We start from the raw sequence: 63,795 nt of genomic DNA, 5'->3' as shown, positions 1-63,795 counted from the left end.
ATTCTGTACATCCTAAAAGTTGCGATTCTAGCCAAATCACTTTCTTTTGTTTTTTTCTCTGGACACATGTAGGGTCCTTTCTTCATAGTTATACCGGATTGTAGCTCTTGATTCTGCTGGCTGCACCTATACCAAAGTAGGATGAGCAGCCAATGCCATTGACCGCTCGAAAAAAGAAGAAGATGCCAAATCACTTGTTTACCATTGGGAATCAGGAGTAGTTAGCATAAGGAAAATCAAGTGGTAACTCAGAAGGTTGAGTTGATGAACAAATTTAGCTCCCACAGTAATTGATGCAATCCCTCACCGATAGATGCAACCAGGGCCGCATTAATCTGAACCTCGACCCAACATTTAATTTTCCTTGGGTTGGGCCTCCATGATGTGGGCCACGTGGCCTTCAGTTGGTTACTACCAGTCCATCTCTAAAGCTGGTTGGATTGGTACATATCAAGCCAGCTTTGCAAAAATAATGTGGAAAAAAAAACTTTTTTCATGACTTTGGTGGATCTTAACACATACAATGTATACGATTTTTTAAAATATATATTTTATTAGATTTGGACATATACAAGGAATGTAATACTTTTAACAATAAAAATTGGTCCTGCTTTCATCTATTCTTCTCTTCCATTTTTGGAACAAGAAAGAAATCTCTCTTTCTCTGTTGAATACGGCATGGCAACTTTTTTCAGCATCGGGTGTACCTAAGCGCCTGGAAAACATTAGAGGAATTAAATTATGGAAGTTCGAGAAAGGGGAGCAGTTGAGCCATGCTCGATCAAGCCTAGATCCAACCAAACTTGGCTTGAAATTGACTTCGAGCTTGACAGTTCAGAGCAAACTCGATTTGTTTATATTATTCCAAAATCGATTGAGCTTAATTTCGTATCAAGTTGAACATGGGCAATTGATAAGCTTGATAACCGTAAGTCGAGCTAGAAATCAATGCAAGCAAGCTTGAACCAAGATTGATTTAAGATTGGTTCAAATATAAATCAATATTTAACATATTCTAAAATTAAATAAACAATCAAGCTTATTGAAACCACTGTAACATTGTAGACAAGTAGATCTAATTATACATATACATACATATATACATACATACATACATACATACATACATATATATATATATATATATATATATATATATATATATATATATATATATATATATATATATATATATATATATATATATATATATAAAAGAGAGAGAGAGCAGCTCTCTACTATGAAGAAGGAAGTCACCCTGCAGCGCCTGCGCTTGGCCTGCCAACCAGTTTGCAGCTTGATTTCCCTGCCTGTGGATGTGGGTTGCAAGGAAGGTCTTCAAGGTCTTCTTACAAGAGATGATGATGTCTTATAGCAAAGGAAAGTTCATACACCTAGAGCAAAAGGTAGTAATGGCATAGTCCCCTTGAAGCCAAACCTCTTGCACCTGGCAATAATACAAAGCAAAGTATGCTTCAACAAGCTCAGCAGAAGGGACCGAACATAGGCAACCAGCAGCATCATGAATAACAAATAATTGCAATGGGGATAGAGCCTCAGCACCATCAAAATTAATCTTGAGTCCTCCAATGGGAGAACTAATATTGATAAATGCAGCTACAAAGTAGTGCTTCTTGACAGAAAGGAATACTGAGAATATTTTCGCAGTTAGAAAGGAATAATGAGAGTACATGATAGAGGAGATCACCTCAAAATTTGGAATAATCCCATAGCATTTTCTTATTCGATTGAAATATAAAATAAATTAACCAAACTAAGGAACATATTTATTAGTTCGTCTAAATGAAATAATTTTTTTTTAAAATAAGCCTCGTAAATCCCAGTGGAAAATCTTCCAAGCGTTGCTTCGAAGAGGAATCTTATTAATTTATTATTTCCTTTTCTAAGTTTGTGCGGTCGTAAACTGCCTGAAAATTCCGTGCAACCGGTTGAGCCGGTAACCCGGTCGCCCACGAGTATCGATCCCCAACGGCTAGTTTTCCAACGGCTCTCTCCCCAACGGTCGTGTGCTTCCAAATTCTCCTCTCACGATTCGTATTAACACCATGATCCCCTGAAGCAAATCCATAGCTCTCTCTCTCTCTCTCTCTCTCTCTTTCTCTCTGCACTGCTCTCGACCTTCCTAAATCTTCCTTCTGAAGCAGAGAGAAGAGCAAAAGAAGCCGATCATCCCCCCTCTTCTTCTCTTCTACGCCTCTCACAAAATCATCTCTTGGAGAACTGAAGCAGGTCGCAAACAAGAGGAAGATGATGCAAGACCCGTGGAACATCAATGCTCCCACCGGAATCCGGCCATCGAAATCAGCACCCTGCTCGCCTATTAAACCAATCGTGAGGCCAAGGCCCGACTCGTTCCACATCACCCACAAAGTCCCCATAGGAGACACTCCCTATGTGAAGGCGAAACGGGTTCAGGTACACCTCCATTGTTCATCTAAACAAATTTGAGATGTTGATATTTGTTCTTCTAATTCCTTCTTTCCTGTATGCCTCATGGTATCAGCTAGTGGATAAGGACCCTGAGAAGGCAATTCCATTGTTTTGGGCTGCAATCAATGCCGGGGACCGGGTTGATAGCGCACTCAAGGATATGGCCATTGTAATGAAACAGCAGAATCGAGCGGAGGAAGCTATTGAAGCTATAAAGTCGCTGAGGAACCGGTGTTCGGATCAGGCGCAGGAGTCCCTAGAGAACATTCTTTTGGATCTTTTCAAGGTTTCTTGCTAATTCCTACTCTCTCTCTCTCTCTCTCTCTCTCTCTCTTTTTATTTTCTAACGATGATTTAATGACCAATAGACTAACTTCTAGACCTAACTGAAATGTGAACAGAGGTGTGGGAGATTGGATGATCAGATAGCTCTCTTGAATCACAAGTTGCAACTTATCCAGCAAGGGCTGGCCTTCAATGGGAGGCGCACGAAGACGGCTCGGTCTCAGGGGAGGAAATTCCAAGTCTCTCTGGAGCAAGAAGCAACCAGACTTCTAGTGAGGACTCCCTTCTGTAATTCTTTCCTTACCATACTTCAAAAATTCTTGTTCGTGGTCTTCTAATTGGGCTTCTAAGGGGGCTGATCAAAACTGCGACTTATGATATTGCATGGTTGCAGGGGAATCTAGGCTGGGCACTGATGCAGAAGGATAACTATATTGAAGCTGAGGGGGCCTACAGAAGAGCCCTTCTGATTGCTTCTGATAACAATAAGATGTGCAACCTGGGCATCTGTTTGATGAAGCAAGGGAAGATTGCCGAGGCCAAAGAGACCCTCAAACAGGTGAGGCCAGCGGTTGTTGATGGCCTAAGAGGAGCTGATTCCCATTTGAAAGCCTACGAGAGAGCTCAGGAGATGCTCCGCGATCTCGAGGCTAAATTCTCAGGTCGCACTGCCAGGGATCAATTCGATAAAGAAAATAGGCTCTTCGATGCATTCATCGGCTCTTCCTCGATATGGCAACCTCAACCTTGCATCGACTACACGATGCCACCACGAGAACGCTTCGGTGATGAAAATGTCAATGTGAACAGAATAAGCACCAATGCAAAGCCTGAATTCTTGTCGAACATTGCGCTCAACGTCGATGCACCACCGTTCTATTCGTCAAAGATGATAAGAGACCCGAATGGGATCGATCATCCGTTCCAGGATCCAATTTTCGGTAACCTCAAGAGGACAAGGTCGGGCAACGCCGTGGAGAAGTCCCTCCCACCTAGAGTGCCAATGGAGAGAACAAAGGAAGAAAGCAACACAAAGAAATCTCTCTCTGTTGAAGGGAGAGATGATAACTGGCCAGAATTGCCAGACAACATTGAGTTCAATGATGCCATTGTGGCAGCAGTTCTAGCTCCTGTTCTTGAGGATACTGGTAATACTGATACTGGTAAGACTGATGCTAATAATAACACAAGCCCAGCGTTGAACGAGGGGAAAATGGGGAAGAGGCTCAGGATTTTCCAGGATATCACTAAGGCAACTTCTCTAAATGATAGGTTTCTTTAGGAGAAGGGAATGAAAGTCTTCAATTAATTGTCTTTTGCTAGTGAGTGGTGGTAGTAGAAGTAGTAGTAGGAAGGAGATGATCTTGTTCTCCTCGATCCCCTCACAATGGGAATTGTTTATTTAGAGCAGCATGGAAATATGTTCTGCTTGCTTGTTTGAAATGATCATTGTAACAAAACAGACAGCTAATAACAATCAATTGTTTTATTATTTATATGTGTGTCTATATATATATATATATATATATATATATATATATATTTCACTGTTTTATTATTTATTATCAGTTTATTGGTCACAAACTCTTATTTGCCAGGACTTAGCAGAACTTGATTTTTTTTTTCAGTAAATTTGGAGTTTTACTGAACTGAACCTCTGTGCTGGTCCTTTCTTAGTTTGCTGAAATTTCCTATTTTTTAATGTTCTTCTGCTTGGTGCTGTTTGCTTGGAATAATGTTTTTATTTACTTGGATGGGCTTCCGAACAATATTCTATGTTTACACCCTTTTGATGACCAATATTCGATCTTTCAATTCAAATGAAACTCAATTCTGTTCTCTACCTGTTAACAACAAAGAGTAACGCTTGCGAGAACTACTCTATCGATAGAATTAAGAAGGAAAAGTGAAATGAGTATCAGAATCTAAAATTTTCATCAGGGTCCCAATTTGTATTCTCTGAGGCATTGGTCAAGAATATTGTCCTCAATTTCATAAATGATGGGTCAACTTGTGAGCAAGGTCCTTGTCAGGAAATTAAGTGCACTAAATTCCCCACCACTATTTTTCTCCTACTACGGGTTCCACATCTTCTTTCCAAAATTACAATTTCAAGTTTATCCTCATGCATGTTGGGACAGACCTAAAAACCTCTCTTATGGTGGCTGAATTAGACTAAATGCAGTACAAGTATAGAAATGAACATTATACCTAGAAAATTAGCTTTTGATGTCCAGTGAAAAGAAGACATGCCATCATCGACTGATGACTGCAGTGAAGGAGGCATTCACTAACAATCAACCTTAGGAGGAAAGAGTTCTGCATCTAAGGTTTGTTAGGAAGCAAAAGTAATCTACACAAGTGATTACATCATCATCACTGGAAAAGGCTATAAAGCACCATTTTCTTACCCAACATGAAATGATTCATGACAGACAGGTGCCAAGTTCATGGCAGAAGTGTTACAGATTGATTACCTGTCCAATTCTAAGTTACAACCAAGGAAATCAAACATTAAAATTTTTAGCTAAATTAAGACTCCATTTAGCATTGTTGTAGGAAGTAGAGCTTTTATTTATAAAATTTTGGACAATAGACATTTCGCTATTAGAGCTTTTAATACAAAACTAGTTGTTGTTTGATAACTTCATTTTTTAAAGTACTTTAGAACTTTAATGTTTATTTGGTAACCAAATGAAAAATGATTTTGACATAATGCTTTTAATTATTGAAATGTCAGAAATTATTATTATAAAATATTTCTAGTTTAAAAATTATTTATTTTGATATTTAATCTAAATAATACAATAATAATAAATTTTTATATTTCTTTAAATATAATAATATTTTTATAATATTAGTATGCTATAATACTAGTCACTTATGTAAAAATGGGCATTTTGCTCTCTTTTTTCCAATATCATAATATTATGTAACAATAATAATATTATTATAATATAATAACAATAATGATGATGATAATAATAATATAACATTATTATTTTATCATATTACATTATATTATACTATCAAAAATTATAATTATAAAATATTATTACTTTAATTTTTTTAAAAAAAAATCATTGTCGAGAGTTGAACTAGGATATCTTTGGATGAGTCTAATTTTTTTTAATAAAAAAAACACTTTCCAACCCAAAAAAACTTTTTCCCCATAAATCTTTTTTAGCTTTTTGAAAATCTAGAAAACTGTTTCAAAATTTTTATCTACAAAATCATTCAAAAGAGCTCTTTCAAGAAATAATACTAAGCGGACCTAAGATGTCCTCAAAATAAGCCCCTAACTAGAGCTCCCAAGTGTTGCTCTGAAAGGTTTCATTAATTCAGTGAATAAGTAAATCAGGCTAATACTACAATTTCTAGCATGCAAAATTAGCGTTCATTTTTTTTTCGGCAGCTCAACCAATTGCAAAGTCGGAGCAGCAGCCAAGCTCATTTCACCAGATTTTCATCAATTATCCACCAATCCAAAGTTTCCTGTATTATCAAGTGGCATAGCTGCATCCATGGCAAGATGACTCTGTTCCTAGATATCTCAGCTAATCATGCATACAACACTATATTTTGATCCCAAAAATAACCAGTCTCGCTAACTATAAAAAAGTCAGCAATGTCGAGATTGTTGAAAATTTTCTGAAAGAACAGCTCAGCTGTATCTCTGATTTGGTTGTAACCAACCAGTTTATAATTCATGAGTATTCCCATAAAATACAGCTACAACAGAGCAGACCATGGCTGGTCGCACATTATGATTTGTGTTGCAATCTCTCTCTTTTTTTTCTTTTTATCTGATTGTATTTAATTGCGCGTCCAGACTAGAAATAAGCCAGATCTAACTATTTATTTCCTCCTAGAAACTTCATAGAGGTAACTCAGGATCACCACACCTGCAGCAACTGCCACTCCAAAAGCACTTTGAGCTAATACAACACTAGTCTTTGCATCTGCTTTGGTGGCTGAACCAGTGCGACGTGGAGTGAAACCCAGCTCTGAGAGCTTCTTGTGTGATTCTGCATAGTCTTTGAAGAAGAGGTCCTCCTCCTGCCAAAATCATGGTGTCAGCATGAAACATGTTCTGGGGTTACAAGTAGCGAATGTGAAAGAAATCACCATAGTACTCTTAAGGGCTCACTGCCAAATCATAAATGCAAGGTATTAAGAATCTGATCACCAATGGCATTTCCATTGAGCAATAAAGAAGCTTTGCAGATGGAAGACCAAGCCACCAATAGTACCTACCTTAGCATACAGCTCAACGTAGCGCCTAAACTCAGGATCCTCCAACAGAGCCTTGTCAGTTGGAAGCTTCAGAAGTCCCTCTGCTTCCCCCTTCAACAGTTCTCTGACACATCATATAAACAAAGTTTGTTTCCCCCTTTTCACCTCAACGAGGAACAAAAACAAAATAGGAAATGAATCCTGAACTTGTATTATGATAGTCTTACACAAAATAGGAGTTGTCAAATTTCAGAGGTTCATTTGTCCAGGCACCTTCAAATCCTGACCTCTCGGGATGAGCCCTTCCCTTCAAGAGGAAAAGCAAATATTAATTGTGAGGTATTTTAATTCAACCATGAAGTGTGTGGCTGTTGTATGACAAAATTGTACCAGAGTATGGCCACCAGATAATGCCACAATATCCTTGTCTGACAGGCCCATCCGGTAAAAGATCTCCCTCAGATGTGGTGCACCTAAAGCCAGGCAAAATTTTTATAAATACTAATGTCAGCAGATCAAGTAACATGAAGAATAAAATATAACGCATCTTAAAGAAACAAACTACTATTGCTACCAGAATCATGACAAATTGAAGGAATCTTGCAAACTCTTCAGACAGTTATGGCTGATACCTAGCCAACTAAAAGATAAACTTACAAGGGACAACATTGCCTCAAGAATATGCAAGCATAAAACTATCTAATATTCAAAAATAAGCATAAAATTAGCAACAAGCTTAGACCAATCTTTTTGAATCAGTGCATTGATCTGATGCACATAAACTCCTGCATTTAGTTTTGCAATATGTGGATGTATCATTGTGTCTGCTGAACAAGACAAGAACACCTAGAAGGCATAAACTCGAGGCACAAAGAAGGTTGGACTGATAGCTAAAAGGGTCATGCAGGAATTGGTCCTGCATAATATAAGCAGCAGAACAACCTGCTGTAGAACGCTATAAATGTAATCAACGAGACATTCAGTTGAACATTTCTTCATGCACATTTCTTCAGTCAACTATTCTTTATGCATATTTCCTCAAAGAACCATTCTTTATGCACAATGTTAGAGGCCGGTTTGAATACTGGAAAGAAAGAAATTGACAAATATCAGTTCAAAGTGATTGCAGTGACCTTGCTTAGCATTGGGAAGACGTCCTTCTTTTGGGCAAACTGATGAATCCTGATACACAGGAACACACAATTAATCAATATGTATTTGATACGTAGCCAGCTATTTCTAAAGAAAGGTCATTTCATGTACCCGTCTGCCTGGGACAAAGTCAACCGTCGGTCCTCCAGTAACTTCAACTGCAACCACTCCAGCAAGCTGATTACAAAAATATTCACAACAAATTGACTCACATTAATAATTTATATCACAACAAAATAAAAATGCAAAGCATAAACAAGAGCCGTTGCCTCAGCCTTTTGAGAATGGTATATTGAATCATTTTTCATCATTTATTCTGATCATTGTGACAACCTTTTCCAACAGATAATCTTGATCCTCTCAGGTAATGCAAAATAAGAATTTCTATTCCTAAAACACTAAAAAGCAAATAGTAAATTAGTGGACATAAAAATGGGTATCAAAAACTGATCTAATATATTAGCACAAGTAACAACCACCTTTGCCCAATTTGACAACATAGGCTAGATTTTTTTTTTTAAAAAAAAAAACACTAACAAAACCCCCCATGTGATTTCTGAAAGTTGCCCATTGTACCACAAAGCCATTATTTTCTGATAGAGCAATACTCCAGTTCAGAAATTGAGTGGATCTTCACTAAAGCACTGTTTCATTGTCTGGTTTTTCCAAAACAGGTTAACAACAAAATCAAAACACATGTTTGGTTGGTTTCCATAAATCCTGTTATAGAAAACTCACACGTCACAAGACTTGAAAAATGAATTTTATGAAAAACAGCTTACCCCTTCTTTTTTGAATAATGACTCTTAAAAGGAGGTAAGCTATATTTCATAAAAAAGTTTACATAGGTAAATTTAGAACTATCCAAACAGCCCCTACTTCCTTACAGACAAGAAAAAAAAAAGAAATCTCATAACTCAATTTGGATAATTCTGATAGAGTTCGAAGGGAAACCCTTAGACATTTATTGAGCCGTCTCTAACCTCTTTTGTTTGTCTCATCACGAATCTATTTTTATTCCTCATTCTGATTCAATTGTTGAGACAATTTCAAATAGGTTTACTTATTTCGGAATCCTTTATCTTTGCTTTGTGAAATCATTGGGTTTAGATATTACTTCGGTGATCCTTACTCCTTTCAAAAGAGCAGCAACATACCTTTTTGTTTTTTGTTATTTTTTTCTATACTATAGAAATAGAATATGAACGGTGGATTCCCTTGTGATACACTTTTGATCGAAATAGTTTTACCAATTCTGAAAAATTTTACATTTTTTTCAAACTTCTTTGATTTTTTGATTTTTTTAACCGTTCGATTTATATATTGATTGAAGATATTCTTACAAAGTTGGTCTAACTTCTCGGCTGAACGAACAGATCTAAATGGGCGGTAAGCCCAAGAGGGACAGCTAGTCAAGCTCTGACGGATACTGCAGGGGCAAGGTGCGGATGTGATGGACCAAACCTCCATCGCGAATAAGCACATAAGAATTGTGACAAGAAACAAATCAATAAAATAACATTTTTCTTTTCGCATCCGAATATAATAATTAGCATATAATAATAACCTCTGTATGTCTGATCATTTCTTGAAATTTTGCAGAAAAGTCAGATAATTTGAAACCAAAGCAGTTGAGTTCTCCATCCTAATATCTAAAATATGTGGTTCAATGTTTTTTTTTTATGCTCAATGTATTTTTTTAATATTTTGCCTATGGATATGTCATCAAAATGAAAAATATGATACATCTCCTCTACTTTAAAATTTGATTAAGATGGTTGTTAATACTCGAGAAATAATATGATATTGAATAGAAACTCCCATATCCTTGGTGAATTTGAATATGAAGCAACAAAACTTCAAGTTCACATAAAACTAGAAATACAAGAAGCTAGATCTATAGTACAATCACCTGATAAAGGTCTGCATATGTAATCTTTGGATGTTTCGCCTTCACCGGCTCTAATAACAGTAAAAAAATAAAATAAAATTAGAGACAAAGAACCCAACGTAATAGTACTACAGTATTCAGGTTTTGTTTGCATGTGAAAACGTATATTCAACTGTTGTGATTAGATATTCTATAAAATTGAAAAGGACAGGGATATTGCTAGACCTGGTTTTGTTGTTCCCACAGCGATGAACAATATATTGATTATTATAACCTCTTGTGCAATACATCATCGAAAGTGTAGTCGAGGACATAACAATCAATTAATAGCTGATTGCTTTGGAAACAACAAAATCAGTGGCAATATCACTACCCAATTGAAAAGGAATGCCATTAAGCTACCAGAAGATACACTACTTTAGATAACATCCGATGAATATTCAGCATGTGTGCCTTAACAAATTATTATAACTGTCATATATTATAACTAATAAAAATAGGCAGAAGGATCTGATCAAAAAGAAATAAGAACTATAAACTTCTATAAGAGATGTCAATTTTGAGATAATTTGATAATAGGCTAAAGGTCTTGACATACATGTTTTGGTTTTGCACACATTTTATAAACTATAGATCACCTTCCATGGGTTCCATCTTCATTAGGAATCCTTCATTACTGAACACAACCAAACTTACCCACAAATCAGGCAAATCTCCCCCTCTCTGTGTGTGTGTGTGTGTGTGTGTGTGACACGTGCATGCATGCACATGCATACACATGCTGGTGCTAAACCTATATGAAATTAGGTGAAAACCACCTCAAAAGTTAACCACACCCCTTCTATGGGGACCTTGCATGAATTAAATAAGAAATCCACTAAAGAGAAGATGCATGTGATTCAAACTGCAGGTAACCACCTTGTGCCTACACACAAGTGCAAGCACCTTTCACCTCGCATCATTACCTGCATGCACATGGTAATCTTATTTTAGAAGTAAAAGTGGACTGGATAATATCCATTCGGATCCGTTTTCGTATCTAAATCTATCTACACATGGATGAAAATTTAAGCATCCGACTAATATCCATATCCATCAAAGAAAAATGGATATGGATATAAAAAGACAACTATCCGACCCATATCCAAATATCCGATTCTGTTTGTAAGGTAACATTCTTCATTATTTCTTCTTCATTGCTGCATCAATATTGCAGTAAATGTATGGAATACATGCAACAGCCTCCTTTCTTCATCTTTCACTATTAACTTTAGATTTCACGTATGAGGATATCATCAGGCCCTAATAGAAAAGAACACCAAAGCATGAGCCAAGAGAAACACTTCCGTGATATACTCGCAAGTAATTGTTTGATGGTGTAATGCTACCCTTGAAAATTATATATTTGATTTTTCATTACCTGAAAAATAACTGGAATGCCGATCAGCCATAAGACGCAGCCTTTTATGTGAGAAGGCAAAACAATCATTTAATGATGTAAATTTCCCCTTTAATATACTTTAAATAAACAATGACTAGAAGACTCATCGAACATAAGACACATCCTTGTCCGTGAAGATGTGAATAAACCCATAATACTAGCAGTTGAGTAGCTGTAAACAACCTGAAAATACATTCAGTTTCAAGATACCTGCCTACTCCCAGAAAAAAGAGGAAAAGCAAGAAGAGGTCAACTTCTTGATCTGATTGAAGCAATACTGGCAGCATCAGCAAGATGATACCCTATTTCTTGGAGGTACCTCCAATAGAAACTCATATTACTTATAGGCAATTAAAGAAAGATAGAACCTGCTAGCAAACAAGAATTGAGGATTTTTTCCAAAAAGGTTTGAACAAAACTTGACCTCATATTCCCTATAAAAAAAATTTCAACTCCTATCGCCGAGGCATTAACACTCCAAAAAAAGCAAAACAAGTGGCCCATCTCTCTCTCTCTCTGTGCTAAACAGCTCATGTCTTTTTAAGACCACGTCCTGCAGCAAATTGACCTGAAAATGCATGTCTTTTTATATATGTCTTTATTTTTTTCTTTCCAAATTTTTCTCTTTGGTAATCTTGATTAGTATTGAAAGTTCTTTTTATGTTAATCAAGTCAAAAAATATACATGGATGAAAGGAGGCAGAGACACAAAAAAAAAACAAGAAGGAACAGGCAAATATTCAGGTTACTATTGACAGAACTGGAAGAGGGCTAAAACAGCACATGGACTCTACATGAATGGTCTAGGTCTCTTAGTAGAAACTGCAGACATATATAAAAGTTGATGCCTGACTTTGGCCAACCCAATTTGTTTCGCAAGCAATTGAGATGATTTTTCATCATTCTTACTTAATAAAGAAGCCCAACAATAAACATTTACAACGACAATAATTGTTACATAAACAATCAAACAGTTGAATTGCAAGCAATAAGTATTGAGTATTATTGAATTGAAGATTTTTCTTTATTTAAGATGTGTTCAGGAAATGTAAAGGGACATACCACAAAGATCTATAGCTATTTTTAAGCCAGCATTAGAACCATGAGTGTACTCTTCCTCGTGCCTAATGGAACCATTTGGGCCACCAGTTTTTGTGTTTACATCATAGGTACCAGCATCATGCCATCTGGAAGGAAAAGAAAGAAAGATACTCGAAGTGTCACGGTGTGCATAATGTGTAATTATATGCAAATCTTACATAGAAGGTGTCCTCAAAGAATATTTAGCACAGGTAATCTGATCGAGAATCAGATTGTCATAAAATAGAAGACTTACGTATCCAAATCACATCATGAAACCACAAGAGAACTTGAAATGGACACTTAAACTCAGAAAACAACAGAGGAAAAGGAAGAAATTCATGATAACATCAGTAAAAATCACAAAAATTTGAAGAGGCTCTATGGAAAGTACGAGAAGAATGAGTAATAATAGGTGGAGCGAAAATACATAATCTACTATAAATTTGACAATAACACATCGGATTTTTTTCCCTTTCTTTTAAGTATTACATACTCAACTCTGCCGCAAATGTCCATGATATTTAATTCTCCACTATTTGCTCTTTATGGATTTTTTTTTCCTCAAAAAGGAGAAGACAATGAAAACGAAAATAGTGATGGATGGGCGGTCACCAAGCCTACTCTTGTGCCTGAAAGAAAGGACTGCAAGTAGATTCCGATTTTTCTATGATTCCACAAACAAAACAAGTTTATATCTCCAGCTTCATCGATGCTGGAAGTTATAGCATCGCCCAGCCCACGACATGCATCAATCCAGCCAGAAAAAGAAACGATAAAATTTCATTTGAACAGATGTTAAAAAATCAACAGCAAATTCACGTAACAGGAACCCAATCCCCACAAAATCAGGTTCCAAGCGACCAGAAACACCGAAAATTCGGCTCAAAAGTCCATAAATTCTAGATCAGGACAAGGAGAAGAACTTCAGCAGCAAAAATCAGATAAATCTAAGAAAAGAATCAGAGTATAACCGATCGAAAGGATTGAATAAGGGAAAATCGAACGCTGAATGCAACAATTCCGTAAAGAGAGAAGCTGAGCTACGAGAGATCGATCGGAGAAGGGGCGGAGGGAACTCACGCGAGACGGAGCATGATGGGAGCGCAGTTCTTGCTGGCGATGAGGGCTCGGAGGTCCCTGCGGGCCTTCTCGATCTCCTTGAGGTACTCCGCGTCCACCACCGGAGCTGCCATTTCTCCAGATGCTGAAACCTCGCTTGCTCGAAGCTGATGGAGAGAGAGGATGGGAACCGTGAGAAGATGAGATATGGTTTTATTGGCTGCTCGCCGGTCGGGATAAATGCGTTGAACTTCAGCCACGCACCGCTGGATGATATTACCACCCTTGACTTGACTAGGATAACAATTCCTCTAAATAAGTTAAGGTTTGTGATATAATTTGGGATCTATCTTTTGGTGTTACTTTAAGCTCAATTTCACCCAAGTGTACAACGATTCTTCACCTCAGTGGTATTCCTATATTCCCCCTCTTTTTGACCATTTCACAGATTCCCCTTCTTTTTGACCATTGCACAGATATAGCAGAATACCTATTATATAGGATATGGCTGGCCAAAAATAAAAAATTATTTAGAAATTGTCATAATCTAGAACCTCATTCAGAATGACTAGCCGAATAGTAATTTATGAGTTTCTTAGTCTGGTATAAGTACCTAAAATTTTCTTAGCAAATAATCGATATGGAACTAAATACACATCCGCACAGGTCCTCACATACTCTCCTCGTTCAAGTTCTGACGTTCTCATCAGGCTAAGGGTTCAAATCTATTCAAATTTAATCACAAGCACCACAATTGTTTCGTTGTCAGTCTCCATGAACTCGTGCTTCAGTATCCTCTAGTCCACATAGGCTATGAGCCAAATTTACTCTGATACCTTTTATAACAACTCAAAACCTCATCCAAAATGGCCAGCTAGATAGTAATTTTTGAATTTCTTAAACTTGTATAAATATCCAAGATCTCCTCGGCGAATAACCAATATGGGACTAAATACACACCCGTATGGATCCTCACAGAAATGCTAGGAAAACCTCTCTAATTACTACATTAATAGCTTTAAACTATGTTTCTAACTTCATTCAAACTAGAGTATCGGAGGGGATGGTAGGTGGTAGGAAAATCTAGGGAATCCATGCTTATTTCACTTGAGAATCCTCACCCCTAAACTTTTTGAAGAGCAAACTTCAATGAACTTCAATGATAGTGTGAATAACAGGAGTTAAATACCCTTCGATGATAGGGTTATAAATCATGTGACATGGGAGTATTCTCTTCTCTATAGAACGAGATGCGTCGCTATCCCACCCCATCTAGGTGACTATTCAGATTGAGCGTATAGGCAAAATACCCTCCATCTCTCTCTCTATCTCACTCTAATCTTTTATTTATTTATTTCTCTCTATTTTATTCTTCTTTCCTTATGTGAATAGGTTTTATAATCTTACCCTAGCCCAGTTCTATTTTCTGACAAGAACGGGACGAGACGGCTAAAGCAGTCCCATCATGCCGGGGTTTATAAACCTTGATCTAGGTGAATTAGTTAAAATATTACAACTTTAAATACACTATTTTTATTTCTTAATAATTATATATCTATCTATACAATATGAATACTCTTGCATTTGAAAGTCAACTCCTCTTTTTCTAAAATTTTAGAAAATCATTGCTACCGATCACCAATCTACTCACTGCTTAGTTCACCTATTTGATGGGGTGATTGAGGATTGGCATTATAAAATAGGATACTAGCTCAATTTGCTAGTCGATGATTAATGCATCACATGGGATAGGTAGTATGGTGATAAAATGTGTAATCTTTTATTTTTTAAAAAAAATATCCTTCCAACCGTTTATTACTCATGTATTTTGTGCAATAAACTCTTTTTTAGATGATAGATCACCAATAAACTCTTTTTTAGATATTTGTGGACATCCATAGTAAATTTCATAGTTTAGATAGGAATTATGATCATTATAGTAGTTTCATTTAACATATATATATATATATATATATAACAAATATTTGAATAATGACTATCATATTAGTAGTCTTGTTGCATTATATTGATGACAATATAATAAAACAATAATGTTTTATGATATTTTTGTTATTCATCATAATTATTTTAAATTTTGATGTCCGTGATAATTCAAAAAATTCACGATCAAATAGCCACTATTTCACTATTGCCGCTCCTTGCTTCGTTTACACCATGACATCCAAAATTAGCCATCATGCTATTAAAAAATCAAGGCGTGGACGGATAAATAGACTGAAAGCATTAAGCCGTTAATAGTATAAAAATATAAATATTAGAAGCAGCTCTAATATCAGTCATTGTTTTGTAGTTTTGCCCCTTTTTCTTGGTCACGAGTCGAACGCAATGGCCTCTCGTCACACCCCACCCCCCCCCCCCCCCCCCCCCCCCATCTCCCAAGTCCGCCGGATGCACTCCACGCGCCAAAGAGCCCGGTTAGATTAACCCCTTTTTTTAATTTAATACATCTTCCTCTTAAAGATCATCCCCCGTGCACACAAGGGAACAAAAGTAGAGGACTTGGAGAAGAATCTGTGTAGAGGTAAAAGGTTGGATCAGTGGATTCTGCATGGATGGCAAAAACCTACTTTATTTTCATATTCAGAAAAGATAGGTTATATTTTGTTTGTTTTTGTTTGGTTATTTAGGTCATATTGTGTTTATTTATTTATTTATTTATTGTTAAAATGATTCATTTTTGGTTTCATTACACTATTATAAAACTACTATGAAATAATTCCGTAAATTTATCTAGTCACCGCATGTATATTAGTTCCTCCAAGAACCCTGCCCAAGAAGAAGAAGAAAAAGGTGATGAATCTAATTCATGGTGGGAAGCACAAGAAGCTCAAATGTCAATTTTATGTGAAAATACCTGTAACAGCCTAGGATCTCGTCAAAAATGGCTAGCCGGAAAGTATTATTTGGGTTCCTTAATCTTCTATAAGTACTCAAAATCTACCCAGTAAATAATTGATATGAGACTAAACACACACCCACGCGGGTCCTCATATACTCTTCTGTTTAAGCCCTGACGTCCTCATCAAGCTAAGGGTTCGAATTCATTTAAATATAATCTCAAGCATCACGATCGGCCCATAATCTAACCCAATGGATCCATGCTGCAATATCTCCTAATCTATATAGGTTATGGGTTATATCCGCTCTAATACCATTTGTAACAACCTAAAATCTCGCTCAAAATGACTAGCCGGAAAGTATTATTTGATTTCTTGATCTATTCAAGATCTACCAAGCGAATAACTGATATGAAACTAAATACACACTCTCTCGGCTCCTCACAATACTACTGTTCCAAAGAGGTATTAAGGTTCCTTCTACGTGCAATTGCAAATATTGCACATTATGATATACATTTGAAAACATTTTTGTAGACGAGGACAAAGGTGCAATGATCCAATAGAATCCAAATTGGATCATTTCAAGGAACTAAATACCACTCTTTCCAACAAATTCAATAATTAACTCTTTCCAACATTCTTGTAGACGAGGACAAAGATACCGATAGTCTTTTTTCAAGAATGGTCTCTCTTAGTGCGCGCAATTTTTTTTTCTTTTATATATATATATATATATATATATATATATATATATATATATATATATATATTAAGTTAAGAGACTAATGGACCCTGCGTAGAAATTCTCTAATCCTTATTTAACTTTTGAGTTTTTGTTTTAAGATAGGCGTAAGAGGAAACATGTCAAAAAAGAAGCCCCGCTATATATTATCTTCTATGATGCTCGCCCCATATAATTTTTGTTCATCACCTTGGGCTTGGTGAGTCCGGCCTTCATTAAATTGCCTTTTCCTAGCCAATTCTAATCCATATATTTATTTTTTTAAAAAAAACAAGCGCGAGCTGACTTCAAAGAAGCAAAAGCAGAATTTGGCTGGAAAGATGGTGAAATATCAGCTAGGGCTGTTAACGAGCCGAGCCGAGCCCGAGCCTCCGCAGGCTCGGCTCGGCTCATTTCACTAATTTTTTGGCTCGGGCTCGGTACCGAGCCTTGTATTGGGCTCGGGCTCGGGCTCGGGTGGCACAGCCCGGCTCGGGCTCGGGCTCGTAAAGCTCGTTTGCCCGAGCCCGAGCCAGAGCCCGAGCGGCGAGCCCGAGCCCGCCCCATCCCCATCCGGCCATCCCCATCCCCATCCCCGCCCCCATCTCCGTCGCCCGTCGGAGAGAACGAGCAGCCGAGCTCGGTTTCGAGTCCCGACGGTTCGTCGTCGGAGAGAAGAACGAAGAAGAGAGAGAAAAGAAGAAGAAGAAGAAGAAGAAGAGAAGAAAGAAGGAAGGAAAGAAAGAAAAAAAGAAAAAAAAAAAGGAGAGAAGAAGGGACTCACCTCATCGCGTGCGGCGGCCGCCGGCTTCGGCCGCGAGCACCTGCACCGCCGGCACGGGCGTCGGCCGCCGGCACGGCCGAGGAAGCCGCGGGCTTGGCCGCGGGCGCCGCCGGCCGTGGCCCGACCCTCCCGTGCGAGGGACTCCTCGGCTCCTTCCCTGATTCGCCGGTGGAGGAGAGCTTCTCATCCCCTCCTCTATCGCAGTCTTGCCGTTAGAGGAGTCGGCAAAGAGAGGAAAAGGAAGGGGGAGAAATGGAGAAGAAAGAGGGGGAGGGGCCTCGCGTGCTTCTTTCCCAGGCGGCGGAAGGAGGCAGCGAGGCATCGGCGGCGGTCGGCGGAGGAGGAAGGCGAGAGGGGAGTCAGGGGAGGGAATGGATTTTTATGCGGGACGGCGGGAAGCTTCTGGAAAAACCCAGAAGGAAGGAGAAGAAAAAAAAATAAAAAGAGAGGAGGTGGTCAGGTCAGGTGGAGGGAAATGGAAATGGGTTATTGGTTGGGCTCGTTTGGGCTCGTAAGCTGCTCGGGCTCGGGCTCGAATTTAAACGGGCCTCATTTTGGGCTCGAGCTCGGGCTCGTTTGACTAACGAGCCGAGCCCGAGCCGGGCTTTTACCGAGCCGGGCCCGAGCCGAGCCCGAGCAGCTCGGCCCGTTGACAGCCCTAATATCAGCTACAACTGACCTAGTGGGAAATTGCTATCCCAAAATAGAGGATGCTAAGACTGCAACCAAGATATGCATCGGTAACCTGATTTCCTTCAGGAAAAATATGAGAGCATTCCAATGTATGGCCTGCTGCTTCAGGTGCAAAATATTGGAGAGCAAGGATGAAGACAAGCTTCACTACTGATGTGGCCCAAATCCGACCTCCAGCACAAAGCTGATACATGCTACTAAGGGGAAAGAAATTTTTTTTTAGTTGGACAAGTCTTCATGCGCTAAGCTAAATAAACACGGCCAAAAGGTTGTTTTTCACTTGATTTAGGACTCTGAAGTTCAGTACCGATGGGATATGAACTCTGTTTTTATAAAAGGATGTTTGACATACCAGGTGTGCAAGACTTTTTTTTTTCAGATTCATTACTGAAATCTTATTCTCCTTTGTTCAACAAAATCTCTTATTGCTAACTTAAGCATCAAAGAGTTCCCCCGTTGGGAAACTTTGATGACCTCTTATTCGTTCCTCGTGTGGGCAAATTTGTGCTCGTATAGACTTCGGCAGCAACAAGCCAATCGATAATTGTAGATGAATCACCCTCCAACTGAATATTTGTAGCAGAAAAATGTTCCATTGCCACAAATAACCTAGTTAAGGAGAGAGTTAACCATTTTTACTAGTAGGTCAAGCAACATATACATGTATTTAACAAGTAAACAGGTTTGCTGGTGGACTTGATCCGATATAACATGTCTATTAAACAGGACATTGGGTCAGGTTACCTACTTATAAATCCTAACAGGTTTAGATGTTAAATCCTAATCTGTTTAATAAACAGGCCAAACTAAGCTTTAAGATTTTCTAGTCCGGTCCATATCTGATCCGTGTATGACCAGATCTAACATGTTTGCCGCTCTTACCCACCCGTGTATGAGGCCATAGAGGCAAAAATGTCCTAAAGCATATGAAAATACATCGCTTCCATAAGAAGGCCATCTTCGAGGAATCTTTTCTTTGTAATTTTTCAAAAAACAAGCAGCCATCCAAAAGTTCGACAGAAGACAAACTTTCAAGCTCTAATCTCATGATCATATGTCGATATAATAACATAATATTCTAATACTAGGTCAAAACGCAGAACAAATTAATAAAGGAAGAGACTACACCTTAAGCCCCGAAGAAAGAAAAAAAATTACACAAACATCTCGTACCGTGAAGGATTGTAAGAGAACACTACTACTCTTGTAGTTTCAGTCGAGGCTTGTGTTTGACCGAGATACTATTTTCATTTCTCCTTCAAAACATCGCCAATGTGCGCTAAAATTTTCAGCTGCCGAGCTTCGCATCTTCAGCAGGGCTGTAGGGAGTTTGCATAGGGAATCAAAACCGGATAACCTAATCGGTAGCCTTTTTGCAACTCCTTCAACGCTCGTTTTTGGATATCGTAGCTGTAGATACAGCTATTCATTACAAAAACAAGCGTGTCCCTGTTGATCACTGTAAATGAGTGCACATCTCCCGGACTTGTAAGCCCCATCTCCATCATGCTAACTTGATATTTTTCAACCCATGCTACGGTCCCTTGATCCCGAGACATCACCCACAGCTTAAAAATTGAAGAACTCTGGCAACTTATCAAGCACACAGATTTCTCACCCCACCTTGCAATCCGAATCTCATGGCAATCAGATGCCTTCGTTGCCTCTCCCGGGATCGAAAGAATCTCGGAGCCCTCCTCTTCGATATCAAAGGCGACAATGTACGGGGCCGTATGCATGTAGGGCCCACAAGTTGAAGCCAAGTAGACTGTCCTGTCGCAAATAACTGGATACTCCAATTGCAGATCTCTAGGACCTCCATCGACCATCTTGTCGAACTTCCATGCATTGTTCGCCGAGACGTAGACCCTGCACCCGTAAAAGGAGGGCCAATCTGGCGTCTTTGTGAGGCAGACCAGCTCATAGCCTCTCGACATCGGGTCGACGGCGACGCCGATGCATGACAGGTCGTGATGTTCTTCGCCGGTCGGCGGCGGGATGGAGCGCAGCGTGGCGACCGGAGCCACCGGATTGCAGACGCACAAGCTACCTAAGACTCTAGACTTGTTTGAGCAGAACACGAGACCGTTGGCTGAGGCCAGGACGACCCTTTCGGCGTGCTGCAAGAACCGGAGGCCTTCACTGGGTATGCCGGCATGAGGGTCGAGGAGAGTGAGGACGACAGGGCCATAGTATGGCCGAGTGAAGAAGCCCGAGTTGGCTTTGGTGTGGCGAGATTGGGTAAGGAGGAAGTGATTGCATGCAGAGCGACGCAGAACGTACCGACTGAGGGTTCGGAGTTTGATGATGGCTTTCGCTGGGAGGAAGGAGAGGATCCCGGCGACTTCGTCCTCGGAGAGGCGTTTCAATGTGGAGGCCATGGCCGATGGTTCGCACGGCCGGAGCCAGGGTTATTTATAATATCCCGTGGATACTCCCAGTTCGAGTCGGAATCTAGTGACGCAGTCCATGATTTCATCACCCACCGTCCACGTAGATGGATAGATCATAAACTGACGAGGATCTGGACAGAGGGTACGTAGGAAGGAAATCGAAACTCCCACTTCGAGTAGGAAATTGATGCGAGTTTGTATTAATATCAACTACCTTCGATCATACGCCGACAAGGTTCAGGCATGGGCTAATTGGATTTTCTGAAAGCTGAAGCCCGAGGGCTAGGCCGCAGCCCAACTCCAATTGGCTTCAGGTGTCGACTTTATTCACCACTTGGTGGGTCTGGGATCCGGCCTTTATCTCGGTGGGGTCCAAGTCGACGCAATACTAATTTTGGAAATATTTTTTGTGGGTGAATCTAATTTTACCAAAGGCATGGCCTAAGTGGATGTTATTTAAAATCTAATATGATACCGGCTGACCATGTCAAGTAGAAAACTATGATGAGCTGTAATAATCATACGGAATCATAGCATTATTTGGAAGGGAGGAGCACTAGTCATACATTACTCATTACCAAAATTTATTTCCACAAACACTTAGTTTCCTCGAATATTTCTACGAAGCCAAAGACAAAAAAGCCCACCACATTGTTAGCCCAAACCTGAGCCCACTGACCCGCCCAGTCCAAATTTTGTAGGTCAGGCCTAATTAGAGTTCAAGAAGAGCCCAAATAGTCCAACCATATGGTTGCCACCATAATGAGGTTTATCCTTGGTTATCTTAAGAGCAAACTAAAAGAAAAAGGCTGAGAAATTCTTTGACTACATGGTGACATCCAAAATTCTACTTGTAGCCACCATGTTTGTTATGCACATATTGCAATAATCATGTCACGATGTAGGGCCTTCGAGCTCACAAAACTATTGGGCTTGGCCAAACTGTTCGAGCTTAAGCTCAATCTGACCCAATAATGACCTGGACTAAGTCATTAAAAATGCTGGTTGGGTTAGTTGAATGGGTTGGGGGAGTCCTAACCCCAAACTATGGCAAGAAACTAACACTCTAGTTTGGTGGTAGGAAATTCATCAACCTTACCTTTTAGCAGATGAGGATTATCAAATTCCCTGTAATTGGCTTGCTAAGATGTGAAGTAGTCTCTGTGTGGATTCTATCAGAGATCTGAGTTCAAATTTTTGTCCCATTGTGCAGCCTTAATTGAAGTAATGAAAATATCAAGCATGCAGCGGGCTCTGATAGAGGATAGAACCCTTGAATTTTTCTGAGTATCATCAAAAGAAGAACTTTTCTGAGTGGGGAGGAGTACCAACTAGTTGAGATAATGCTAGTTAATTGGCTGTAAGACTCACTCAGTGAATCGGTGGATCACACACTTGGACACATGGACAATAACACACTTGACTATTTTGAAAGTAGACATGTTGTGTATGTCTCAAATTCATACATTAATAAAGTTGATATTTATAGAGTTATTTTATACCGAGTTTCTTAAGATCTCAATCCCGCCTAGTTTTCTCCATGGCTAACGAATTCTCTTTTCACATGTGTGGATGTAGAAGGTGTTTTTGCCAAACCACAATATCTTATATACACAATGTATTGTTTACTTTGTTTCTCTACAAATATTGATGAAGTAGACACTATTATAAATATTGAGCACCAATCAAATGTTTTCTATAAACATTGCAGGTCAACCACTGATAGGTATATTAAGAGGATAATTGTTATGTTTATTTTTTATCAATATGACATTAATATGATATAAATGCAATCAAATTTGCAAGCAACGTAGGTGTCATCACATTGTGTTTGCAAGATATATCCATCTCGGTATTTAGGTTTTAGCAGGGAGCGTCTTGAGCCACCCCTAGAGATAAATAGTTACACTTTGACCTTTGCATCTGCTTACTATTGGAAATATAACAAGCACCAACTTTAGTCCTTGTCAGCCACAAACAGAGTAGGGTCCACCTAGATATGTGACAAAGGATCCTCATGTGGAATGGTCCATCACCCCAAGTATCTCTTTTGGTGTTCGAATTTTGGTCCTTGAAATTAACCATTTCCAAATTCCAATTCTCATTCTTAAATTCTTATACTTCTATGTGTACATTTCCTGGTCCCAAATGCAAATTTTAGCATTACATTATTGACCCGGGCAAGTTGCAATCATGATTTGAAACAGAAATGACAGATACGTTACTTTCAAAAAACAGAAACGGGTTTCACTGCTCATTTTAAAACTGCCAGGAGCTTTTGGTAATTTTAGTAAATACAGGGGCTTTTGCCGTCAGAGGGATGGAGATTTCACATAAATTTCCCAAATTGCTCCCTCGTAAATCTTGCAGGCAAAGTACATTCCAAGAACTACCCCCATATAAACCAACCAAGAATAACGAAAACGCCACCCATCTCATTAAAGACCGTAACCAAATATAGCATGCGCCCGTTGAATCTTCAGTTGACCTAAGTGCCCCTCCATTGGCCTCGTTGATTCGCGCAAACGGATACAAGATACGATAATCTTGGCAAGATCCGTTGGTTTGAAAGATATTTAGTAGAAGGGATGTGGGTATTATGGTAAATGTAGGGCCCCAACCACAACCATCTCATGCACACTGCCCAATACCCGATGTCTCCGTTCGCCTCCAAACTGTTCCACATGGTCTGTTCCACTGCTCAATTTCTCTACCTTTGTGTTCTTAAAGCCCACGAGAGAGAGAGAGAGAGAGAGAGAGAGAGAGGAGGAGGACAAGTGGAGAGGTTGGGGAGTTTTGGTAGGATTTGGACTCCATTGGAGAGAAGAAAAAGCTAGGAGAAAGGGTCTCAAGAGAGGATTAAAGCTGCACAGGAGCCCCCTTTCCTTCACTACAAGACGTGAGACACAACCATGACAGCCACCCGGCTAATCTTCCTCCGAGATCTGCCTTACAAGAGGTGAGGGGAAAAAAAAAAAAGAAACCCACAGATATTTGAAGTTCTACACCAAAAAGAAGCCACCTTTCTATTGATATAGTTCAGAGAAGAGGGAAAAAAAAACAGGGGGGATACAGAGGAAGAAGAAGAAGAAGAAGGAGAAAGGAGAAGAGAACGGTATCCATAGATATTTGAAGTTGTACAGCAAAAAGGAGCCACATTTCTTTTGGCGTAGTTCATAGAGAGAACAGGGGAGAAACAGAGGAAGGAGAAGGATAAAGGGAGATGGGGTGTTGCCAATCCAGGCTAGAGAGAGAAGAGGCTGTGGCTCGATGCAAGGCCCGGCGGCGATACATGAAGCATTTGGTGGCGGAGCGGCACGCCTTCGCCGCCGCCCACACGCTCTACCTCCGCTCCCTCCGCTCCACCGGCGCCGCCCTCCTCCAGTTCGCCAACGCCGAGACTCACCTTGACCTCCTACACCACCACCTCCCTCCCCTCCCCTCCCCATCCCCTCCACCGCCGCCGCCGCCTCCGCCGCCTCCGCCGCCACCGCCTCCCCCGCCTCCTCCAATGAGCCCCAGCTCCGACAACTGGATCTCTTCGGTCACCGCCTCCCCGGTGCTCCCCCCGCCCCCTCCCCCCCCACCACACTCGTCAAGCTGGGATTTTTGGGACCCGTTCGTCCCGTCCTCCTCTCGGTCGATCACCGAGGAGGAATGGGAAGAGGCCGCCACCACCGCGTCGGAAGTCACCGCCGCGCCCGCCGCGGCCCCGGCCCCGTCGGTTGTTAGCGGCTTTTCGAAGGATTCTGCAAGTGAGCTCGCCATGGTGGTGGTGCCCAGGAGCCGGAAGGATCTCTCTGAGATTGTCAAGGAGCTCGACGAGTACTTCCTCAAGTCGGCGGATGCCGGCAGCCGTGTATCTGTGCTGTTAGAAGCACCAAATTGCGAGCTTCCTTCTAATCAAGGACTGGCAGGCAAGCCCCTTCCTTTCTAAATCCTTGGTCTTAATCTATTTCTACAAAACTCTGTTCTCATTTTATTTCTTAGTTATAATGTAGGGAAGATGTGCAGCTATGGCAAGAGTTTGAATCCATTGCTTTGGACCTGGTGGTCCAATTCAAAAGCTACTGGTTTCACCAGGTTTGGAAGGTGCGGAGAGGAGATGGTGAGGGGAGTTGGTAATGGTGGTGGAGTTGGCACTGAGAGCACGAGCCATTCTTCTACAGTGGAGAAGCTCTTTGCTTGGGAGAAGAAGCTCTTCCTTGAAGTCATGGTACAGTGCCATCCTCATTCTCTCCTCCTCCTCCTCCTCCTCATTTTTATTTTGTTTTTTAGTTTTAATGTTTGTTTAACCTGTATATATTCCATCTTTTCCTTCTGTCCTTGGTTTTCTTTTGAGCTCCATGCGTGGTGCCAGCCTAAATGATTCTCGGACAAAAAGAAGCATTGCTTTATTTACTTGACCAAATCTTACCACAGTAATAAATTCTATATTAGAACACGCAAGCTTTTGTTGTTATTCCATTGGAACACATACCCTTTTGTTCTGTTCTCTTTATTTATTTCATTGGGTTGGGGCCAAGAATATTTCCCAATAACTTTTTAGTTTCGAAGAGAGCAGTAAACGAGACTAAATTGCCACAAGGAATGCTTGTTTTATCTATATTTTCGTTGTTCAAAAGAGCAGCTTCATTTCTTTTATCTGTAACCCCACCTTTTTGATATATATACTATTTTTATCCGCCACAGAATTCTCAGAGCCTCAAGGAGGAGCACAAGAGAAGGGTGGGCCTGCTAAGGAACCAAGAGGCAAAGGGAGTGGACTATGTGAAGGTTGAGAAGAACAGGAGAGAGATTGAGAGGCTGGAGTCAAAGATTTTGGTGTCCTCTCAGGCTATAGAGACCACCACCTCTGAGATCATCAGGCTGAGAGAGTCTGAGCTTTTTCCCCAGCTCCTTGAGCTTGTCACTGGGTCAGTCTCTCTCTCTCTCTCTCTCTCTCTCTCTCACTCTCTCTCATGCAAACATACACCAAAAAAAGCTCTTCACATGTTAACCCATTTCTCTACACAAAGGTTAGAAAAGAATGGGTTGGCATGTTGGTCCTGCCAGTACGACGCCATACTTGATTGTGGGGTTGACTGTCAGAGTCAAATTTGGTGTTTCACAAAAGAAGATGCACAAAGGTAAAAAGGGATATTTGCTAATTCCACACTTTCTTTCTGCTAATCCACCAAGCACAAGCCATCTCTTAGCCTGCTGTTATCCATGGGAACCATTGGTCTAAGGGGATGGGTAGAGGAAAAGAAAGGAGTGGAAATAGAAATTAGCAGTTACAGAAGAGCACTGGTTTGTACCCAGGTTGTCTGACAAGAAAAATAGAAGAGCACTTGGGCTGATACTCTGATGCATTCATCATTCTCATATACAAACAAATCTATTCTACCTGATGACATAGTATGAGCATGGGATCATGTAGTATCATCCTTGCTTTTATCATTGCTCTCGATATGCTAGACATGCAATCGTAAATCTTTATACAATTTTCCATTGTGTATACTGATACATATAGCTTGGTATGATAACTATAGGACTATGTACATGATACATAAAAGCTGTTCCCGATCTGCATCTGTTTGTGAGTGGAACAAATATTTAAGGCTCTTGAGCAACATGCAATTGGGCATGGGTGGGTTACATGCTAACTAGGTAGCATAGTTCGATGATTCTATTGCCATGCAAATGCTACCAACCGGACAAGATACTACTTTGATTGTTGATTCGCCTATTAAAATTGAGAAACAATGAGCCATCTTGGTTTAAAATGAGTGTCATATATAGCGGGTGACATGATCATGGTGCTACCTAGGTAGTACCTAAACTTCACCCCATGCTATTATGTATTTGTCTGACTTCTTTGTGCTATGGGTTATTCTAATATAAAAAAATGGGTGATCCCTTGGATGAAATTTCTAGAGTGCCATCTGTACCATCTAATAATGTCTAAAAAGAAAATTTAGTTTCACATTTAATAACTAAGGGCTTTTATTGTTATTTTTGTGTTTTTTCTTCCCTACAAATAAGTGAAATATTGCATGGAGATTTATGTTGGAGTTAGCATTTGCATGGAAATTCTGCCATTCCTTTATTTTTATTTTTTGAAAGCGATAAATCTTTGCCATCAAAAACGCTATAGATTATACAAATAGTTGAAAAATAAAAGGTTTAATCATAAATATCTGTTCATTATGGTCAATTTTCTTCTTGGATTTTTGACAACAAAAGCAGTAGCATGCAGGCCCTAAAGGTTTCTATTTTCCTATTTGATATTTTGCATGAAGTACAATAACATGTTAAATACACGGCTACCCTTTCTTTTATTCTTTATTTTAGTTACTGTCAATCTTTTGTTCTTTAATTCATATTCCTCTACTAACATTATAACAATCTAATTAGAGGGCGAGTTTTGGCGCAACAGTAAGACTGCTCTATTGTGACTTAAAAGTCACAAATTCGAAGTATAGAAACAACCTCTCTGCCCGTGAGGATAAGAGGACCGTCTTTAGACCCCACAGTGATGGGAGCCTCTTGCATTGCAACACTGTTTTTCTATTCTAACAACCTAATTGCCGTGCACTGCTTTCACATTTAATGTATAGATTGTTTTGAGGTCATGCATATATTGTGGTCCTCATAACTTCATCTAATGATATCAGTACAAATATAAGACATGATAACATAATGTCCACCTTGTTTTTTTTTTGTGGAATGCATCACGAGAAAGTAGCTTCATTCACAATTCCTGTAAGTTGTTCTTCAAGATCAGTCTATGGCTGCTCCTACTTTAAGAGTCATTGGAACAAAACTTTAGCAACTATGCTACCATCTAATTAAATGATCATGGAAGGTAGCCCTACAAGAATTCTTGATTATACTCATAAACATTAATAAACAAACCTAATATTATTCAAATTTAACCTATTCTCATGCCTAGACCTATACTTTTGAGCAACATAATAAAGCCAGGAGGAAAAACCTACAAAATATAATTTGCAATTTTTGTGCAAATGGATAAGCATCTGACATGTTGACTTCATGCTTCTAAATTCTAAACCTCTAAAGGGAAAAATAATTTGCAATACAAATACTTGTTTTGCCAACTTCTGACCTATAATCTTTGTTAGAAAATGCTGTATCAGTGACTTCAACCTATAATCTTTTGTTTTCTCAGATGATTTTTTTGTACAGAAAGATAATATAAATGAAGAAGTATTTTCTTTTCAGCATTATAATGATCAAAAAGGGAATTAGGCTTGCAAGACATAGTAGTAAGGCAATAAGATAAGAGAACAGCATCAGTATCAGCTAATCTTTAATACTTCTTTGCAAACAATATATATTAGGAGCACAGGCAAAATCTAGACACATCATATAGAAATGTAACTAGTCACTGACTGAATGATCTAGCAGCAAAACAATAGCCAATGGTCCAAACATAGTAAAAATGCAAACTTTTCCTCGTACTTTCAGCCAATTCCTTGTTTGGCATAGAACTATCGACCGTTCGCTCCTATACCTGATCACATGGCTACAAACATAAGCAGGAATTGGAAATCTGTTAACACCGGACTTGGTTAAATCAATCTCTTTAAACAAAGCAGGACTGGGGGCTTCTTTCCCATTTGCTCTCTCTCTCTCTCTCTCTCTCTCTCTCTCTCTCTCTCTCTCTCTCTCTTAAAACGATTTAGTAAAATTAGTTATATCTTAGTTATGCATGGCCATGAAAAGAACAATGGTATGTGCCTACATGACAGGATAATATGACATGAAAACTATCCACAACAATATTGAGTTCCTAACTACTTGGCTATGAGCCTAAACACGCAGTTAGACGTGTGAGAGAAACTTTAACTTAACCTTAACCAACTGATTCATCTTAAATATTAAATCACACCCCCTGAGAAGTGAATCTGAAATATGTAATGAAGCAAATGAAGAACCATATGATATGCAGGATATGATGTTTTTTTATGTGAACGAGACAATACAATACAACAAAGAGTCAGAGCATCATAATCTTTCGCACCACCCATCAATCAATTTTGGTTGCTGCTGCCCAATCTGTTTAAGATTTCAACTAGTCTTGTAATGAATCTAATATGATCTTGTTAAATTACTGGATTGAGGTGCATCTTTTCACTAGCTTATACAATGAATAATATTTGCCTATGAACTGCAGTTTGATGGGCATGTGGAGGAGCATGTACGAGTGCCATCAGGTACAGACCCACATAGTCCAACAACTCGAGTACCTCAACAATGCATCAAGTAATAATCCGACCACCAACATACACCGGCAGGCCAGTCTCCAGCTGGAGCTTGAGGTTGATCACTGGTACTCAGCCTTCTGCAATCTGGTCAAGTCCCAGAGAGAGTACATCCATTCCCTCACGGGCTGGCTGCGCCTCTCTCTCTTTCAATGTGACCACAACCTGCTCGGCGAAACCCAGCAGAGCTCGGACATCTACTCACTGTGTGAAGAATGGCAGCTTGCACTTGATCGAATTCCTGACAAAGTAGCCTCAGAGGGGATCAAAAGCTTCTTAACAGTGATCCATGCAGTTGTTCTTCAGCAGGCAGAGGAGCAGAAGCAAAAGAGGAAGTCAGACCTGGCATTTAAAGAGCTCGAGAAGAGAGCAGGAGAACTAAGGGCATTGGAGTCCAAGTATGGCCCATTCTCCATAACAGAGGGTTATGGGGAACCAGCACGGACATCCCCAGTTATGGAGAAGCGGGCAAAGGTGGAGGCTTTAAAGACGAAGGCCGAAGAGGAGAAGAGCAAATATGAGAAGAGTGTTGCAGTCACAAGAGCAATGACTCTGAACAACTTGCAGACAGGGTTTCCAAATGTTTTCCAAGCCATGACTGGTTTTGCCAGTGTATGTATGCAGGCATTTGAGTCAGTTTATAACCATCAGAGAAGCTCGGATCGGGTCCTTGATGTGAAGAGGTTGCTCACTTGAGGGATCCACCGAAGAAGGCTATTCATGTATAGTCTGTAAACAGTTTCAGTATAGTAAGGAGGTGGGTGTTCACAGGCTTCTTTTACATTTTAATGGATTTGGTTGGCAAAGATGTGGAGGCTACCGAAGTGCTCTGGTTCTTGTGATTTTTCATGGTCCAATGAGAGGCCTCCTGATCTGAAAAGTGACATTATACTTAGATCTGGGTGCTGGATCAGTTGTTGGATTCCATGCAATTTTTCCCTTGGGGCCTCTAGATCAGTGTTTGATATGTTCCAAAGATTTTTATTGAGGTTTGGGACCCGCCCTCGCGAAATAGCATGGATTCACAAAACCATAGCAAGCTTACTGGATATTTTAACATACCATCCATGCTGCAATTGCTGAGTTCAAACAGACTCTCTCACATAACTAAGGATAAAAGTAAATGAGATTGTAACTCGATCATAATTTGAGAATTACCGAAAACATGAGGAAACAGCTCTCAGATTTTGTAGCTGGAGCCTCCTCCAGATAGAAGTGTGACCATTTTCAGTGTTTCATCTCCTATCGTTACCAATCGTAGTTGATACCTTTCTTCATGATCTCAATCATAATTCATACTAGAGACTGAACAGCAGATTTTCATATGAACTGAGTCCTCAAATTCCAGATATATTAACAGAGTTTATACCTCCATTTTATTTAGAAGCACTTCTAGAAAATTGCAAGACTATAATAATCCAACAAATCTCAATCGCCTGACTTACCGCATTAGCTAATGTCAGAAAGAGGAGCCAGAAACCAGCATGGAGGTAACCTGCATCCTTTTCCTTTGTTTTCCGGTGATGATCAAAGCGAGTCCGATACAAAGTAGCTAATATTCATATGCAACACAAAATCATGATAAAAACAACAAAATAAATAATACAAAGGTAGAGAAGTATGGAATCCACAACCATAACAAACTACGCACACCATTAGGTCTGGAATTCTATATTCCTAGTTCAGGTATGGTGAAGACCCTCCTGTAGCTGCAACCTTGGCCACGATATGCCAACACTCTGAAGACACCGACGAAACCTCAACCCCCTGATTCTAAGGGCAACTCCACAATATTCATGAATCAAATAAAGGGATCAGGGATTACTTCATGATGCAATGCACATTAAGGAAATAAAACAAGTACTATACAAAAGGTACAACTGTTGCCAGTCCAGCTTCAACTGTTGTTTGTATAATAGAATGGAATCTCTCCAGTCCCGACTTGTATGATGATAGTTCCCTATCTGAACAATGGGCAACTGCCTTAAGGTTTGCGGCTATAAGAATTCCAAAGCAATACCCATAAGAGCTCTATTGTAGACATTTTCAGTTATGGAAGGAGATTTCACTAATGGAACATACGACCAGCTTGAATAACCCCCCCAAGTGTGGCCAAGTCTTCAGTTGCTTCTTTCCTTTGTTTCTTCTAACCCCAATCCGCTAGTTGGGGCAAAAGAAGCTAAAGCAACATTACAAGCAGCAGCTAACAAAGCACTCCATCTCCAAGCACCGGCTGTTTAGTTGCATTTGCCAGTTAGACTACATTGCAAGAAATAGCGAACTAAGCACAGAAGTATAGGGACCACTGTGTTTATTGTCATGACTTCCATTTAATGCTACTCTATGTCAGGTAAATGTAGTAATAGCAGCTCCACTCCATAAAATGATTTGATTCACATAGAACATTTGATTAAGCATGAATTGGTATATATTTGAATTTACCAATCAACAAAATCTATATCCACAAACAAAATAAATCTAAGAAAAAACTGGGTGAAAAAGAGATTCTTTGGTTCAATATCTACAGGATTTCATCTTCAATACATTGTACCATGTACTACGCACAAGCATAAAGATTCTCTCCTATTTTCTGGGATATAGTGCGTCAATGCTTGAAACTCTCCATCCGAAAAACTTCATGAAGTTCTCCACTGCAACTCAATTTGAATCCGACCATTTTTGGAGTCAATGAGATGATATTTTTCATTGATTCGCTTGTTACTCACAACATCTGCAAGGCTAATAACGACATAACCCAAAGTTTCCTGAATAATAAAGATTTATATCAGATGTTGAAGAGTTGGAAACGAAGCAGCATAAGAATGATCATTGTAAGAAAAAGAGAGAACTGTTAAGCAAAAAAATGCTGCAATAATTCTACTAATCAGCACCACCAACATTAATATTGTGACAATAACTACAAAAACAATAATGCTATCAGCACATTCACATATCTAATACCAATTCTATATCAGCAACAGCAGCTAATGATAATAATGAATATTTAGGTTATTTCCAACAAAATCACTTTATAAACTCTCATGGAAGAGATTCAATTTCGGTGAAAACTAAATAGAAAACGCCTCATGTAATCTCTCTTCTTATATACACCCCTTACATTTCTCTTTTGGACGTTGTGTGGAAACTAGAAGCAGAAAAGAAACATATAAATAAAAATATATATGCTCTTTTTATTTCAAGAATGCTCCGATGAACCATTGGTCTTCATGCCACTTGCTAGTACTGGCAGAATGCAATATATTAGACACACGGAATGACCATAAAACTTGTCAGGGAAAGCATGCACATGCCCTTTCTTGCAGGACCAACACCGCCTTACAATGTCCAAACCCTTAAAAGTCCAGATACTTAACTGCCATATCATTAATGAAAATAAAAATATCATGTTGTACACGCACACAAACACACATACACACGACTTTTTTAGAGCATGTTAAAGGAATAAAGCTCAAAAAGTTCACATCCATAGTCAGTATGTATGCACAGCGAACTTAACAGTTGTGGACCTGTAGTGCAAGTCTATATTTCAAATTTTGTGATGCAGACATGCACAGCTATTTAAGGAGGCATATTAAACTTGCTTCATGGTCAATCTGAAAATTACGTGTCATTTATATAATACTAAAAGAATAAACAAAACATTGCCTTTGTCATTTCAAGTTCAAATTTACAAATGATCAGTTAATGCTCAAATAATAGGTAATAGAGTCTGTACCTTGGAGTGTATGCCTATGCTTGGTGGCCTACTTAGTACCTCCACATGCATTTTATCATGAATTGGTGGCTCGTCACAGACAAACTGAAAGTCCTCTTCCCATCGTGGATCTCTATTTTTCTTGATGTGCTGCGGTAATAAACAAATAAATAGTCATCTCTTTATTTGATGGCTAATCATTAAAGAAATGTCAACCAAGAACTCAAAAATCCACAGTAAAACTTTATAATCACAACTAGTGATACCTTAGTCTTCCTCTCCTCGCCTCTAAACATGATTCGCACATATGGGTTTGTATGGTGTTTTCCCTCAAGATCTTGAGCTTCATGAACTATAACAACAAGCAAGCCACCACCAGCTGGAGTACCATCAGGCGCCTTTTCTACAACATTTGCATCCTCACTGATTTCTTTTGGTAGATCTGCTTCCCTAAAGGGCTTATATGTCACTTCCACAACAACCTGTCCACGTGATTTCTCATTTTGCACATCGTTAGGATCCATATTTTTAAGCATGTCAAGCGTCAAAGATTTTGGTTCATCTGGGGTAAGCTCCTTTAACTTAACAACATTCATGCCCATTTTGTCATGTTTCCCAACCTATAAAGTATATATGCTAGGTCATTAAATGAGGTATAAAGCAGAGACTGCAGAATATTGAGAAAGGGAGAACCATAAAAGAAAGGAATTTGTTAAGAAACAAGGCATACCTTTTCCCAGTCATAAACAATAAGCTCTAAGGCTTGAGTTTCTGGGTCTTTGACAACTAATTTGAATTCTTCATTCCATTCAGGGTTAAGGTTACTGTGCTTCACTGAAGTTTTCTTTGATGGAAGCTTTTCTTCTGTAAGCCTAAGTTTCACATACGGGTCTGATTTACCCAGGAGATCTTTTTTTCTCAGATTATGAGCCCTGACAACCTTCACATAAAGAATTCCAACAGGCTTCTTTCCAGCTCTGCAAGATTTATATAGTTATTGGCAGTTGTCAGGATGGGTCTCTCTCTCTCTCTCTCTCTCTCTCTCTGTGTGTGTGTGGGTAAATAGATTTCTCATTAATGACAAATAGCATATAGTAAATTACTTTGAAGGGTCCATAATTGGAACTTCCAATGTTCTAGGCCAAAGATACATATTTGCAACCTGATTCTTGATTGTCTCCTGCAAATGAAATCATAAAAAATTATCAAATGCAAAAAAAAAACAAGAAACAAAGTCTTATGTGTGTGTGTGTATAATGGTTTTGCGTACAACATCACAAAATTATGATGCTAATGCGAAGAGTTCCCAATACTGCTCCTTCCAACCCATGCAAATCAACAAACCCAGCAGAATAAATAAGAGAAAGTTTCAGCAAGAAGTTCCTGCCATCAAGCTTTAATTTTAAAAACTTATAGCAACCCTAGTTTTCACATCTTAGTTCACAAACCTTCCCTCATATACACCAGCTGCATCTTAAAACAAAGACAACAAGAAGAATTTTGTTGAAGGAGAAATAGAAATTCTGTCCTCAGCACTATGTCAACTCTGATATGACTGACATGATATAAAACAAGGTGAAAGATTCTTCAAGTGATACTAATGCTTGCTACTTAAAGAGCATTAATATCCACTTCCACGAGGGCAGGAATTGGCACAACGGCAATGTTGCTTTATTGTGACCCGGGTAACATAGGTTCAAAATATGGAAATAGCCTCTTCATGCATGAGGGTAAGGTTGCCTAAATCTGACTCTCCCAACACCCCATAGTGGCAGAAGCCTCATGCATTGGATACCCTTTTGTGCCTACTTCCAAAACTCGGTGTCTGGAACTTATACATGTTTAGTCCAAAACATACTTTACAACTAAATGATTAAAAACAACATAACATACAAAACACTAAAAAACAAAAGTAACAAAACTTATTCAAGTTTTCTGGAACTGACAAATCAATTATAATACAACATAAACTAGGGTTCGCCGAACCGGACGGTACATCCCATACCACACCGTATCGGTTTGGTACTGGCAGCCAGTACAGGAGGCATACTGATACTTGGTATGCTGAAAAAATGCCATACCGTACCGTACCAATACAGTGCTAGTGTGGCACCAGTATAAGGTTTGGTACCAAGAAAACAAGCCTTGGCATAAACAATCAACTCTTGGTGTACACCAGATGAAGTTCTCATATATATTTTGTAGCTTTATTAGAATATATTACTTTCACAACCTTGGCATATTAACTTCACACCAAGTTCAAACTAGATTACAGTAGAAGAAAATGTGAACTATTTCAAAAAGGTAAAAAGACTAAAAAATGCAATGTGGAAACATGACAAGGCTCTAGGTTCCCAGCAAAACTACCTGAACAAATTTGTAGAGACCAGGAATCGCCATAAGATCTGCTCCAATAAGTTTTAGTCCAAAGTCAACATGTGGCTGCAAAAGGGAAACAATCCCTAAAAAGTGTTATATATAATTGAGCACAAATTGCAACAATGTATAAGTAGTATAAAAATTAAGCTGCCCATTCCCACATACCTTCTCCATGAGAGACACAAGGATTTTCGCAAAACAAGGAAAGCTTGGGACCAATGGCTTTAAAGTTATACGTGGTGAAGCAAAGACTTGCAAATCAACCACCTAAATTCTCAAACCAAACATAGATTAAAAATAAATAAGCTTTAGTAGCATTGGCATCTGTTCTTAACCGCAACATTAATTTAACAAAACATTGTACTTTCTCATGAAACAAAGAGCATGTTGGTAACCTGTACAGTTGCTTTTAAGCCAAATGCTTTAACTAGAATAGTGACATTAGGGTTTCCAGCCCATTTCAGTGATGGTTCCATAATCAGTTCCTTCTCCTCCGTAACGTAAACTTTAATTCCTGGCCAAAGATATATGTGGCCACAATGGATTACAAAACATAATATAGCATGTATCTGACAAGCATGCTGGAATTAAAATACATGAAATTACAGTAGGACTAGAGTACTGCAATGTAGCAATGGCTTATGTATCAAAAGACTTGTGATGACTGATGAAACTTAGATGCAGACTAACAATGAAGGAAGCAAGCACGACAGTGATATAAGTTTCCTAAAAATGCAGAACGAAGAAAAATAAATCATATATAACTTTACAACAAGAATCTTGACAGCAGCTTAATACGAAATTATAGACAATCACTTTTCCAAAAAAACACGTAAGTGTTATCAATGCTCAAAGGTAGCATAATGAAATATAATTACTTCAGCATAGCTACTGAAACTTAAAGGGCTTTACTGTATTTTGAAGAATGTCATCCAACATCTCCCACCTAGTAAATGAGAAGAATGCATTAGAAAATAGTAGACAAAATAGAAACATACACTGCTATAGTGATAACCTAAAGAAGAATGCTATTTATGGTTCCGGCCCAAACCGCCCAGTTCATATTGTACCGAGCTGAACTGACATGGAACCGGATCGGTTCGGCTATGAAAGACAGGTACAAAGCAAAAGCTATGGTGTCAACCTAAAGAAGAATGCTATTGACGATCCGCTGAACCGGCCCGAACCGAAGAAGAAGAAAGAGGAGGAGGAGGAAAAGAAGGAGAAGAAGGAGAAGGAGAAGGAGAAGGAGAAAAAGATGATGATGATGAAGAAGAAGAAAGAGAAGGAGAAGAAGGAGAAGATGATGAAGAAGAAGAAGAAGGAGAAGGAGGAGGAGGAGGAGGAGAAGAAAAAGGAGGAGGAGGAGGAGGAGGAGGAGGAGGAGATGGAGGAGGACGAGAAGAAGGGGAGGAAGAAGGAGAAGAAGGGGGAGAAGGAAAAGCAGAAGAAGCAGGAAGAGGAGGAGGAGGAGAAGCAAAAGAAAAAAAGAAAAGGAGAAGAAAAAGAAGGAGAAAAAGGAGAATAAGGAGGAGGAGGAGAAGGTGGATAGAAACATCAAAAAACATCAAGAAACATCAAATTATACTAAAAATTATTTTTTAAAAAAATGAGAAGCAAAAGAAGAAGGAGAATAAGGAAGGAGGAGGAGGAGGAGAAGAAGGAGAAAGAAAAGGAAAGAAGAAGTAGAAGGAAAAGGAAAGGAGAAGGAAAGGAAAGGAGAAGGAGAAGAGGAAGGGGGAGGAGAAGAAGGAGGAGGAGGAGGAGGAGGAGGAGGAGGAGGAGGAGAAAAAGAAGGAGAAGAGGGAGGGGGGGAGGAGGAGGAGAAGAAGGAGAAGAAGAAGAAGGAGAAGAACGAGGAGGAGGAGGAGGTGGAGGAGGAGAAGAAGGAGAAGGAGGAGGAGGAGGAGGAGGAGGAGGAGGAAACATCAGAAAAGATTAAGAATGAAGAAACGTCAAATTATACCTATACTCATTCAAAAATTTGAAAAAAAATTGAGAAGCAGGAGGAGGAGGAGGAGGAGGAGAAGGAGAAGGAGAAGGAGAAGGAACATCAAAAAAGATCAAGAATGAAGAAACATTAAATTATACCTATACTCATTCAAAAAATTGAAAAAAAAATTGAGAAGCAGAAGGAGGAGGAGGAGAGGAGAAGAAGAAAGGAGAAGAAAGGAGAAGCAGAAGGAGAAGAAGTAGAAGACGGAGAAGAAGAAGAAGAAGAAGGGGAAGAAGAAGGAGAAGAAGGAGGAGGAGGAGAAGAAGCAGCAGCAGAAGAAAGGAGAAGGAGGAGGAGGAGGAGGAGGAGGAGGAGAGGGAGGAGAAGGAGAGGGAGAAGAAAGAAGAAGGAGAAGGAGAAGAAAGGAGAAGGAGAAGAAAGGAGAAGAAGAAGGAGGAGGAGAAGAAGGAGAAGGAGAGGGAGAAGAAAGGAGAAGGAGAAGGAGAAGAAAGGAGAAGAAGAAGAAAGGAGAAGAAGGAGGAGGAGAAGAAGGAGAAGAAGACGGAGGAGCAGAAGAAGTAGAAGAAGGAGAAGCAGCAGCAGTAGCAGAAGAAGAAGAAAAAGAAGTAGAAGCAAAAGCAAAAGCAGAAGAAGAAACACAAGAACCAGAAGCAGAAGCAGAAGAAGAAGTAAAAGCATAGAAGAAGGAGAAGAAACAAAAGCAAGAAGAAGAAGAACACGAAGGACGAGGAGAAGAAGAAAGAGAAGGAGGAGGAGGAGGAGGAGGAGGAGGAGGAGGAGAACGAGAAAAAGAAGTAGAAGAAGAAGTAGCAGAAGAAGAACAAGAAGAAGAAGAAGCACGAGAAGCAGAAGCACTCAAAAGAGGAAGAAGCAGAAGAAGAAATAGAAGTAGAAGAAGAAGGAGAAGAAGCAGAAGCAAGAAGGAGGAGGAGGAGGAGGAGGAGAAGGAAAAGAAGCAGGAGAAGAAGAAGGAGAAGGAGGAGGAGGAGGAGGAGAAAGAGGAGGAGGAGGAGAAGGAAAAGAAGCAGGAGGAGAAGGAGAAGGAGAAGGAGAAGGAGGAAAAGAAGAAGAAGGAGAAGGAGAAGGAGGAGAAGGAGAAGAAGAAGGAGGAGGAGCAGCAGCAGCAGCAGAAGAAGAAGAAGAAGTAGAAGCAGAAGAAGAAGAAGAAGAAGAAAAAGAAGAAGAAGAAGAAGCAGTAGAAGAAGAAGCAGAAGCATAAGCAAGAAGAAGAACGAGGAGGAGGAGGAAGGGGGAGAAGAAGAAGGACAAGAAGAAGGACAAGAAGGAGGAGGGGGGGAAGAAGAAGGAGAAGCAGCAGAAGGAGGAGGAGGAGGAGGAGGAGGAGGAGGAGGAGGAGAGGAAGAAGAAGAAGGAGGAGGAGGAGGAGCAGAAGAAGAAGAAGAAGAAGCAAAAGAAGAAGAAGTGGAAGAAGCAGAAGAAGAAGGAGAAGGAGAAGGAGAAGGAGAAGGAGAAGGAGGAGGAGGAGGAGGAGGAGGAGAAGGAGAAGAAGAAGGAGAAGAAGAAGAAGAAGAAGAAGAAGACGAGGAGGAGGAGGAGGAGAAGGAGGAGGAGGAGGAGGAGGAAGCAGAAGAAGAGAAGCAGAAGAAGGAGAAGAAGGAGAAGGAGAAGGAGAAGGAGAAGGAGAAGGAGAAGAAAGGAGGAGGAGAAGAAGAAGGAGAAGAAAGGAAGATAAGGAGGAAAAGGAGAAGAAGAAGGAGAAGGAGGAGGAGGAGAAAGGAGGAGAAGGAGGAGGAGAAGAAGAAGGAGGAGAAAGGAGAAGAAGGAGGAGAAGGAGAAGGTGAATAAAGGAGAAGAAAGAAGAGGAAGAAGCAGAAGAAGTAGAAGGAGGAGGAGGAGAAGGAGGAGAAGAAAGAAGAAGAAAGGAGAAGAAGAAGAAGAAGAAGAAGAAGGAAAAGGAGAAGAAAGGCGAGGAAGAAGCATAAGAAGAAGAAGGGAGAAGGAGAAGAAAGGAGAGGAAGAAGCAGCAGCAGCAGAAGAAGAAGAAGAAGAAAGGAGAAGAAGAAGGTGATAAAAGGAGAAGAAAGGAGGGGGAGGAGAAGGAGAAGGACAATGAGGAGGAGAAGAAAGGAGAAGAAGAAGAAGGAGGAGGAGAAGAAGGAGAAGAAAGGAGGAGAGGAAGAAGGAGAAGGAGAAGAAAGGAGAAGAAAGGAGGAGGAGGAGGTGGAGGAGGAGGAGGTGGAGGAGGAGGATCAGGATAGAAACATCAAAAAAACATCAACGAACATCAAATTATACTTAAAATCATTGAAAAAATTTAAAAAAAAAAAAGAATAGGCAGGAGGAGGACAAACAGAAGGAGGAGGAGGAGAAAGAGGAGAAGAAGAAGAAGAAGGAGAAGGAGAAGAAGAAGAGAAGGAGAAGAAGAAGACACCTTGCTATACAACTATACTCACATTCTTGACCTTCGCTGGACTAAGAAAAGATCTCCTACACTCCTCTCACTTGCTAAGATAGAGAATTTTCTTAGTGAAGCTTTTTATCAATGTATCATTAGTGCCATATTTTAGAAATTGTTTGTCAAAATACAAGCATATTAATCCACTTGATAATCAAATACTAGGCTTGCAAATGGATTGAGTCAACTGGGTTAAGACTAGTCCGATAATTTTTTAAACTTGTGAGTCAAGTCTGGGTCTAAATTATGATCTGTTTGATAAACCAGATTAGGATTGGGTCACAGTTTTTTTCCTACCTAACCCAACTTGAACATGGAGTAATTGAGTCCACATAGACTCAAACATTAGATGACCCAACAACCCTGGCTTTTAATTCAACCAAAAACCCATGACTTAGTTATCTCTCAACCTGTTGCCATGTTTGGGTTTAAGGCTATCTGTTTGTAGGTTAAAGACTCACCAACACCTTTTCCTATGTCCCTCCACTAATTACCCATGTTTATTAGTTATCCTTCTAGATTCTAGACAGAACGAACTATATACTTCTCTTGTATCTTGTCTTGGGAGCAAACCTTTACCCAACCCAACTTGGTCCCAGATACATCGGGTTAGCATGCTATACCTGATTTGGCCCAAGTGAGTTGATAAATCAAAAATATTTTCTATGAAGCAGCCTTGACCTGACCAAGAAAGACAATGGTTTGGGTCAGGGTCAAAAGTCATAAACCCAGAAGGAAACTGGATCGAACCCAAGTCATGCTTAATCTTATTTCGACTTGGACCAATTGCAGCCTATCAAAATTTAACTAGCTATCATATTGCAGCTCGTGATAAAGCAATGAACAAGGGAAGTTAACAAAGATCTATTTTTCTATTATATACTCAACTATGTCAAAGAAACTCCAAAGAGGAGGCAGACCAAAGAAGACTTTGATGGAGAGTAGTGATAAGAGATTTCAAGGCACTCCACCTTTAAGGATTGGTTTTGAATAGGAATAATTGAGAAAAAATACAGATGAGCTAATCCCAGCAAAGTCTACTATGACAAACCTTCTAGTTTACATAAACAGTTAGTAATCCATCCATAATGAAATGAATCCACTAGCTCAAACATTTTGTCATATGCCATTATACCATAGCTTTTTACCTCTCACTCAAGAAACATGTGCATATCAGATATATGAACATAGAAATAAGAAGCATGTATAACAATGATATATGCCAAGGTTCGCCGCCTCAGTACTGGACCCCGTACCGATGCCACACTAGCACAATATCGGTACAGTTTGGTACATATTTTTTTTAGTATACCAAGTGTCGGTACGCCATCCCGTACCGGATACCGATATCGAACTAATACCGAACTAGTATGGTACGGTACGCTCCGTACCGTCCAGTTTGGACCAGTATGGCATACCATGTAACAATGAGTCTCACCTCCCTTGTTTTTTTCCCCCATAAATCTTACCTCCTTCGTCATCTTGTCTTATTTTGAATCACCACAACAAGATTAACCAATGCAAGCACATTTTCCATTCGCTGAAGTATGCTCTAATTAAGACAAACAAGAACTAGTTATTTGGATAATTGTTGTTTCCAAGGTTCGCCATCTCCGTATCGGACCGCGTCCCAGTGCCACACTAACACAATGTCAGTACGGTACGGTACGAATTTTTTTTACTCAGTACGCCATCTGTACCGGATAACCAGTATGGTACGGTACGCCCCGTATCGCCCGGTTCGGGCAGGTACGTCATACCTTGGTTGTTTCCATTCCCCTTGACAGCTTGTCCGAGCTCTATAAACTGTTCATCAAAGGCATAATTGCTCAAGGATCAATTAACCTAGTAGAAAACTGATACAGTGCATATGATACAAAAGTTATGGTTCAATAAAATAGAGAAAATAAAAGGCACTTCATGCTTATTGCTTAGGCCTTTAAACGCACAAGGATCAACTAACCTAGTATGAAACTGATACACCACCGGTGATAGAAAAGCTATAGTCCAATAAAATAGAGGATGCAAAGGATGTGGGGATTACTGATCTGGTGTGTACAATAAATAAGAACTAAATGCTTGTGGAAGCACAGAAATAAAGATGCTAGAGCTCATAACATCTAAGGCAGGATTAGGATTTAATAGTGGCAGGTTTGAGGCTCAACTAAAAATACAAGAAAATATAGAATTTATTGCATATTTTGATCCAAAACTTGGGAGTGGTTTCATGACTTAGGAAATAAATTAATTCTTTATCATCAATATCCAATTAGCCAGTTATATTTTACCCATCAAGATTCGTCGTCTCGGTATCAGACTTTGTACCGGTGCCACACTAGCACTGTATCGGTACGATACAAGTCTTTTTGGCGTATCGAGTGTTGGCACGCCTCTCGTACTATGTACCGATATCAAATTAGTACGATATGGTATGACCCATACCATCCAATTCATGTCGATACAGCAAACCATGTTACCGACAAAAGCTATGTTATCATCAACACAATTTGAATGTACCTTAGGTTCTTGTAAAACAATCTTAGTTTGAAAACCAAAAAATACATCCTTATATTGGGCCCTACAAGAAATGAATTAAGTAGATAGCAGATATAAAAGCGATTGTTGGAGATTAGTAAACCACGTCATCATACATAGGGAAGAGTTAAATACATATGGATGAACAAGTCGGAGATATTTTCAAGATAAGATGTAGAGTACACGTACCCAGAGCGCTATCAGTGATGCTATCTCATCAGCGATGTAGAATTTCAAACATATTCATCTGAGACTTGAAAAATGCTAGAAGATTTAAAGTTGTTTGCAAGTCTAACAGGATAAAGAAAGTGGAACCTAAAAGTTTTGTGACTAAAGTTTTAAATTATTGAATGGCATATTCCCATATATAGGAGGTTGCCTAAAATTGCAGAAAAAAAATCACTATGCCACATACCGCAGAGGAAGGTGGCATCAACATTCTGAATGCTTAACTCCAATATACAGCCCAGATGGATGGCAAAATACTATAAGATATTCACTCTTGTCGGGGCATGATAAGATTTTTAGAATAGATGAAAGAGGTTGATTGCAAACTAGAGAATCAGCTATTAGCTGCTCTTCTTCTGTCCCACACAATAGATTTGGCATGTTCTTGTATTTCTTTTTCTCACTACTGACGTTACCATTTCCCAAATGAGAAAGGAAACAGAAATACTGGTTGCAATTTTTTCACGAAAATTGGAATTATTTCACAGGTGAAAGATTTATCAGCACTTCAAAGCATGTAGAAAAGTGTAGCAAAGATCTACAGAAAACTAACCTTGAAAAGTTGGTGGTAAGGAACCTAGTGTAAATGTTTCAAATTCAACAGAGTCAATTTTATACTTTGGAATATTTTCAGCAATTATGGGCTTTGCAATTTCCCTTGCCGTTCTGCAGATTGCCTAGAAAAGGAACAGCAATACATTAATATTGAATAGAAAAGACAACAAGCAGATATTCTGCATGTTCAAAATATTCAGTGAGGCTTGCAACAGAACACACCTTATCCAGATAAGGCCACATTGATCCTAGAAACTTGTTTAGCCAATCAACCTTCAAATAGAAAGAAAAGCAAGATGATTAAGAAGTTGTAAAATTAAAATTGCAGTTATAGTATTCAATCAACACACACATACTCGATCATAATCTGGATTTTTCACCCATATAGGAATCTCAGGAATCATGCGCTCCAAAGATTTTGAATCATGTTCGACAAGCGGACGGATTTTAGGATCCTGGTCATGCGAAAAGAGAAAAAATACAATGAGCACCAAATGCCATCAGTACAAATGAAAAAATGGAGAGAGTGTGGCAAGGCAACATAAAGAAACTTCTAAAAATTAATAATCACGGAAGATACAATCTACTGCAAGAAAGAAGATGCTCCTGGTATAATCCAAGGAAGAGCCAATCCTAGTAAATAACTATGACTGCAAGGATCCTATTTAGCATGTAAGATAAGATAAAAAAAGACATTTGACATTCTTACCCTCCTATATGTTATACATACATACACAAACACATATATGACAAGTACATAACATGCATGAATGCACACATTGCATAAACATATGACAGACTGTTCAAGTAGATAATAGATAGACTGATAGACATATAGATGCAAATCTTTTGATAGGATTTGAGCCTGGATCCTCTACTAGTGGAAAAAATATTGCATATCTCTTTAAATGGGAAACCTGTGTTGTAGCCATGATCTACAATTATGTTTCTAGATTTTTTTAGGCGGTAATTCAGCTTTACTGCTACAAAGCGGTCTACTTATTCACATCTTCTGGGTGTACCTCCACCAAGATTTATTTGTACAAGTGACAAAAGTTCAAGGTGCTAACATCCATCCTGCTGCAAGAATCCCCATTGAGTTTGTTCTCAATAGCTAACATAAAGGGCCAACACCTGTCCCACTGCAAGCATCCATGCTGAGTTCATCTTTGATAGCCAATCAATCAATCAGCATACTCCCCTCTCTCTGAACATGCAGAATCTAGATGTAAACAAATTGGACCAACAGCTCACTTATCTTTTGCACAATAGAAATGTTCCACCCACAGCTGCTAGTAAGGAATCTACAACAATCTTGGCATTCCAACCACAGTTTAGAACATCCTTCCCACCCCCCTCATTCAATCCTATATCTGATAACCATCAATTAAAAGTAATAATGTCATTGGCCATGGAGGATACTGACTCTGAATACATTGGCAGCCCTTGTCATTTCAACAAACGAACCCAATCCCAGCTGTTGTAGCTGCTCTTGCTAAAGAGGCATCAAGCTGGTGTTAATATGACATGGAGATGGATGATTCTCTAACTATCTTCTAGAACCTATTACCTTTTGCTAAGATTGCAAATTGTCCAAAGGTAAACCTTTGTGAGATTAACAGTTTGCCATACAACCTTGAATATCCCCTTTGTTGTGTCCGAAAAACAGCATCAATCCTCCCCTTCCAAATGTTCCAACAATCAAATAAAGTCAGAGATGCAAAAGATCTCTGTTCTCGGAGTCATATTGGTCAACCATTTCCAGCAAACATCAGAATCTACATTATGGCACCCATTGGAAACTATGGAACTTCCCTCATGTTACTGTTAATCTGCTGCAACCCCACATCATGTGTTCTACATCCTCATCCTCCACTTAACATCTAACATCAAGGTTCCAAATAATAACTACAATTGCTAAAGGTGAATTTACAATGGCAATCTGCTTTAACACATTTCTAGAAGAAAGATACGCATTCATGGCCATGTTGGCATCATCCTTATCTCCTGCCACTGTGCCAGTCCATACCTTACATTGAATACTATTTATGCTTAGCTAAGGTGCTCAGACACAAGCAAAATTTTAAAAAGCAGGCTGATGATTGAAGAAATATAGTGTTTTATTCAAAAAATTCCAACTTTTCCAAATGGTTTTCTTGGTACAGATAGAATTACATACATACATATATATATCTTTGATGATGATATTTTTTCCGTCACAACATCAAAGTGGACATTTGGTAGCATATAGTGTGCCACTTGTTGCATATTTATTTACAAGCCTAATAGTTTCTTCTATATTATTTTATGCATAACACAACCATATTTCTTGGTTGGTCTCCCTGATATATTTAAATCAAATACTTTTTTAGTAGTCGTGCACACTGCCCTACAAAGATTACTTTCCTTAAAATAAATTCAACGAGTAAAAAATCCTGAAAACATGGATCATGAGTAATAAAAAACCTAATTCTCTTTGTCCATTTGGTGGCAAAGTCATCTTTGTGGAAGCTTTAAATCCTAAAAGAGCAGTAAGTGGAGGTTTTCTTGAAGTCTAAACAAGAAGAAGAATCAACCTACTGCATTGTATGTGACAATAAGAATATTTCACCTCACATTCATTCAAAACAAACCCCAGAATTTTGAAAATCAATGCAACAGTAGAATTCTTTGGCTTGCATTTTTCTATCAAGAAATCTGGTTTAACTGCACAGATTCTTGCCAGAAATCTCACACTGTCACACAGACACCAATTCAACTGTTCAACAAGCTTCACTATCTTCTCGAAAATCAAATTTGAAGCCCACCTCAAGGCAACATAATAATAATTAAAAAAAACATAAAAAAGAAACTTAAACGACCTCAAGATTCCAAGATTCTTCATTACAAATCTATAGTAACTTCCACGGACTCAAAGTCATAAACGATGCCCACGAGGAACAAGAACAGATCTCACATAAAAAAATTAATCAAAACCCGCATCAGAGAATTACTAAACAAGAAAGCCATATCCAAATCGAGAGAGCCGTACCTTAACATCAGCGGGCTGGAAGTAGATGAAGAGATAATACCCTATCACGATCCCAGCCGAAAACCCCGTGCCAAATCCGAAGAAACCCAGCACCGTACTCACGAATCCCATAATCGATCCCCTTTCAATTCCTCGCAAAACTCTAGGACCCTAAATTCAAACTCTAAAACCCCAAATTCAAACTCTAAAACCAAGAAATAACGACAAAAAGAAGGTACGAGAAAGCCAAAAAAATCGTCCACCTTCAACCTCGTAGAAATCTCCCACCTCCCACCTGCGCCAAAATGTACGAAAATCTTTGTGAAAAGTCCGCACCGAAGAAGAAAATAAAGAGATCAATTTCTACATCTCCATCGTCTCGCTACCAGACAACCATAGCACTCACCAAGAGATTGAATCATTTAAAGAGAAAGGGACGCCCCCGGATATGGACAGCTATTCTGGGATAACTATTCTTCTTGAATAGCTAACCGGAATAGTAGAATTATTTCTTAGTGGTGGATAAGAAGAGAGAGGATCATGGGGTTCGAAAAAGGAACCTGAAAGGTGGCAATCTTTCTTCCTTTGGGGTTAGGATTCTCTTCTCCGCGTGAAAACCAGGGGACGGAATATTTACCAATAAAAAAACTAGGGACGGAATAAGAAATAAGGAAATGAGAGAATAAGCGGCGGACGGGATTCAGATCTCCAAAATGTATTTATTTTTCTACTTTCATTAAACGCACCTCACTACGGCCCAGTTTGGGGGAGCTTTTGGAGGCCAGAAAGTACTTTCTGGCCCTCCAAAAGTACTTTTAGATGAAAAACTGTATTTGGTAAATTTTTCGAAAAGCTGTTTCAGCTTTTGCGGGAAGCTGAAAATAGCTTTCGGGAGGAAGCTCCAATTTGGAGCTTTTGGGAAAAAGCTATTTCAGTTTTTTCGGAAAGCTGTATTTTTGACAAAAATACCTATATTAAAATAACATAATTACATAGTTTGTTCCTTTATAAATCTAAAAATCTGCTGGAGCCAAGAATTCTAGCCGTCAGACTCCCTTTCGTAAAAAAAGTATTTTTCTTTTCAAATTTTGTATGCATCTCTTGAACCACATTTTAGAAGAAAAAAATTTTAATCTTTTTCCATACCTTCCAAAATCAATTTATTGTTTTTTTTTTATCATCAACCTCGCGGCCCACGCTGAGATCCTCCTCGAGCGTGGACCACAAAGAAGAGCCCCTGGACCGCGGAAAATTATTTTATGGAAAATTATTATGGAAAATTATTTTATACTAATAAATATAATATTTTATACCTTTATTATTGTATTATACTATAAATATTGTATTATTTTATATTACATTATAATACATTAATATGTTATTTTAAATAATTTAATATTATGTTATATTATGAGAAATTAATTTATACTAATAATTATAATATTTTATACTTTTATTATTGTATTATACTATAAATATAATATATATTACATTATATAATAATACATTAATATGTTATGTTAAATAATTTAATATTATGTTATATTACCAATATTATTTTACTCTAATAATTATATTACTATTATGCGATATTAACATAATATTATTTTATATTACAATAATATTATAATATATCGTATATTTATGTATTAATTTATGTTATGTTTTATTATGTTCTGTTGTATAATACTATGCAATGTCCTTTATGGTAATTTTGTCATACAAAAGTACTTTCTTAGTTTGTTTACCAAACACAAAACAAAGTACCACAGCACTTTACGAATGTAGTTACCAAACAGCAAATAGCTTTTTATAACAGCTCTACTTCAGACAGCTCTACTTCCAACAGCTCTACTGCCAACAGCTCTCCCAAACAGGGCCGTAGGTGGTGTATATTTGTATTTTCTCCACGGGCTCACGTGTGAGGTGTATGATAGTTGATGTATGAGCAAACAGCCAAAGACTTTTTTTTTTTTTTTTTGCTCATTTATATACGGCTCAAACAGATAGAAACCAATGAATGCCGACCCATGCATATTTATATTTATTTTATTTAATAAATATAAATATTAATATTAATTAGATGAAAAAATTTATATACATATTTATTTTAAATAGATATAAATGCCAGATATAAATACGTATATAAGTTAAAAAATTAAATCTCATTGCTATAAAATTAAAGATATTATTAAATGAATGATAAATCAAGTTAATAATATATTAATATGGTCATTTATTTTTCTTTAAAGTGCATGAGTACTATATCATGTTCATTTTTCTTTCATGGATATAGACACATTTATGAACATATGCTAAAATTTCTATCCATATTTGCATATATTTGGATACGAAAATAATTTTAGATGAATATTATCCGATCTACTTTCACATCTACATTCGTATCAAGATCACATCAGGGCAGACCATTAGGTTAATCCACTGATCAAATTAGGGGGCACTTGGCTGGGATTGTTGGCAAGAGCTTTTTTTTTTTTTTGTACTCAATTGTACCCATCAGCTGAAGTATACCAAGGGGCGGTGAGAAGATGGTTGTAAAGCGGTGAGGTGTGGGAAGAATAGCTATGAAAGAATAGTGGAAGTTTGGAATAGTGGAATAGCCGTCCGAGGTTTATTACCTTAATTTATGGCAGGTCATTAAGATAATCCACCGATCATATGAGGCAGAATGTTTGTTTATTAGAGTACTTAATCTTTTGCAAGTGGTGGACTGTTGGGATCTCCTGAATTCACGTCATGGGACCTTTGAGTAATCTCGGGTGCTACGTGGGATAGTTGAATTTTCTTTGCCGAATGTATATAATTTTATACATGTACCATTGCTCGAGATTTTGATAGGCACCATCTTGTGACACGTTCTTGCCTTGGGTGTCAAAGTTGGAGCGGTTGGTGATGCAATAACAAGGACTCAACGATTTGCTTGATGATGGCAAAATGTAACACAACCATGACTTAATCTCATTGTTTTATTCAATCGAATTGAGTGGTTTATAGTAAGAAAGGGTGGAGTAACATAACTACCTTTGCTGGCGCTTCACAAAAGGGAGGAAAAAAAAATTGTTCATCTTTTGATCTCATAATCCAAATGCTTTAATAATTGATTTTTCCTGAGGAATGCAACCAAGGGATTAAAACACAAGTATGAGCATCATCAATAACTTGCTTTTCATGTTTCAAGAAAAAATATGATAAAATAATTTTCATGTCAATATTTAATAACAATAGATTTTCTTATGGATACGCACAAATTTTGTAATAACTCAGGACCTCATATCAAAAAGGCTAGTCGGAAGGTATTTTTTGAGTTTTTTAGCTATGTATAAGTACCTAAGATCTCCTCGGTAAATAACCAATGTGAGACTAAATACATGCCTGCAGGGATCTTCACAAATTTTTATTAATATTAAATTTTCTCCGGGCTATACAGGAAGAATAAAAGCAGCAAGAGAACCTCATAACCAGACTTCTGTGCTAGACTCCTTTGTTTCTGGACTTCTTCACAGGAAGGAAAATAATTGGTTTTTGTGGACGGGCAACATCCCAACACCCCTTGCCCCATGTTTTTAGGGGAAAGGGATTATTGTTGAGTGCTCTCTCAATAGCTTGATGTGCACAAAGAACATTAATCTATATCTCCTCAAGGGTCTTCTTTGATTTAATGAATCATTAGTTTTCTTATTTAATTTAATGGAAAGAGAGAGGAGTTATTGAGTTTGAATGTCAAAGCTTTATTTTCGAACAAAGTTAGGACATTGTGGATAAATGTCCTGAAATTTTCATGTTAGATGTAATTTGTAGTAGCATGTGTACCTTGTATAATATTTATAAAAACAAAAAGATTAGGTGGAAACTTTTAGACTAAGAAAAATTGTGCAGTTCACTATTTTGGATGTAATAATCAATAGATATCTTTTTTCTTTTCCCTCCTCTTTCTACAAGGACCTTATGAAATATGTTTGAAGAACTTCCAATCAAGTCCTTTCATTGTTTTCCTTCCATTGCTTTATTCCTATTTAAGAGTAGTTGGGACATGTTTATTATTTGCAAATCACAAAGGATATATCCATACGTTTCACGAATGCTGCAAAACAACAAGCATGCATGATTGGCAAATAGCAAAAGTGACCCACCATAAGCATCAAGATCTCACAAGCATTAGTTTATAACTTGTATTAAAATGACAAAAGGAAAGGCTCTACATATGATTCGCAAATAACAAAATAGACCCATTACAAGGATCACAAATCTCACACCCTTTTGTTCTAAACTTGTATGAAAGTGAACAAAAAGAAAGACTGGGTCTAGAATGCATATATACAAATTTCTGCTACACATGTGGCCTTTATTTAGTTAATGTCTATCTATAGAGCATGATATCGAGATGTGCCGATGGTAATTTCATACACAATAAAAGAGATATTTGTATGGAAGGTAGATCCAACACGTCTTTCGTATGTGTTACATTGCTTTTTGTATGTTATCAGAAGAAATAGCATTCCAACCTTACTAGTGTCCCACATGAAAGAGATAGATCCAACTCCGAGTCATATATATATATATATATATATATATATATATATATATGATGTTTATCGTCAAATGCTTATTTAGATGATATCACCTCTTGCCACCTGAGCAAGAGATCGAGGTACAATTCCTATTCAAGTCAACCCCCAAGAATGAGATGGGTATATAATAGAGAAGGTAGGGATTAGTCTCTCCTAATCTCACAACATTACAATTCTACAAATTTTTTACTTTACTTATATGGAGGTAAGCGTCAATACTTCGGCCTCCAAATATAGAATGCTTCTTCCCTAATAATAAACAATGCTATAACATCTAGCATCATAATTTATATTTTTGGTTCTTTTGATCTGAATGTACTAGAAAATCTTTTAAATCAAATCCACAAATTATTACAATTAAAATAATATCATTAGTGAATGCCCTCAAGGCATTCGTTAAGAGAAGTATCCCGCTCAACATCCAATAATGCCTTGATAGGAGGTTATTTTCTATGAGGATTTGCTAAGAATCATGCGTTGGTTGTGCTTAATATATGAAAGTTCAGGGTCCATGTAAAAGTTTTCAAGTCGAGATAAATTTTTGATTCTACCGTCCATCATATTTTTTATCAAATCTCAAAGGTTCTTTACGATAATGAAAGGGATTATGCCATTCATGAGTTTGATGTGATTCATGGGGTTGTTGATCCTGAGAAGAAAATTTAGGAATTAGACAAAACTTCTACCACACCCCATCAAGATATGTTTTTGATACAATAAAAGCATTATGCTAGCCCATACCTTAGGATGCTCATTTAACATGTATACAGTGCTAGATAGGTGCCATAAAGAAATCATTAGCCATTATAATTATCATTTGAACTAGCATTAGAGGTGAAACTTGTAATACTTAGGTGATTATTTTAAAATTTAAGGCTGATATAATACTAATTCCACCTGTCTCCCACTCTGAGTCGGCATTATCAAGGCAGGAGGCTTGAAGATCACAAAAACTTCGATAGCCGTTTCCAGGTGTCCTCCAACCAAGCCAAGTTTCAGCAAACGGCCGAGATGATTCCAACGGTTCGAATTTCATCCTGATCCGACGGCTCACGTCGAATTGGAGGTTGCCACCCTACACCGGCTGTCTCGATCCTCGCGGTAGCCGGTGGCATCGGTCGTCGGCTTACGCGGAGAAAGGAAAAGGAATCCGAAGTTTAAAATAAAAAAAGTTAACGGTAAATTTTAAAAACAGAAAACTATCCGTTGGCTTCGGTTTATAAAAAGAGGCGTGGAGCCTCCGGAACGTTACACCAGAAAAAGGAAGAAGAAAACTTGGGAATTGGGTTTGATGTGTGGTTTCATTTAGAAAGAGAGGACGAGATAAATCCATCCATACGTAGTACTTTTTTATTCCTTGTTTTCATCTGATTGTAGAAACTTATTTTTCGACTTAATTTGTTTTATAAGTGTTGGGGGGAAAAACCCCAAGTCATATCGCCACGGAGGCGCTCGGCTAGAGAGCGCCGACCGGAAAGGCGCTCGGCCAAAGAGCGCCGACCAGGAGGATGCTCGGCCAAAGAATGCCGACCAGGAGGACGCTCGACTAAAGGGCGCCGACCAGAGAGAGAGCGCCAAGAGGCGCCCAATCAAAATAACCAAGTAGAGATGCTCGGATAGGAAGAGCCGACCAGCGGACGTCGACCAGAGAAGCGCTCAACTAGAAAGCGCTAACTAGAGACAGCGCCAAATAGAGGCGCTCGGCTAGAAGGTGTTCGCCCAAAGGGCGCCGACTAGGAGTACTCGAAGCAACCCCGCCACAGCGCGCCCCTCTGGGCGACCAGCTCGGCTCGACACCCTTGCCGAGCCGATGCCTTAACTAATACTCCTCCTCGCCAAGCTTTCTCGAAAGGTCCGGCGGCTATACACGCGACTCTACTATAGCCTGCCACTATCTCCAAGCCATCAAGGCATAAGATCTCTGCAGGTATTCGGCACGACCTGCCATTAATGCATGAGACTCCCTCAAGTCTCCGATGCACCCAGTCATTTAATGAGCACGGCCCAAGACGATCTCTGGATCACTGAACCATCAGAGCGTATGGCTCTCCCTGACCGCCGGTTCATTCGGTAATAAATGCACTTACCATCCACGGACCCCAGGCCCACCACAGCCGGCGGTTCAACCACTCCAACAGGTCCGATCGACCGTGACAACTCTCTGATTCCGGTCCGATTCGGTCCCGTTCTCCACTACGCCATTAATGGGCCAAATCGTGCCCAATTATTACAAAAGAGGACAAACCTCCTGTCACCTCCCAGGTAACAAAAATCCTTCTATAAAAAGAAACCTGGGGGGAAAAGGAGGGGGACCCCCGGACAGAACCCTCCTGGACCGGGTGAAAAGAAGCAAACAGCACAGACACAATAGAGGATATCACCCTCTTCATCTTCTTCATCTTATCAAAATATTTCTGCTGTCTTCTCCATATACTCTCTTCCTTGCTCTCTCCACATATCTGCCCCCTCTGACTTAAGCATCGGAGGGCCGGCGCCGGAGAGCCCGGCCACCGGCTTTTTGCAGGACTTACGCCCCTCCAGGAGGACGTCACCAGTCGGCGCGCCGCCGACCACCGTCCCCACAGCGGAGCTCCTCCTTCCCCGGCTTCGCGGTATCCCCCGGGTCCAATTTCCAGCAACAATTGGCGCTAGAGGAAGGGCCCGAGTTCGCTGCCATGAAGCTAAGAAGCAAAGGGGCTTCCAATGCCTCTCGACGTCCTCCACCCAGTCCTGAGCATTCCGTCCGGAACTCACCACCTCCGGCCGAGTCAACCCCTCAAGTTCGGCCGGAGCAGTTTGATGCCCTGGTGCAACAAGTGCAAGCCTTGGCCACCGCTGTCCAAAGCCTGCAACCCAGGGGCATCCCAACGGCACCGCCTCCTCCGGCTCCAATCCAACCGGAGCCTCCTGCAAGCGGACTTCCCCTTCGAGGTCAGGACTCTCAAGTCCAGGCCTCCCTCTGGAGAGAGCACCCCGTCAGAGGCCATGGAGGCTGGCCACAACCTTCAGAAGCTGAGTCGGTTCCAGGGCAACCCGCACCCGAGCGAACCGCTGCAGCAATCCTCCAGAACGATGAACTCGACAGGAAGGTCGAGAAGCTGGAGCGCCAAATCCAGGCACTCCATGGCAGGAAATCGGGGCGCGATGGCGACTTTGAGTTTACTACAAAGTCGCCCTTCTCCCCGGAGATTGAAGATGAACCGGTTCCGTTACGGTTCAAGATGCCCCAGGTGGAGCCCTACAACGGCAAGGCCGATCCCCTTGACCACCTGGAGAGTTACCGGGTCTTAATGGCCCTACAAGGAGCCTCGGAGGCCATGATGTGCAAAGCTTTCCCGGCGACACTCCGAGGACCAGCCCGGCTTTGGTTCACCGGGCTGAAGCCGAGTACTGTCTCTTCCTTTGAGCAGCTCGGCAGACAATTTGCTGGCAACTTTGCCGCCAGCCAGCCCCAGCGGCGGACATCCGACTCCCTCCTTGATATCAAACAAACGGAGGGAGAATCCTTCAAGGAGTACTTGGACCGGTTCACCGCCGCAACATGGGAGGTCCGGGAGCTTGACCAGTCAATCGCCATGTCGGCATTGAAGACTGGAGCCCGGTCCTATAGATTCCTCTTCTCGATCGAGAAGAATTTCCCCACGGACCTCACCGAAATGTTCGCTCGGGCGCGGAAGTATGCCAAGGCAGAAGAGGCCGTGGCAGTTAGGCGGGGTGGGACCGAGCAGAACCCCAAGAAAAGACGCCGCGAGGAGCGCGGCCGGCCCACAAGCCCGTCTCCGCGACGAGCTAAGAATCCGCCCCGCCCGAAGAGTCCACCCCGGTTGAGAGGACCGCCGCAGCAGAGGTCACCACTCCGCCCGAGGTTCCCACTGCAGGCCCGTGCACCTGAAGGGAGGTATGAAAAGTATACTCCCCTCAATGCTCCTCGGGCTGAAATCCTCATGGAGATTGAGAGTCGGGATTGCATCCGGCTCCCACCTCCGAAGCCAGACACCAGAATCCGGCGTGATATCCGGAAGTATTGCCGTTTCCACCGGGATCACGGCCATGATACCGAGGATTGTTATCAGCTCCGAAATGAGATCGAAGCACTCATTCGCCGAGGGGCGCTCGATCGGTTTGTGCAAGGCCGGCGTGAAGGGAAGAAGCCAGCCGAAGGAGCAGCACAGCCTGAAGGTTCAAATGCCAACAGGCCCATCGCCGGCGTCATCAACACTATCCGAGGCGGGACCTCGGCTGGGGAAGCCTCAGGGGAAGAAGCCTCCTCAAAGCGCCCGCGCACCTCTGAAGCCATCTCCTTCTCAGATGATGATCTAGAGGGAGTCGAAACTCCCCATGATGATGCTGTGGTCATCTCCATGATCATAAATAAATTTGATGTAAAACGCATCCTGGTTGATAATGGAAGCTCGGCGAATGTTTTGTATTTTGGTGCTTATTGTAAAATGGGGATGACAAAAGAACAGCTGCGGAGGATGAATGCTCCGTTAATTGGATTTACTGGGGATTCAGTCCCAGTAGAGGGCGAGATCGACCTTCTGGTCACAGCCGGGCTCGCCCCTCGTGAAAGTACCGTGGGTATGAGCTTCCTTGTAATACGCCTGCCCTCGGTTTACAATGCCATCCTCGAAAGACCAGGACTCAACGCCCTCCGAGCAGTGGTCTCAACTCACCACCTGCTGATGCGATTCCCTACCAGCCAGGGAGTCGGTGAAGTCCGAGGGGACCAAATGGTGGCAAGGCGATGCTACCTAGCGACCCACGAGGCAAGACGACCAGCCGAGGTGCCTGCCCCAACGACTGACCAGCCCTCAACTGAAGTTATGGAGGCACGGGTCAACCCCCAGAAAGAGCGGGTAGAGCCTGGTGAGTTGTTAATTCAAGTTCCCTTACGAGAGAACTTTTCCGAGCTAACCGTGCAGGTCGGCTCTGGCCTTGGCGAACACGAGAGGAGTCGCCTCGTCAACTTCCTACGGGACAATATGGATGTCTTCGCATGGTCGCCTGCAGACATGCTGGGGATAGATCCGGAGGTCATGGTCCACCGGCTTCAGGTGAAGCCGACCTGCAAGCCCGTGCGATAAAAAAAGCAAGGCGCCGCCCCTGAACGACAACGAGCAGCAGCCGAAGAGGTCGGCAAGCTCCTTGAAGCCGGCTTCGTCCGGGAGATATCCTACCCGGAATGGCTCGCCAATGTGGTCCTCGTCAAGAAAGCCAGCGGGAAGTGGCGTATGTGCGTGGACTACACCGACCTGAATAAAGCCTGCCCGAAGGACAGCTTTCCACTTCCCAGCATCGACCAGCTCGTGGACTCCACCTCGGGTCACGAAGCTGCTGGCATTCATGGACGCCTTCTCCGGATACAACCAGATCCGCATGGCGCCAGAAGATGAGGAAAAGACAGCCTTCATCACCGACGGGGGAACCTACTGCTACAAAGTGATGCCGTTCGGTCTAAAAAATGCCGGGACAACTTATCAAAGGCTGGTCAGCCTGATCTTCAAAGACCAAATAGGCCGAAACATGGAGGTCTACGTGGATGACATGCTGGTGAAAAGCAAGGTGGCGCAAGACCACATAGCCGACCTCAATGAAGCATTCTCCACACTCCGAAAGTACCAGATGAAGCTCAACCCAGCTAAATGTGCATTCGGGGTCACCTCCGGCAAATTCCTCGGCTTCATCATTACACAACGAGGAATTGAGGCCAATCCAGAGAAGATCCGAGCCCTCCAAGGGATGACGCCTCCCAGGACGGTCAAGGAGGTACAGCGGCTCACGGGCCGAGTGGTAGCCCTCGGGAGATTTATCTCCCGCTCGGCCGAGCGCTGCCTTCCATTCTTTGCAGCCCTCAAGAAGCCGAAGAACTTTTTGTGGTCGGATGAGTACCAGCAATCTTTCGAAGAGCTTAAGCACCTGCTGGCTTCTCCTCCCCTGCTCACGAAGCCTCAACAGGGTGAGCTCCTCTACTTGTATCTAGCTGTCTCCCCTGTAGCAGTAAGCTCGGTCCTGGTCCGAGAGGAGGGGAAACTCCAGAAACCAGTGTATTACACCAGCCGGGTCTTAAGGGATGCTGAGACCCGATACTCCAAGCTTGAGAAGACCGCCTATGCTTTGGTCATCTCGGCTCGGAGGCTCCGACCCTACTTCCAAGCTCATACAGTGGCTGTGCTGACTGACCAGCCGGTCAAGCAGATCCTGCAGAGATCAGATCGTGCGGGTCGGATCACTAAATGGGCCATTGAGCTCGGGGAATTCGACATCGTGTACCGGCCCAGACCGGCGATCAAAGCACAAGCACTCGCAGACTTTATAGTCGAGTGCACCATACCGGATGAGGTCGAGCCTGAACCTGAGCCACCGCTGGAGCAGACCCCGAGTTTGACATGGACTCTACATGTCGATGGCTCTTCAAACTCGGGGGGTAGCGGAACAGGATTTATTCTCACCAGCCCGGAGGGGGTGGTCGCCGAGCAGGCCCTGCGCCTCGAGTTCCCTGCTTCCAATAATATGGCGGAGTATGAAGCGCTCGTCGCCGGGCTTAAGCTAGCCAAAGAGCTAGGAGTGAAGGACTTGAAGGCCTTCAGTGATTCTCAGCTCGTCGTCAACCAAATTGTGGGCGACTTCGAAGCCAGAGACCCGACCATGCAGAAGTATCTCCAGAAGGTACGGGATCTCGCCTCGACCTTGGACTCTTTCCACATTCTACATATTGCCAGGTCGGAGAATCTCAGGGCCGACCAGCTATCAAAGCTGGCGTCCTCTCGCATGAGCGAGCTTCCCAAAGAGGCAGTACTGGAATATCTCCAAAAGTCCAGCACAGACGAGCCCGAGCAGACCCTCTGCACCGAGCTCGAGCCAAGCTGGATGGATGAACTCATCAGCTATCTGCAAGACGAAACCCTCCCCGCTGATGAACGAGAGGCTCGCCGAATCAAGCGCCTCGCCACCCGGTACATACTATACGAGGGAAAGCTCTATCGGAGATCCTTCACCTCTCCCCTCCTCAGATGCCTTCGCCCAACGGAAGCTAATTATGCCCTGCGCGAAGTCCACGAAGGGATTTGTAGAAACCATCTGGGAGGGCGAGCATTGGCCCATAAAATTCTGCGCCAAGGATATTATTGGCCGACACTCCAGAAGGATGCTATGGATTTCGTCCAAAGATGCGACCGGTGCCAAAGAAACGCCAATGTTCAGCGCCGGCCCTCGGCTCCTTTGACTTCTATCAGCTCCCCTTGGCCTTTTGCCCAGTGGAGAATTGACATCCTCGGGCCATTTCCACTGGCCACCTGGCAAAGGAAGTTCCTGGTCGTCTCCATCGACTATTTCACAAAGTGGGTGGAAGCTGAGCCCCTCGCCCGGATCACCGAGCAGAAGATGCGGGATTTCGTCTGGAAGTCCATTATCTGCAGATTCGGGCTTCCCCGCATCCTTATCTCTGACAACGGTCGCCAGTTTGACAACGTCCACTTCAGGGAGTTCTGCTCCGAGCTTGGCATTGACCATCGCTTCACCTCGGTCGCGCATCCTCAGACGAACGGAGAAACCGAGGTAACAAATCGTACTATCTTGCAGGGTCTCAAAGCCAGGCTCGACAAATCTAAAGGACAATGGGTCGAAGACCTATACAATGTCCTGTGGGCTTACCGGACTACGTTCCGCGTCCCCACCGGCGAGACTCCCTTCAACCTAACATATGGGACGGAGGCCGTCATTCCACTAGAGATTGGGCTCCCCTCTCCAAGAGTCGAGCACCACGATGCCAGCTCCAACTTTTCGCAGCTCAGAGGTAACCTCGACCTGATCGAGGAAACAAGGGAGGTCGCCCGAGTGCGTATGGCGAGGTACCAGCAAAAGACAGCTCAGTACTACAACGCCAGGGTCAAAGTCAAATCTTTCAGACCAGGGAACCTTGTCCTCAGAAGAGCTGAAGCCTCCCGACCAACTGAGCAAGGGAAGCTGGCCCCGAATTGGAAGGACCATACCGAGTCACGCGCATTCGCCGACCCGGAACTTATCAATTGGAGTCTCTAGATGGGACTCCCATTCCGCGGAGCTGGAGCTCTGAAAATCTCCGCGTGTACCACCAGTAGAACCCTAAGGGGTTCTCCATTATTCAACCATTGAATTTCATTCTGTGAATTTCTTTTCACAATAAACTGATGGTTTGCGAACTTATTCCGAGCTCACTAATTTTCCTGATTATCTCATGGCATCAGGTTTATTCTTCTTCCCTGACCACGGTTGGGATGCCCCGATGCCTCGGGATGATGGGTACCTGCGTGGACTCCCTGAAGATGTCCGTGAGTTCGTGGTGCGCTCTCCATCAACCAACAAGCTCGGCTCGTGCTCCTACCCTGGCCACGATCAGGATGCCCCGAGACGTCGGGATGCCCCGGTTACCGGAAAGCTCAAGACGTCGAGATATGAGTAGCGGTCCTCTCTGACCGGACGAGCTCGGCTCGTGCTCCATCGACTATGAGTAGCGGTCCTCTCTGACCGGACGAGCTCGGCTCGTGCTCCATCGACTATGAGTAGCGGTCCTCTCTGACCGGACGAGCTCGGCTCGTGCTCCTACCCTGGCCACGGTCAGGATGCCCCGAGACGTCGGGATGCCCCGGTTACCGGGAAGCTCGAGACGTCGAGATATGAGTAGCGGTCCTCTCTGACCGGACGAGCTCGGCTTGTGCTCCATCGACTATGAGTAGCGGCTCTCTCTGACCGGACGAGCTCGGCTCGTGCTCCATCGACTATGAGTAGCGGTCCTCTCTGACCGGACGAGCTCGGCTCGTGCTCCATCGACTATGAGTAGCGGTCCTCTCTGACCGGACGAGCTCGGCTCGTGCTCCTACCCTGGCCACGGTCAGGATGCCCCGAGACGTCGGGATGCCCCGGTTACCGGGAAGCTCGAGACGTCGAGATATGAGTAGCGGTCCTCTCTGACCGGACGAGCTCGGCTCGTGCTCCATCGACTATGAGTAGCGGTCCTCTCTGACCGGACGAGCTCGGTTCGTGCTCCATCGACTATGAGTAGCGGCCCTCTCTGATCGGACGAGCTCGGCTCGTGCTCCATCGACTATGAGTAGCGGTCCTCTCTGACCGGACGAGCTCGGCTCGTGCTCCTACCCCGACCTCGGCCGGGATGCCTCGAGACGTCGAGATGCCCCGGTTTATCGGGATGCCCCGAGATGTCGGGATGCCCCGGTTACCGGAAAGCTCGAGACGTCGAGATATGAGTAGCGGTCCTCTCTGACCGGACGAGCTCGGCTCGTGCTCCATCGACTATGAGTAGCGGTCCTCTCTGACCGGACGAGCTCGGCTCGTGCTCCATCGACTATGAGTAGCGGCCCTCTCTGACCGGACGAGCTCGGCTCGTGCTCCTACCCCGACCTCGGCCGGGATGCCTCGAGACGTCGAGATGCCCCGGTTTATCGGGATGCCCCGAGACGTCGGGATGCCCCGGTTACCGGAAAGCTCGAGACGTCGAGATATGAGTAGCGGTCCTCTCTGACCGGACGAGCTCGGCTCGTGCTCCATCGACTATGAGTAGCGGCCCTCTCTGACCGGACGAGCTCGGCTCGTGCTCCATCGACTATGAGTAGCGGTCCTCTCTGACCGGACGAGCTCGGCTCGTGCTCCATCGACTATGAGTAGCGGCCCTCTCTGACCGGACGAGCTCGGCTCGTGCTCCATCGACTATGAGTAGCGGTCCTCTCTGACCGGACGAGCTCGGCTCGTGCTCCATCGACTATGAGTAGCGGTCCTCTCTGACCGGACGAGCTCGGCTCGTGCTCCACCGACTATGAGTAGCGGTCCTCTTTGACCGGACGAGCTCGGCTCGTGCTCCATCGACTATGAGTAGCGGTCCTCTCTGACCGGACGAGCTCGGCTCGTGCTCCTACCCCGACCTCGGCCGGGATGCCTCGAGACGTCGAGATGCCCCGGTTTATCGGGATGCCCCGATGCATTGGGATGCGGTCTTCATTGACCAAGACGAGCTCGGCTCGCTGTCCGCCGGCTCCAGCCGACGAGCTCGGCTTGTTCTCCATCGCCGAATTTCTCTGCCTATGTCCTCGAAGAACGGACCCCGAGCAGAGAAGCGTCTTCAGTCGCCTCGGCGCAAGGACGCACACGGTACAAGGTACCCATTTACTTAATGTTTCTACATTAATGTCTCTATTGTCTATTCTATTCTTGGATCTCTGCCGACGTCCCCGAAGAACGGAGTCCGAGCAGAGAAGCGTCTTCAGTCGCCTCGGCGCAAGGACGCATACGGTACAAGAACGGAGTCCGAGCAGAGAAGCGTCTTCAGTCGCCTCGGCGCAAGGACGCATACGGTACAAGGTACCCATTTATTTAATATTTTTACATTTATCTTATCCATTCTTGGATCTCTGCCGACGTCCCCGAAGAACGGAGTCCGAGCAGAGAAGCGTCTTCAGTCGCCTCGGCGCAAGGACGCATACGGTACAAGAACGGAGTCCGAGCAGAGAAGCGTCTTCAGTCGCCTCGGCGCAAGGACGCAGACGGTACAAGGTACCCATTTATTTAATATTTTTACATTTATCTTACCCATTCTTGGATCTCTGCCGACGTCCCCGAAGAACGGAGTCCGAGCAGAGAAGCGTCTTCAGTCGCCTCGGCGCAAGGACGCATACGGTACAAGAACGGAGTCCGAGCAGAGAAGCGTCTTCAGTCGCCTCGGCGCAAGGACGCATACGGTACAAGGTACCCATTTATTTAATATTTTTACATTTATCTTATCCATTCTTGGATCTCTGCCGACGTCCCCGAAGAACGGAGTCCGAGCAGAGAAGCGTCTTCAGTCGCCTCGGCGCAAGGACGCATACGGTACAAGGTACCCATTTATTTAATATTTTTACATTTATCTTATCCATTCTTGGATCTCTGTCGACGTCCCCGAAGAACGGAGTCCGAGCAGAGAAGCGTCTTCAGTCGCCTCGGCGCAAGGACGCATACGGTACAAGGTACCCATTTATTTAATATTTTTACATTTATCTTATCCATTCTTGGATCTCTGCCGACGTCCCCGAAGAACGAAGTCCGAGCAGAGAAGCGTCTTCAGTCGCCTCGGCGCAAGGACGCACACGGTACAAGGTACCCATTCATTTAATGTTTCTACATTATGTTTTGGATTTCTCTGCCGACGTCCTCAAAGAGTGGACTCTGAGCAGAATGTTTTAGTCGCCTCGGCGTGAAAACACACGACACCAGCACAATTAAACTAAGCCCGGTGAATCCCCGTCACGAGCTGACGAGTATTCAACCCGTTCATCAGAAAAGAATCCGACCCGCCCCGGCAATGTGGGGCTCGGACCCAAAGTTTAAGTCCCAGTGACCGCTTTAGAGCTTGGTCGAAATCTGGGCTAGGCTCGGAAGGACTCTCCGAGCCCAAATCCTTTGAGCACAAGCGTTGCTTTACCGCTGGTCGAAGGGCCGAGTAATGGAGCTCGGCAAGCCGAACCTAAACCCAAACCCTGTGGCGGGCGAAATTAAAGGCCATAGAGCCCATCTCCTTGGAGCCTAAAATGGATCCGAGCAGGAAAACTTGGGACTATAACAGAATAGTTTCCAAAAATATGTATTCATTTCAAAAAGGCCCGTAGGCTAAGTACAAAATTCGGGTTCGGCCCTTACAAGTACGGGAGGCCATCCCGACTTTACAAAACAAAACAAAATTATACTCTAAGGCCCGAGCCCGACCACTTCGGCTTCGGCAGTGTCGGGAGTGGCGGGCTCAGCAGTCGGGACCTCCTCGGCCTCGGCAGCGATGGGAGTAGCCTCGGGGGCGGCTTCGGTCGCCTCGGCCTCCGGAGCATCCGCCTCCGCATCCGGCCTTTCGACCCCTGCTCCCGGTTGGAGCAAGTTCACGTCAAAATCCGGGAGGAGCCGCCGCAATTGGTTGCGGAAATCCCGGAAGCCCTGGATCAGCCCATTCACACCCTCCTCTTCCAGGAGGTCGCGGAACTCCTCCGACTCGCGAAAGAGCGCCACCGCGCTCTGAGCTTGCTCCCGAGCCTCGAGCTCCCGAGCCTCGTGGTAGGTGGCCTTCTTCTCGAGGGTTTTTATTTCCCGCTCGAGCTCCGAATGTCGGAGGCGGGCATTCCCCACCTCCTGCTCGCGGGAGGCCAGCGCCTGCTCGACTTCGGCCAATCGAGCCTCAGCAGCGCGCAGCTCGGACCTCGCCAACGCATGCGCGCCCTTTTCCTCATCGAGCTCGGCGGTAAGGGCTCGAATCCTTCCCTCGGATGCTCCGACCTTTTCTTGGAGCACCTGTCGTTCGGCCTCAGAGGCCTGGTACTTCGCTTCGGAGGCCTGGTACTTCACCTCGGCAGCCGTGTACCTCGTCTGGGCCTCGTCATACCCGCGCTGGCACCTCCGGGCCTTCTCCCGGTATTCTTGTACTAGGTGCATCAGCATCTCCGTCTCGTGCAAATGCTGTAAAAGAGACGAAAAGAAAAACATAAGGCGCCACTAGTAGAAAATCTATACAGATTACACAGGTGGAGAATTTTACTTACCCGGACGGCGTTGCAGCGGGTAAAGTCTATGAAAGCATTATAGCTCATGGACTGCATCATGGCCCGGTCGGCTGGGAGCAGCGCGACCCGGAATATCTCAAGCGCTACTCGAGGGTTTTCGAGGGCTGAATCACCCTCGAACAACGACCAGGTGGGTGCAAGGGGCACCCGTTCCACCGAGCCCGATGGGCCTGGGAGGCCAGCATCGGCTGGCCTAGGCGGAGCCGACCCCGAGGCTCCCTGACTGCTCCCCGGCTCGGAGCTAGGGGGCTGGGGTCGCACAAGCGGCCGATCTGACCGCCGCACAACTATGGCGGGGCGTGCAAGCACGGAACCCGCAGAACTCCTCCCCTGGTCAGCAACTGAAGCGTCCTGCCGACCAGGATTCTGCATCAAGGGCGCCGGGCATGTGGCCGCCATCGAGGCTCCTCTGGAGCCCGAGCCCCCGGAATCCGCGCCCTCCCTCCGACCAGCTTCGGGGCGCGCGGGGCGAGAAGGACCCGCCTCGGAGTGAGCGGGGCGAGAAGGACCCGCCTCAGCCAC

At 42.1% G+C, this 63,795-nt stretch overlaps 4 protein-coding genes across 5 annotated transcripts; 2 read left to right on the top strand and 2 right to left on the bottom strand.

Annotated features, from left to right (window-relative positions):
• The first annotated feature begins 2,072 nt into the window (after window positions 1-2,072).
• Window positions 2,073-4,232, top strand: LOC103720478 (protein POLLENLESS 3-LIKE 2-like). The gene is made up of 4 exons (XM_039118009.1): window positions 2,073-2,436; window positions 2,525-2,737; window positions 2,853-3,008; window positions 3,131-4,232. The coding sequence occupies exons 1-4, from the start codon at window positions 2,269-2,271 to the stop codon at window positions 4,016-4,018; spliced, it is 1,425 nt and encodes a 474-aa protein (XP_038973937.1). The 5' UTR covers window positions 2,073-2,268; the 3' UTR covers window positions 4,019-4,232.
• A 2,116-nt stretch (window positions 4,233-6,348) lies between these two features.
• LOC103720470 (probable L-ascorbate peroxidase 4, peroxisomal) lies at window positions 6,349-13,819 on the bottom strand. The gene is made up of 9 exons (XM_008810184.4): window positions 13,620-13,819; window positions 12,519-12,643; window positions 10,037-10,086; window positions 8,236-8,301; window positions 8,106-8,154; window positions 7,363-7,445; window positions 7,200-7,279; window positions 6,994-7,096; window positions 6,349-6,795 (listed from the first exon to the last, which is right to left on the bottom strand). Exons 1-9 carry the CDS (start codon window positions 13,730-13,732, stop codon window positions 6,595-6,597), a joined length of 870 nt encoding a protein of 289 aa, XP_008808406.1. The 5' UTR covers window positions 13,733-13,819; the 3' UTR covers window positions 6,349-6,594.
• Window positions 13,820-23,788: 9,969 nt separating this feature from the next.
• Window positions 23,789-30,272, top strand: LOC103720471 (protein ALTERED PHOSPHATE STARVATION RESPONSE 1-like). Its single transcript, XM_039118006.1, has 4 exons — window positions 23,789-24,967; window positions 25,052-25,266; window positions 25,743-25,966; window positions 29,233-30,272. The coding sequence occupies exons 1-4, from the start codon at window positions 24,274-24,276 to the stop codon at window positions 30,014-30,016; spliced, it is 1,917 nt and encodes a 638-aa protein (XP_038973934.1). The 5' UTR covers window positions 23,789-24,273; the 3' UTR covers window positions 30,017-30,272.
• A 1,394-nt stretch (window positions 30,273-31,666) lies between these two features.
• On the bottom strand, window positions 31,667-46,638 carry LOC103720472 (synaptotagmin-2-like). Of its 2 annotated transcripts, XM_026809759.2 has the most exons (14): window positions 46,522-46,638; window positions 46,379-46,410; window positions 46,137-46,286; window positions 43,462-43,560; window positions 43,328-43,378; window positions 43,104-43,227; window positions 35,810-35,928; window positions 35,580-35,681; window positions 35,403-35,477; window positions 34,139-34,215; window positions 33,766-34,012; window positions 33,302-33,655; window positions 33,057-33,185; window positions 31,667-32,085 (listed from the first exon to the last, which is right to left on the bottom strand). In XM_026809759.2, the coding sequence occupies exons 1-14, from the start codon at window positions 46,535-46,537 to the stop codon at window positions 31,957-31,959; spliced, it is 1,704 nt and encodes a 567-aa protein (XP_026665560.2). In that variant the 5' UTR covers window positions 46,538-46,638; the 3' UTR covers window positions 31,667-31,956. The 2 variants fall into 2 exon arrangements, with proteins under 2 accessions (XP_026665560.2, XP_038973936.1); XM_039118008.1 differs by lacking the exon at window positions 46,522-46,638 and having other exon boundaries at window positions 46,137-46,299; window positions 46,379-46,515.
• Between the last annotated feature and the right edge of the window lie 17,157 nt (window positions 46,639-63,795).

This window comes from Phoenix dactylifera, unplaced genomic scaffold, assembly GCF_009389715.1.
Source record: "Phoenix dactylifera cultivar Barhee BC4 unplaced genomic scaffold, palm_55x_up_171113_PBpolish2nd_filt_p 000298F, whole genome shotgun sequence".
Taxonomy (NCBI): Eukaryota; Viridiplantae; Streptophyta; class Magnoliopsida; order Arecales; family Arecaceae; genus Phoenix; species Phoenix dactylifera.
The sequence above is the reverse complement of the archived record's forward strand: the minus strand, read 5'-3'. Positions and strand labels throughout refer to the sequence as shown.

Excerpts from the sequence above, each read along its gene's own strand:
- LOC103720471 (XM_039118006.1), top strand. The coding sequence starts at position 24,274 with ATGGGGTGTTGCCAATCCAGGCTAGAGAGAGAAGAGGCTGTGGCTCGA. Across the intron at positions 24,968-25,051 it reads TTCTAATCAAGGACTGGCAG|GGAAGATGTGCAGCTATGGC; the intron begins GCAAGCCCCTTC and ends GTTATAATGTAG. Across the intron at positions 25,967-29,232 it reads CTCCTTGAGCTTGTCACTGG|TTTGATGGGCATGTGGAGGA; the intron begins GTCAGTCTCTCT and ends TATGAACTGCAG.
- LOC103720472 (XM_026809759.2), bottom strand. Across the intron at positions 35,478-35,579 it reads TTGTGTCTCTCATGGAGAAG|CCACATGTTGACTTTGGACT; the intron begins GTATGTGGGAAT and ends TCCCTTTTGCAG. Across the intron at positions 34,013-34,138 it reads CCAATTATGGACCCTTCAAA|AGCTGGAAAGAAGCCTGTTG; the intron begins GTAATTTACTAT and ends TAAATCTTGCAG.
- LOC103720470 (XM_008810184.4), bottom strand. The coding sequence starts at position 13,732 with ATGGCAGCTCCGGTGGTGGACGCGGAGTACCTCAAGGAGATCGAGAAG. Across the intron at positions 10,087-12,518 it reads AATAGCTATAGATCTTTGTG|AGCCGGTGAAGGCGAAACAT; the intron begins GTATGTCCCTTT and ends TACTGTTATTAG. Across the intron at positions 8,155-8,235 it reads ACTTTGTCCCAGGCAGACGG|GATTCATCAGTTTGCCCAAA; the intron begins GTACATGAAATG and ends CCTGTGTATCAG.
- LOC103720478 (XM_039118009.1), top strand. The coding sequence starts at position 2,269 with ATGATGCAAGACCCGTGGAACATCAATGCTCCCACCGGAATCCGGCCA. Across the intron at positions 2,437-2,524 it reads TGAAGGCGAAACGGGTTCAG|CTAGTGGATAAGGACCCTGA; the intron begins GTACACCTCCAT and ends TCATGGTATCAG. Across the intron at positions 2,738-2,852 it reads TTCTTTTGGATCTTTTCAAG|AGGTGTGGGAGATTGGATGA; the intron begins GTTTCTTGCTAA and ends AAATGTGAACAG.